Source organism: Schistocerca cancellata, chromosome 8, assembly GCF_023864275.1.
Source record: "Schistocerca cancellata isolate TAMUIC-IGC-003103 chromosome 8, iqSchCanc2.1, whole genome shotgun sequence".
Taxonomy (NCBI): Eukaryota; Metazoa; Arthropoda; class Insecta; order Orthoptera; family Acrididae; genus Schistocerca; species Schistocerca cancellata.
Window position 1 is genome coordinate 589,676,086 of NC_064633.1, and position 72,089 is coordinate 589,748,174.

Genomic DNA, 72,089 nt, shown 5'->3' on the forward strand with positions numbered 1-72,089 from the left:
CGCGGCATGCTACCAGTGTTAAAGACTGCGATGGAGCTCCGTATGCCACGACAAACTGGCTGACACTGACGGCGGCGGTGCACAAATGCTGCGCAGCTAGCGCCATTCGACGGCCAACACCGCGGTTCCTGGTGTGTCCGCTGTGCCGTGCGTGTGATCATTGCTTGTACAGCCCTCTCGCAGTGTCCGGAGCAAATATGGTGGGTCTGACACACCGGTGTCAATGTGTTCTTTTTTCCATTTCCAGGAGTGTACGTAAGAGAAGCAGAGTCGTTGCCAGGCAGTCAGTTTGAAAGCTACAATCGTCGCGACAGCTTGAAAGTGATAAAAAAAATGAACAACTGCGATTATTGGCAAATACCACGGACTTTAGTTATTTGTTGTACTTAGTATCAACGCGCAAGTAGCACTGTGTCGAAGTCATCAGCTCAGCCTCGTTGTCTCTCGCAGTAGCTAAATTATAAGTGTGAGAAACTCACTTGGTGCTACTGAAGAAGCAGTGTCGTTCTTTACAGCGTCTAGCAAGCGGTTCGCAATATTGATGAGTCACCTGAAACACTCGCTGCAGTCACCTTATCCAACGAGGTGGGTTGAATGATATGTTGCTTTTATTCAATTAGCAGCTGATCTCGGAACAGGATGCAAAGTCCTTAAAAAAATACAGTCTTGGAATAATAGAACAATAGCTGCCAAAGCCAATATTCTCCTTCGAGCTCCCTCTAACTGCGAGTTTATTATCACTCTGTTTAGAGTGAGTGACATTATGTGCATAATACAAAGTGCGTCAATAAATGTATACACACTTTGAACTGTCATAGACAATTTATTTCCCGTTCTACAAGGTTAAATATCTGTGAGAAAGTAATGTTATGTTTCTTCAACAGGTGGCAGCAGTGGCAAGGAAGTAACTGCAGCATGGTGGACGTGCGTTTGAGCTTTGAATCGAGGAAGCAGATAATGAAGTGGTACTGGAAGTTTGAGAATGTAGCTGCGTTTCGAAGACAGTGGAGAAGCGAGTATGGTACAGAACCACCTTCAAGGTTAACAGTTACACGTCTACGAGACAAATTCGAAATTCATGGAACGGTGTGTGATGCGCATTAAGGTCGGACAGGGCGACCTCGTACAGCTACAAGTGATGATTCCACAACTGCGGTCTTGGAACTGTTTCTGTGCTGTCACCGCCAGACACCACACTTGCTAGGTGGTAGCCTTTAAATCGGCCGCAGTCCGTTAGTATACGTCGGACCAGCGTGTCGCCACTATCAGTGATTGCAGACCGAGCGCCGCCACACGGTAGGTCTAGAGAGACTTCCTAGCACTCGCCCCAGTTGTACAGCCGACTTTGCTAGAGATGGTTCACTGACAAATTACGTTCTCATTTGCCGAGACGATAGTTAGCATAGCCTTCAGCTACGTCATTTGCTACGACCTAGCAAGGCGCCATTATCATTGGCTATTTATCTTGTGATGCATGTACCGTCAGACCGATGTTCACCAATTATGGATTAAAGTTAAGTGTTCCAAAATCTACGTACCTTTTTTATTAGACTCAACTCCTATTACTGTTGCAGACCTCACGCCAGCCTGCGTGAGCTTAACGCGTGCCTTTCGGCTCCCAGTTATAGTGGCTTGGCTGTTTTGCCAAGTCACAACAGTTTCAGCGTGAGAGTAACGTAAGTGCATAGTAGTGTGCTACGCATTCTGAAGAAAGGCAAGTTTCGTGTGTACATTCCAAGGCTGGTGCAACAGCTAAGTGACGACGATCCAAATCGAAGGTTAGAATTTTGTGAATGGGTTCAGGAGATGGTGAGACGTGAACCGCGATTTATGGATAGCATAATTTGGTCGGATGAAGCCCATTTCAAACTCAATGGAACTGTCAATAGGCACAATTGGGTGTACTGGGCTGAAGATAATCCTCACATTACAGTTGAAAATGCTGTGAATTTGCCTGGTGTAAATGTGTGGTGTAGTTTGTCTGCAAGGGGACTCATTGGGCCTTTCCGCTTGGAAGGTACTGTTACTGGAGAAACGTACCTAACAATGCTTGCTGACTCCATATTCCCTGCCATTCGTGCATTACACGGTAATGATGAGTTTTATTTCCAACAAGATGGCGCCCCGCCGCACTATCATAGGGACGTTACGAGCATACCTGGATCACAATGTGCCAGGCCAGTGGATAGGACGCAGGGGACCAATCGAGTTTCCTGCACGCCCTCCAGACCTCACGCCGCTGGATTTCTTCTTATGGGGCACAGTAAAAGATGGGGTGTACAAACGTAAACCACGTAACCTGAACACACTTTGGAATGAGATTCAGGCGGTGTGCGCAGAAATCTCATTGGACACAGTGGTACGATGTACGGAATCTGTGGTGACTCGTACTCAGAAATGTACTGATGCTGAAGGCCACCGGTTCAATCCCGTCTCCGGCCATCCTGATTTAGGTTTTCCGTGATTTCCCTAAATCGCTTCAGGCAAATGCCGGGATGTTTCCTTTGAAAGGGCACGGCCGATTTCCTTCCCCATCCTTCCCTCACCCGAGCTTGCGCTCCGTCTCTCATGACCTCGTTGTCGACGGGACGTTAAACACAAATCTCCTCCTCCTCCTCCTGAAGGCCACAAGTTTAAACATTAATCACATTTGCAAAATACATTTATTTTTCCAATTGGACTTTAAGCTTTCCATTTCGAGAAATTTAACGTTGTAGAACGGGAAATAAATTTTCTACGGCGCTTCAGAGTGTGTATACATTTTTTTGACGCACCCTGTATATCAATATATCCAGTCAGCAAAATCTTACGAGACCCTAGCTTGGACGTCGCCATGGCAAAAGTAAAGTTAGATACGACGCTCCATGTGTACGACGGCATGAGAGCTAATGCTGATAGCCACTTTGCTCGTATTGTTGAAGAGGCGAAGGCAGTTATGGAAGAGTTAGACGTGGAGATGAGTGTTCCTCGTCTTACAGGCAGACAAAGACACAGGAAAAACTGCGATCATAATGTTGATTCTATGACATATTGGAAAAGAATTGTTTTTATTCCAACACTGGACCATGTTACGACTGACATAAGACAACTTTTTACTAAAGAAAATATTTATCATGTAAAATTCAACTTGATTTTGTCCTCACAACTGCTGAAACATGACGGTAATAAAATGGAAATGCTGTGTGTCTGGATCGTCCCGTCGGGTAGACCATTCGCCTGGTGCAAATCTTTCGATTTGACGCCACTTCGCCGACTTGCGTGTAGGTAGGGATGAAATTATGATGATAAAGACTGTAAGTAGGCTGTTTAGGTTTTCTTATTGGTAACACCACATAGCGCTCTGTATGAAAAATCACTGGCTGTGCTGTGTGCAGTCTGTAGCTAGTTTGCATTGTTGTCTGCCATTGTAGTGTTGGGCAGTTGGCTGTTAACAGCGCGTAGCGTTGTGCAGTTGGAGGTGAGCCACCAGCAGTGGTTGATGTGGGGAGAGAGATGGCGGAGTTTTGAAATTTATAAGACTGGATGTCATGAACTGCTATATATATTATGACTATTAAGGTAAATACATTGTTTGTTCTCTATTAAAATCTTTCATTTGCTAACTATCCCTATCAGTAGTTAGTGCCTTCCGTAGTTTGAATCTTTTATTTAGCTGGCAGTAGTGGCGCTCACTGTATTGCAGTAGTGCGAATAACGAAGATTTTTAGTGAGGTAAGTGATTTGTGAAAGGTATAGGTTAATGTTAGTCAGGGCCATTCTTCTGTAGGGATTTTTGAAAATCAGATTGCGTTGCGGTAAAAATATTGTGTGTCAGTTTAAGCACAGTCGTGTATAATTTTCCTAAGGGGACGTTTCAAGACAACACAACACCCAGCCAGGAATCGAACCCGGGCCGTTAGGTATGACATTCCGTCGTGCTGACTACTCAGCTAGCAGCGGCGGACATGACGGTAATGATCCGGCACAAAAATTTAATCAGTGCTTAGCTGAACTAGCGTTCTTTGAAGAAAAATAACTCTTTGTGATTAAAAAGAGACAAATCGAAGAGATTCTTCAATAGAAGTAAACGAGCATAAACGCCCTTAACGATCGTGATTCCGTTTTGCAAGCGATGTCTGTCCTAGGTCTGACTATCCTATCTTGCACACGCTGTACAAAATATTTGCTTGTCTACCTTCGTCTGTTGTTACAGTAGGAAGAAGCTTCTCAACATTGCGGCGTACGAACACATGGCTGAGGTCGACAATGTAGGAGGATTGACTTAATGGCTTAGCTCTGTTGAAAACTCACTCTAAAAGCTGTAAAGACGGGGTGTGAGTCGTGCTTGGGTAGCTCAGTTGGTAGAGCACTTGCGCGGTCAATTTCGAAAATCTCAGGTTCGTTGGCCGATGTACTAGCACCCACTTCAATGCTGCCCCCAGTCAATGTGGGCCATATTTCACCGAAGATGTCACATTTTAAGTCTTTTTTTTTTTTTTTGAGTTCAGCTATGTCAGAGAATCCTTCCCAACATCACGACTACCGACGACGCGAGATGTATACCAACTCTCACTGCGCCGGTGCCCTAGGAATACCCTGGAAAAGAAGTACCCAGACAAGAACTGGCGACAGATGTGGCGCGCTATACGGAATGTTTACCTCCCAACGTCGGTACGCTCAACATGGTATGTGGTGGTAAATAGGAAGTTCGCAACGAATCAACGGTGGCACGCGATTCATTTGGCAGACACTCCACTATGTTTAGGCTGCGCAACAGTGGACACTGATGAACATCGTTTAGCATGTAGTGGGGCGGCTCCGGTGTGGCAATGGGCACAACAGATATTGGCGTTCCTGTTACGCTCCGCCCATCACACCATTTCATCAGACACACTTTTTTTCCCCCAAGAATCTTATTTTCCGGTCCAAATAACCAATACAGTGACATGGGTACGGCGAATGGTTGTCCGCTACGTATATAACGAACCCGAAAAGGACAAAATGGATTTTTGGCATTTTCTCCTGGACGGACACACGAAGCTGCAACAGCATAAGAAATATAGGCAAGACTTCGCTAATTACTTGCGACTTACATTTACCTACCCGCCGGCCACATGGGGTGTGACGGGTGAGAGATGAGATAGACGAAGAAGCCGAGATAGAAATCGATCACACATATGGACCCTTAGTTAATTTCGAAAAGACGACCCAGTCTTACACTAACGACTGGAGAACGAGTCGATAGATGGCTCTCTTGCTCTATCGAACGTCGGGTCGTGAACAGGTGTCGCCCCCGACATGAATTTCATTTCATTGCTACAGGAGCATGTTTCTTTTGTATTTGTACTATCCGCGATGTCTTCAGGTCTTTCATTTGGACATTTTCAGTTTTATTCATTTCCTTACTTCATTAATTTTATAATTAGCCACTATTTGTCAACATTTGGACATTGTAGACACTATTTATGCGATAGTACAACAAAATGTATGTCAGCAAAGGTTATAAGTCTGACATGAAAATAAATAAATTGTTGTGTACATAGTTCCGTGTAGTCAGCGCGTCCACAACTTCCCCACTAGAGCGCGCCCCACTAAGCACAACAGCTCAGGCGCAGCACCCGTCTGCCTCCGCACTAGGAGATGGCGCTGTCTTAGAGACGGACCAAATTTTGCTTCCGCCGATCCGCGTATTAATATGTAACGCAGCCAATGAGATTGCTGCTAACGTAGAACCTTTTCTCCTCATGGATCACACTCGCGCAGTGATACCAGAACGCACGAGGTATTATAACGAGTGTATAGACCTCCGATTAGTCAGTCTGCATTTGTCTGCACCAGTCTGTACAAGTCTGCATTAGTCTGCATCAGTCTGCATTTGTCTGTACCAGTCTATAGTCAATTTCAGTCTGCGCCTAATAAGATTACCATATTCCTGTACATAGCCATGAAGATAAATGAATAGACACTTTGTCAAGTATCAGAGATATGTGAGAATAAGATTAACGTACCAAGAGCAAAGGAACTTCAGATTGTCAATTGCAAATAGCCTCCAGAATCAAGTTAAGTAAGGTTTGTGATTTTTATTATTTTAATAAATGTGTGTGATAATTAATCAAGTTCTGTTTAAAGTTGGTCACTGTCAATCTGCTACTCTAAGCGTGCAAGTGGCATTTCTATCGTCTGACCTAACGGCAGAAGATAAACACGCCATGATAAGGCCACGAGACATATTGCTGACACTCGCCTACTTCGTTAGAGCGACAAGTCAAATAATCTGATAGTGTGTGTACCGAAGGTTTTACAGTAAGCACACCACATAAATAAATTTAAAAAAACTGGTTAGCGTTCAAAAAAAATATAGTATGTAGAGCACTTGCCCGCGAAAGGCAAAGGTCCCGAGTTCGAGTCTCGGTCTGGCACACAGTTTTAATAGCCAGCAAGTTTCATATCAGCGCACACTCCGCTGCAGAGTGAAAATCTCATTCTGGAAACTCACTCTAACATCGATTGTCCTATTGACGATGTAATTAAGCAATAGGAGCAAAGAATTCATCATTTAGGGAAGAGAACCACATTTGTAATTTTTTGATATCATAAGATGACATTGTCTTGTATATGTGTATAATCAGTTTAAGTAAAACTCTCTTAAACTTTGCATGTGACGTGATTATTTATTATTACGCTAAAAGTAAAGGTAGCTCGAGATATCTTTAGTGCCCCTCCTTGAGGTTTTTCTATATCCACCCTTGGATGGAACTGATTTATGATCAGAGTGTTTGTCTCCTGGTCAGTTATATGTTACCCTCTCACGAACTAGTAGTTCAGGAAACAAGTTCATACTTCTACCACACTGTATCAAAAGAACGAAAAATATTGAATGTAGAGGTGTGTTATCATTACATTGCGAATAAAAATATTTTAAAAAAAACTAAAAAACAGCAAAAAGGAAATATGAAAGCAGCGGAGTCTTTTTCATTCATAATCTATATGATATATTATAATCTCGAGTTTCACACCTTCAGACAGGGTGGCAACAAAGAGCCAAAATTAGCACCCTGACACAATGCCCAGATATACATTAGATAGGGACGTTAAACCAATTTCCAGACATGCGAAGCATTACCTTGTCCGCTAGAGCAATATATCTGAAACCCTCTGTTGTCTCCAAGTCTCTTCCAGGTATACATCGTCCTTTCAGGATTTTTAAACCAAGTGTTAGCTATGATGAAATCATACTCTGTGCAATTTCCTACCAGGCGGTTTACTTTTCATTCCTTTCCCCAGTCCATTTTGTTCTATTTTTTTTCCTTCTCGATCTCTTTCTTTTAGGGAGTCATAGTACCAAGCAACTGCTTTGCTCCCTCTTTACTGCTCGTACATCAACTATTTTATCTCATCATGCATTCTTTCAGTCTCTGCATCTCTAGTCCAGCAGGCGTATAGACTGGTACTTCTGTGGCAGGTGTTGACTTTTTGTGTATTTTCTTATTGGTTATTAGATCGGTGTTGATAAACCTGAAGCGATATGTGCAGTAGTCGTGTTCTTCCTGCCACCGTACTTGATAATTACCAACATATCAACTTTCCATTTTAAATTTTCCCAATTTCCTGGTTAACGGATCTGAAATTTCTAGCTCCTATTTTTAGAACGCCACTTCAATTTCTCCTGATGCCGACATCCTTCTGAGTAGTCACGCCTGGAGATCCGAATGATGGGCTATTTTATCTCCGGAATATTTTACCCAGGCGAATGCAATTATCATTAAGCCATACAGTAGATATTACATCTACATCTACATGTACATGGATACTCTGCAAATCTCATTTAAGTGCCTGGCAGAGGGTTCATCGAACCACCTTCACAATTCTCTATTATTCAAATCTCGTATAGCGGGCGGAAAGAATGAACACCTATATATTTCCGTACGAGCTCTGATTTCCCTTATTTTATTGTGGTGATCGTTCCGCCCTATGTTGGTCGCTGTCAACAAAATATTTTCGGATTCGGAGGAGAAAGTTGGTGATTGGAATTTCGTAAGAAGATTCCGTCGCAACGAAAAACGCCTTTCTTTTAATGATTTCCAGCCCAAATCCTGTATCATTTCTGTGATACACTCTCCCATATTTCGCGATAATACAAAACGTGCTGCCTTTCTTTGAACTATTTCGATGTACTCCGTCAGTCCTACCTGGTAAGGATCCCACACCGCACAGCAGTATTCTAAAAGAGGACGGACAAGCGTAGTGTAGGCAGTCTCCCTAGTAGGCCTGTTACATTTTCTAAGTGACCTGCCAATAAAACTCAGCCTTTGGTTAGCCTTCCCCACAACATTTTCCATGTGTACATTGCAGGCGGAGGGAGGAGCAGGGAAAGGAAAGGGAAGGACTTAATGATATCAGTTGCATCAGAGCTTAATGACGAATTGGTGGTGGCGAGTGAAAATGTATGTGGGACAGGGACTCTAACCCGCCTTCTCCTGGTTACCAGGCAGTTGCATTAACCATTGTACCACCCGGACACAGTGTTTATTCCAAATGCACGGATTATCTCGGCACGCTACCCGGCCGATTCACATTCCCACCTAGCGCCATCTATCCACAGTCTCCGTCCATGTCCTGGATGCTCGCTAATCTTAGGTTCCCATTGGAGGCCGAAGGTAAATGTGCATCCGCACCGAAGACTGGGATTCATTGCATTATATAATCCATGTAGTACAGCTGCGTGTCTGCCGTGTAGTTACACCTTCATTGCAGCTGTTCGCAGGCCCAGCACAATGAGGCGATATTCGATAACGTCACTTCGGCAGATCAATCAATGATTCAGACCAGAGTCTGCAGTTTAAACCGTCGATCGACGTGAAAGAGAGACACACTTAAATATCTTGGACTAACCCTCGACCGGCAACACGGAACCATCACCTACAAACTATCCAACAGAAGGCCCACATGAAACTAAATCTACTAAAACTGCTAAAAAATCGAAGTTGCGGATTACACCCCACCACTGTTCTCCACGCCTACAACATCCTGATCCATCCCTTCCTACACTACGCATATGTTGCACTGATTTATCTCCGCCCCCCACTCCGAAAATTCTCTAAGTTCCTTCAAATCCTTGAAGGCTTGCGGCATCCGTTTACCTTCCCCCACCTGGATCCTCTACTGTCTCATCAAATTCCCTCCCCTCCTCACCCACATAGAACACATTCTCATCTCCCATGCTGTCCGAAAACTAGATTCCAACCACCCCATTGTCTTCCCTCTGATAACCAACTTTAATATGCTGCTGGGCCTTCACAAACATATCTCTCCATCCCTACACCTACATACACTTCATATCCCATCCCAAAGTAACTTCAATACGCCCAGATATTTATCTCTCCTAACTATTTTAACCCTTTCCACCTACCGCACTCCACATCAGGGCTTCTCCATCCATCCCCATTCCTTTCTAACTGAAACCACTTCCTACCCACAGGACACGCTACTCCTCACCCTCTGTCTCTTACACCGACTGCAGATACCACAATCCACCTCAGGTCGTACCTCTCATCTCCCTACTTTTCTCAACCAACGGACCCCTGTCCTTCGACCCACTACTCGGAGCTGCAGGACCATCCGCTGCGGGTGACAACCTATTGGGGGCCCCATTAGAAAGCGAATCGAGCCCGCCTAGTATTACTTGTGGGCCGATTCCGCGTTTTCACGGTGACGTAATCGCTTCAAGGCCGCGCGCAGGCCAGGACGTGCCTGACCGGCTTGGACATGTTCCAGACGGTTCGTATTCAAAACCAGAAACCAGTGCAGATATTGGTAAAGTAAAGTCATGGACAGATTTAGAAAAAGAATGTAAAGTTAAAAATCGCCTTTTTCAAGGTACTAATCCTTTTTATATTGGTGTACAAATTGCTGGTGATGAACCTGCGAAGGATGATGATGTACAGAGTGAGGTGAAATATGTAACTTTTGTTGTAAGGAATAGAGTATACATGACATTTTGTAAAAGAAAGGGTACAGTTACATTCTAAATAAAGGTTATTGTTTACAGCTAATGTCTGCGTTGGAGTTTTTTTATGGCAACTGGGACCATATAAGAAACTATCCAGACGACCGGCGCCTCGCCTTCCTTGTTCCTACCGCCCAGCCATTATACTGTAAATGACACTCCGACAGAGACCTCATCTCGAGCTTCTGTGCCTGAAAGGATTCAAAATATTTTTCAATGAAACGAATACGCGACCAATTATTAACTAAAAAAGGATCTGTGTAATCAATAAAATTTGTACGTTCGGCCCACCTACGAGCACGAACGTTAAACGAAAGAGCGGAACCATTACAATTCGACATAGGGTCCGAATCATACTTTGTTATGTATATCAATGCTGTTTTCCTACTCCTACATTTTTGGACATCAAACACCCCGTTTATACTTCCAAACATGAACTCGAGCCCGCTTCTCACCTCGTTTAACAGTTTAGACTCTTTCAACTTTAAATATGCATGTATATGTGTTAAATTACCTTGTGCAAGAGGGTCTTCAGATATACAATACTCAACAAGATTCCAAATAGCCAATACAGTGTTGATAAAGTTACTTTTCCCGCCAACAGAAGTAGCATCTACTGCAATGAGAAAACAGTCGCTGCGCCTTTTATACCCTTGCCAACGAGGCGTTGCGCAACCGTCTGGAACATGTCCAAGCCGGTCTCAAACATGTCGAACTTACCCTCTCCCGCGGCAGTATTTCTAACGCAAGTGCAGGCCCTTCAGATTTTAAGTGAATGTGCTGTACTTCAGTGCTTTTATCACAAGAATTTACCATGCTGTTATGTGCTTTTCAAATATATATTTTTCATTGCAATAGAAAACAGCCCCAAATTTTGCTTGTATATTTTCATTACAAATTATTTTAATCCGATTGGTTAAAGAGTGGAGAACTGTGCTGCTGACAGTCCCTCCCTCCCTCCCTCCCTAGTGGGGATAGGGGGATGAAATAAAAATAAAAGAAAAAAACAAAGAAATGGAAGAGAGGCATCAGTTGAGAAAAAGGTGAAATAGGTTTCAGCTTTTCCTTAATGTTACTTAATTTGTACGTAAGGCAATGGGTAAACTAAACTAAGAAGAAATTTTGGAAGGAAATGGAAGTTCAGACTGAAGGATGAAATACTTTAACGTTTGTCGATAACATGAAACGCTCCTTGCCTCCATGCTTCGGAAGTAACTAAAATAAATGTCTCCGTCGTTAATGCAGTTAATGATTTACTCAACATCATTTTTGCTCCGAGCAGTTAATTCAAATATCAAGCATTTCTTAGCAGCCCGGAAACTATGTTCAGGTGAGTTTGCATCGAGAGTTTCTGGTCAGCAGCTGTTTTTGTCTTCTTGTTATTACGTTGCGTGCCAATTAGTAGTAGATCATTTCAGACGCCAAAAGAAATTACGTTGCGTTACGTACCTGTATCTGTGAAAAAATAGTTCCTGAGGGCAGTGAATTGCTGGCCGTTGTGGCCGAGCGGTTCTAGGCGCTTCAGTCTGGAACCGCGCGACCGCTACGGTCGCACGTTCGAATCCTCCCTCGGGCATGAATGTGTGTGAAGTCCTTAGGTTTCCAGCCCAAATCCAGCATTTCTGAGTTCTAGGGGACTCATGACCTCAGATGTTAAGTCCCATAGTGCGCAGAGCCATTTGAACTATTTTGACAGTGAATTCGTCTAATAATACTATTTTGCTCGGGTTTTACTGATTTTCATAGAGGCGCTGAACGAAATTGCTCCCGCAGTCGCGGACAATATTCACGCGCTGAGCTGTGTGCGATGCTTGAGACAAATTACGCGGCATATTGTTCAGCAAATTTAAACAGAAACCTTTATTCGCATAGCTGAATAAATTTTCTACATTGATACTCTTTTTCAAAAACAGTATAAGTAAGAATCACCTACCTCGCTTTGGCCGGTGAACAGGGGTAGATTTCTCATCATGTCAACGACAATAATTAAGGCCTTGCAGCAGTCCAATTACACACATCAAAAAAAAGTTTTGCATCACCCCGGTTCCCAGAACAGCTGAAAATCGACGTTGACTGTGGGTGTCGTATCACAGACACAGTTCCTATGACTGTTCAGAGATTTCACTAAACCCACCCAACCATTCATGAGCAGCGCGTATTAGATGGAGGGGGTCCGACAGCCGATCACTTCCAGTCATTTCACCAGGAAGGAGGTACGCGGCTCGCGTTATATGTAGTCCAACCGTGCATAGACGGTCAATCGCGTCCGCTTTGTTACTTGCCATGAACTGCTCCCAACAAGGGAAGTGTCCAGGCGTCTCAGAGTGAACCAAAGCGATTTTGTTCGGACATGGAGGAAATACAGAAAGACAGGAACTGTCGATGACATGTCTCGCTCAGGCTGCCCAAGGGCTACTACTGCAGTGGATGACCGCTACCTACGGAATATGGAAACGTGACAGCAACGCCATTGTATTGAATAATGCTTTTCGTGCAGCCACAGGACGTCGTGTTACGACTCAAACTGCGCACAATGGGCTGCATGATGCGCAACTTCTCTTCCGACGTCCACGGTTAGGTATATCTTTGCAACCACGACACCATGCAGCGCGGTACAGATGGGCCCAACAACATGCCAAATTGATTTCTCGGGTTTGGCATCACGTTCTATTCACCGATGAGTGCCGCATATGACTTCAACCAGACAATCGTCAGAGACTTGTTGGAGGCAATCTGGTCAGGCTGAACGCCTCAGACACACTGTCCAGCGAGTGCAGCATGGTGGGGGTTCCCTGCTGTTTTGGGGTGGCATTATGTGACGCCGACGCATGCCGCTGGTGGTCAAGGAAGGTCAAGGAAGGCGCCGCAACGGCTGTACGACACGTGAATTCCATACTTCCACCGATAGTGCAACCATATCGGGAGCATATTGGCGAGGAATTCGTCTTCATGGACGACTATTCGGACCCCCATCGTGCACTTATTGTGAATTACTTCCTTCAGGATACCATCACTCGACTAGAGTGGCCAACATGTTCTCCAGACATGAACCCAATCGAATATTCGTGGTACAGACTGAAAAAGGCTTTTTATGAACGACCCACCAACCAATCTGATGAATCTACGCCGAATCGCCATTGAAGACTGGGACAATGTGGACCAACAATGCCTTGATGAACTTGTGTATAGTATGTCACGATGAATACAGGCATGCATCAATGCAAGAGGTCGTACTACTGGGTATTAGTGGTACCAGTGTGTACAGCAATCTGGACCACCACCTCTGAAGGTCCCACTGTATGGTGGTAGAACATGCAATGTTTGGTTCTCATGAGCAACAAAGAAAGGCGGAAATAATGTTTATGTTGATCTCTATTCCAATTGTCTGTAGAGGTTCCGGAACTCTCGGAACCGAGGTGGTGCAAAACTTTTTTTTTTTAATTTTGTATTTTCAGGAAGATTCCGTGGTTCGAACATAAGAGTGGAAAATGCCTTACAAAAGCATCATGCTCAAATTGCACCTAAACAACTTTCGTATCCTTCACGAAATAATCACCGCCCATTTAAGTACTTGGCTGCACACTGTGATGAGAGATGCTATTCGTATCGAGCACTCGCAGGCCAAGTGAAAGGCAACAGTTGCACAGAAAAGTCGGACTAGAACGAGGGCGTGCTGAAAAGTAACGCTTGAAAACTTTTTATTCTGTCTTCAATGTAGGTCTAGGTATTAAGTGACGTTCATATTACTCGATCGACTTTCCTGCTTCGCTGATGCAAGTTGCAACCCTTTTGCCTCTAGGCGACTCCGAATTGTAGCGTCTAACATGGCGGTGTCTAACGTAACTATGTTGTGAGTGAGAAATACCATCTCGTAAGCGAATTTCTGACGCCAGAAAACTGAAAACGCGAATTCGAAGAGTTCGTCCATAAACGATGGATCCTCTGCTTCACCATGACAATGCCAGACCACGCATAAGCAGCGCAACATCTGCAAGAATCCGATGCCTTTGACTGACTGTAGTCGGCCATCCTCTAAACAGTTTCGATTGGGCCACATCCGATTTTTGTATATTTCAAAAAAAAAAAAAAAAAAAGAGAGAGAGAGAACCCATCGAGCACCTCAGTTTGATAGTGATGAAGGGGGGCAAGCAGAGGTTATGGCTTTCTCAACAAACTCAAACATTCTACAGAGACGGTAAAAACACATTGGTCTCTCAGTGGGAGAAATGTGTTCGTCGCCACGATAGGTACATGGAGAAATGAATATGTATACATTAAAAATAAAGATGCAGAAAGCTAATAATTTTTCTTTTGTATAAATCCTTAAAAATTTCACACAAAAAGTCGGAGGCATTCATTTTCAGCAGAGCATGGTACTAAGTAATTTTGTACTTAACAATCCTTGCAGCCTAGCCGTATTTGAAAAGCATCTTTGATGATAACGAAGGATTACTAACTTTCGACTTCAGTCAAACACTTGAGTACGTAGCTCTGCCAACAGGGTCGTCGCCCCAAACTCACGAGGGCTACTGCTGGCTCCTCAAATTCTTCACGAGCTTCAAACCGCTTTACAAAGTTGTTTAACAGTCAGGGTTTTCGGTCTGTCAGGCTCAAAAGCCGCACACAGCTGATTCCATCAGCCACGACATGCTCGTGCTAACCTCCCAGTTACAGAACACCGCCGCGTGTCAGGGCTATTAGAATGTTCACTCCCCTCACAGGTGCTTCGAAACTCCTGGCACCTCGCAAACATCACTCGCCCCTAAGCCAGCCTCATTGGCTTCCAATTTATCCCGTTTAGGAGGATTAGGGAAAGACCCCCGCATGATCTCCTTCCCCTGGACACCTGTTGTAGCAGATAAAATAGCCACAGCGATAGTTATGCTCGATCAGGAAGCGATAAGAGGACATAATATTTTTTTTAAAAAAAAGCTCTTACCGCTTTTATAATAAAACCAAATTTATTAGCATTCTACATCTTTATTCTTCACGTCTATATTCTTTTACAACATAGTCATCCTGATGACGAACACATTGCTCTCAACATGACACCAGTTGATTGATACTGTCACTGGAGAATGTTTGACTATGTTGACGAAGCCACAACTTCACTATAAAACTGAAGTCCCCGTATGTGTTCTTTGAGTCATGGAAACAGATGAAAATGGGATAGGGTTATATCGCGGCTGTATGATGATAAATAACAGTGAACTCAATGCGTCGGATTGTTGCAGATGTCGAAAAACTCGTACGTGGTATGGCATTGTCTTGCTGAATTAGTGGGTGGTCGAACTCTTCGAATTCGTGGTTCCAGTTTTCTGTGGTCAGAAATTCGATTAGAGAGCACGCTGTTTCTCAGCCACCGACATAGTTACGTTTCACACCGCCATAACTACGCTATAATTCTGACCCGTGTACTGGCAGAGGGTTTCAACTTGCGTCAGAGAAGTGGGAAAGTCACCCAAGTAAAATACATGATATTTCGTGCCTCAAACGATATTAGCAACACCAGAAAAAGGTTCGGAGGCATTTCAACACGTATGTTACAAACATTATAATATAAAGATGACAAAGCTTTTAGAAGATACGCTGAAAAGAGTGATTAGTTCCTAACAAGAGAGATTGCACATTAAGAAAAAATAAAATAATTCCACAGATAAGGGGATGATTTGACGGAATTGGACAACGAAATGACATGCTTGCTGCAGACCCAGGCGTGGCGGGGTGACTACAGTGTCAGGATGGCAGACAGTCGATAGCTGTGGCAGGGCAGCCAGACAGTGAGGGCCGAAAGAGAAACGGCTGTCAAAATTTGTTTCCTTTTTGCGCTGTTACATTGGCATTGCGCCGAAACGGGGAGAAGACCATGCTCCGAATCGGGGGGAAGAGGATAGGTGGTCGGGAGGATGATAGCAAGTGGCTGCCTATGTTGCAGCAACATACGCGCGCCTAGATTTGCTGACGCCTGCGCTCGGTTAATGGCACGCGACTCTCTCGCATGAGCCACCAACACAACGCGTCATCAGCGCATGAAAGCAGATAGAAATCTTGAACTGGGAGCCAAACATGAGATGAGTGACCGCACCTTGGGAACAACTGCACGTAGCTCGAAGGCGCGCCCACATTGTTGATAGAAGACGACTGGGAAGTACAGGCTGTATGACCTGCTGCCCCCAGGGCTGGAGTCTGACAGCTAATGGAGTGAGCCAGGAAGTCAAAGACTGCCGACAGTTCAGGAAGCTTGTACTACACTACTTGCCATTAAAATTGCTACACCGAGAAGAAATGATAAACGGGTATTCATTGGACAAATATATCATACTAGAACTGAGATGTGAACACATTTTCCCACAGTTTGGGTGCATAGATCCTGAGAAATCAGTACCCAGAACAACCACCTCCGGCCGTAATAACGGCCTTGATACGCCTTGGCATTGAGTCAAACAGAGCTTGGATGGCATGTACAGATACAGCTGTCCATGCAGCTTCAACACGATACCACAGTTCATCAAGAGTAGTGACTGCCGTATTGTGACGAACCAGTTGCTCGGCCGCCATTGACTAGTCGTTTCCAATTGGTGAGAGATCTGGAGAATGTGCTGGCCAGGGCAGCAGTCGAATACGTTCTGTATCCAGAAAGGCCCGTACGGGACCTGCAACATGCGGCCGTGCGTTATCCTGCTGAAATGTAGGGTTTTGCAGGGATCGAATGAAGGGTAGAGCCACGGGTCGTAACACATCTGAAATGTAACGTCCACTGTTCAAAGTGCCGTCAATGCGAACAAGAGGTGACCGAGACGTGTAACCAATGGTACCCCATACCACTACGCCGGGTGATACGCCACTATAGCGATGACGAATACACGCATCCAATGTGCGTTCACAGCGGTGTCGCCAAACACGGATGCGACCATCATGATGCTGTAAACAGAACCTAGATTCGTCGAAAAAAAATGACGTTTTGCCATTCGTGCACCAAGGTTGGTCGTTGAGTACACCATCGCAGGTGCTCCTGTCTGTGTTGCAGAGTCAAGGGTAACCGCAACCATGGTCACCGAGCTGATAGTCCATGCTGCTGCAAACGTCGAACTGTTCGTGCTGATGGTTGTTGTCTTGCAAACGTCCCCATCTGTTGACTCAGGAATATAGACGTGGCTGCACGATCCGTTACAGCCATGAGGATAAGATGCCTGCCATCTCGACTGCTAGTGATACGAGGCCGTTGGGATCCAGCACGGCGTTCTGTATTACCCTGCTGAACCCACCGATTCCATATTCTGCTAACACTCATTGGATCTCGAGCAAAGCGAGCAGCAATGTCACGATACGATAACCGCAATCGCGACAGGTTACAATCCGACCTTTATCAAAGTCGAAAAGGTGATGGTACGCTGTTCTCCTCCTTACACGAGGCATCACAACAACGTTTCACCAGGCAACGCCCGTCAACTGCTGTTTGTGTATGAGAAATCGGTTGGAAACTTTCATGTCAGAACGTTGTAGGTGTCGCCACCGGCTCCAACCTTGTGTGAATGCTCTGGAATGCTAATCATTTGCATATCACAGCATCTTCTTCCTGTTGGTTAAATTTCGCGTCTGTAGCACGTCATCTTCGTGGCGTAGCAATTTTAATGGTCAGTAGTGTATGATGTACACGCAAACTAATGACTGCTGATGCTGGCAGCTCCATATAGTTTCCGTGTGTGACGTAGCCCCTGTGTCCAAGTAGAACTGCTGTGCTGCGAAGCAAACTGCTACAAAATTTACAGCTAATTTTACGAGGTAGCAGATCATCTGTTATGCCAAAATACCGCTTCAAGTCATGTCCTGTGTTACGCCACATAAACCAGATGGTGGAGAATCGCCCTTACCTGCACTGCAAAATCCGTGGTTTAGCGCTACACAGGCAGGTTTCAGCGAGTGGGCATGGTCCGTCTCGCAGTAACGCAACAACTGAGTTGCTTTAACCGACATGACCACGCCCTGTGCTTGACAGCTACCAGTGGCTATTTCAGTACTCCACCACATACTCATACAGATGTACCCTTAATAAGGCAGCGGCGCTACGCTGAGAATAATGTAGCTTTGCTATTCTAATAGCAACATTATCGACAAGACGATAAATAGCACAACAAGAAAATAGAAGGTTATGAAATACAGTTTCAGAAGAATGCCAAAGACTAGGTGTCTAATGATAGATGAAGTAATTAGAGGACATATCGAATCGAACAGGGGAGAATAGAGCCTAACTTGTCAGAAGGAGAAATATGTCGATACGACATACTACGACGTAGGAGGATAGAATTAATTTAATAATACAGGTATGTTTGGGAATGGGGGAGGGATTAGTAATTATGAAGGGAGACAAGAATCGACAGTAGTTACCAAGTTTAGATGAATGCTGGGTACTGTGGTTACGCAGAAAAGAATAGAGGCACTAGCATGGAGAGCTGCAATAACCCACTCTTCAGAATAGTGACTGCAACGGTATCCGTCCACCTCTAACAGCGGCCGTACACCCTGTTGTGGTACGCCTTGTGCAAAGAGCGCGGAAACTTCGGGAAACGGGTCCTGAGAAGCGTGGACACTTCTGTACTTCAAGGTGATGCAGGGGCTGCTCTTAGGATGAAGGAGCAGCCGACACACCTCCCGTGTTTCGCACCTGCGCACAGGCACTCACCGCTGAGATGGCTATCTGAAATCCATAACACTGCTGTGTCCGACGTGGCACCGCAGAAATACGATGCCAGCGTTCGCCACACAGGCAATGTGTGCTCTACATTCCCGCAGGCGGACAGACGTCGCAGAAGTACAGCTCCCAACGTAGAGCGAAGCACCAGAGTTGCCAGAGGACAAAAATCCGACTGCCCTTGTCGGGGTACCGATACCGACAGCACCATAGAGTCTCTGTTGATCCATTACGAACGTGGGGCAACGGCTGGTCGAATACTGATCACAGAAATTCGCCAAACAGTCGTACAAATTGAGAAGTTATTTCATTTTATTTTCGCTACCAGTTTCGACAATTCAATATGCCATCTTCAGATAGCATATGCACCTCTCAAAAATATCGACATATGGTACACTGGGGCCATCTGTTTCTGGATATCGTGAGTTCTCAAATGCCTCCTTTGATGACTTGACTTGTTAATATAAGTAGCATACAGCGGTCGATCCGTACTTTATTCGTAAAGAATGCTGGAAAAGGTCACAATGTGCCTGCATCCTGATGACCACATAATTAAACTTTATCAACTTTTAAGCAACAAATAACCACTTTACTATAGAACAGTTTTCTTCATAATGCCACAGTGAGATGACCATATCTGCTATGAAGGATTACATTATTTTAAGAAATAGGCAACTCCATGACAACTGCTTACACTGTTTATTGACTTTTCGCTACGAGTCGCTATACAGGTTGTTACAAAAAGGTACGGCCACACTTTCAGGAAAAATTCCTCACACCCAAAGAAAGAAAATATGTTATGTGGACATGTGTCCGGAAACGCTTACTTTCCATGTTAGAGCTCATTTTATTACTTCTCTTCAAATCACATTAATCATGCAATGGAACCACACAGCAACAGAACGTACCAGCGTGACTTCAAACACTTTGTTACAGGAAATGTTCAAAATGCCCTCCGTTAGCGAGAATACATACATGCACCCTCCGTCGCACGGAATCCCTGATGCGCTGATCCAACCCTGGAAAATGGCGTATTGTATCACAGCCGTCCACAATACGAGCACGAAGAGTCTCTACATTTGGTACCGGGGTTGCGTAGACAAGAGCTTTCAAATGCCCCCATAAATGAAAGTCAAGAGGGTTGAGGTCAGGAGAGCTTGGAGGCCATGGAATTGGTCCACCTCTACCAATCCACCGGTCACCGAATCTGTAGTTGAGAAGCGTACGAACACTTCGACTGAAACGTGCAGGAGCTCCATCGTGCATGAACCACATGTTGTGTCGTACTTTTAAAGGCACATGTTCTAGCAGCACAGGTAGAGTATCCGGTATGAAATCATGATAACGTGCTCCATTGAGCGTAGGTGTACATACTGACGAAACTAAAATGAGCTCTAACATGGAAATTAAGCGTTTCCGGACACGTGTCCACATAACATCTTTTCTTTATTTGTGTGTGAGGAATGTTTCCTGAAAGTTTGGCCGTATCTTATTGTAACACCCTGTATACCTATTCGTACACTAGACTCTCACCAATGACAACCTCTCTTCTGACATAGAACAATGACTATAAACTACCGCTATCTACCCATTATTTTTTCTTTTTGCGTTCACATTTTAAGTAATCCTTTAATGTACAATTAATGTTGGGTCAGACTGGACCTTTCTTCTGTCTGAAAAGTTGAGTCATCAACACTCTGTAAAGACGAAAATGTTGAGTTCATGAAGAGAGAGATAAGAGAAGATAAGCGTTTCTCATAAAAGGTATTGGGCATACAATTTTCCAATAGCAATGCATTATACTCTGAGAGTATACTTGTAATGTAGAATTAAAGAAGTACATCATTCTATAATTTTACCGCCCCTAATTATTTTGAACATTCCCTACTTTTAGGTACTTAAGTAATCCTTTAATGTACAATTAATGTTGGGTCTGACTGGACCCTATCGGATCACCCTAAGCTATTATGCTCCAATCGTCGGATTTCCAATCAGCTGCTATTTTTGTATCCGTGGATTCTCTCTCTTTCCTCACTCCACTTTGTTCCTGCTCTGCTGATGACTTCATTCTCCGGCGGTACTTCCCATTTGCTAATTTTTTTTGTCTGTACAGGTTCCGTAGAAAATCGCTGATGGACTTTTCTAAATTCTTTTTGAGCTGGTGGATAGACGATATCGTTTCGAGTTGTCCAATGTACGTCATAATTTTGTTAGTGAGTCTCGTTTTTCGGAGTCTGTGGATATGCTCACAAAATTCCATGCCTGTTTTTCTGATGCTCGCGGTGAAATTCCATAGTTTCTCGGTACTGTTTGTCTTTATTCACCTTCTGTCCTTTTGGGGCCGAGTACGTTTCTCAGAATTTTGTGTTCTTCTTTTGGGATATATTCCAGATCACCTATTCTGTGAAGTGAAAGTGTTTCCCTAGTGTGCAAGACTTCATGCTTGATAACTGTGTTATAGTGCCTGATATTTCCGTGTCTTTGTTGTATAATAATAACTACATAATATACATATATTGTATAATACATGTTACATTTATAGAGCTGTTAAAAATGAAACTAATTAATTTTTATTTCATGAAATACGAATTGTATACTAATAATCAATGTACAGATGTAGGCAGGAAGTTCTGTAGTTTACAAAAAGAGGTTGTGAATGTCCATAGTGTCCCCCTTCCAGCTGTACGGCAAACATGTAATCGGTGGCCAAACACATGCAGTTGACCCGTGTTTTGTACTGTACTGAGACTGCCAGTTAGTAGGAACTGCTCAAACAAACCAAGTTTGTGACTCAGTGCCGAATCGATACAAAATACCCGTTACACTGAAACTGCAGGCTAATTTCTTTCCAAACGGAGAGCGCAGAAAACTTTAGGCTCCGCAGCAGCCGCCTCAGTCACAGCTAACGCAGACACAGAGATAACAGACCACGGAATAGAAAAGCAACTTAAACTGCTCAACAGAGGTTCAAAATGGTTTAAATGGCTCTGAGCACTATGGGACTTAACTGCAGTGGTCATCAGTCCCCTAGAACTTACAACTTCTTAAACCTAACTAACCTAAGGAAATCACACACATCTATACCCGAGCAGGATTCGAACCTGCGACGGTAGCGGTCGCGCGGTTCCAGACTGTAGCGCCTAGAACCGCTCGGCCACCCGGGCCGGCACTCAAAAGAGGAAAGGCCACTGGAACAGACGGGATGCCAGTACGAGGTGCATTCAAGTTCTAAGGTCTCCGATTTTTTTTGTCCGGACTGGAAAGAGATAGAAACATGCGCATTGTTTTAAAATGAGGCCTCTTTCATTGTCAATACGTCCCAGAGATGGCAGCACCGTACGGCAGATGGAATTTTACCGCCAGTGGCGAGAATGAGAACTGTTTTAAATACTTAAAATGGTGACGTTTTTCTTACTTGAACAGCCTGCAATCATTCGTTTTCTGAATTTGCGTGGTGTGAAACCAATTGAAATTTATCGACAGTTGAAGGAGACATGAGGTGATGGAGTTATGGATGTGTCGAAAGTGCGTTCGTGGGTGCGACAGTTTAATGAAAGCAGAACATCGTGTGACAACAAACCGAAACAACCTCGGACTCGGTCTGACGACATGATCGAGAAAGTGGAGAGAATTGTTTTGGGGGATTGCCGAATGACTGTTGAACAGATCGCCTCCAGAGTTGGCATTTCTGTGGGTTCTGTGCACACAATCTTGCATGACGACCTGAAAATGCGAAAAGTGTCATCCAGGTGGGTGCCACGAATGCTGACGGACGACCACATGGCTGCCCGTGTGGCATGTTGCCAAGCAATGTTGACGCGCAACGACAGCATGAATGGGACTTTCTTTTCGTCGGTTGTGACAATGGATGAGACGTGGATGCCATTTTTCAATCCAGAAACAAAGCGCCAGTCAGCTCAATGGAAGCACACAGATTCACTGCCACCAACAAAATTTCGGGTAACAGCCAGTGCTGAAAAAATGATGGTGTCCATGTTCTTGGACAGCGAGGGCGTAATCCTTACCCATTGCGTTCCAAAGGGCACTACGGTAACAGGTGCATCCTACGAAAATGTTTTGAAGAACAAATTCCTTCCTGCACGGCAACAAAAACGTGCGGGAAGGGCTGCGCGTGTGCTGTTTCACCAAGACAACGCACCCGCACATCGAGCTAACGTTACGAAACAGTTTCTTCGTGATAACAACTTTGAAGTGATTCCTCATGCTCCGTACTCACCTGACCTGGCTCCTAGTGACTTTTGGCTTTTTCCAACAATGAAAGACACTCTCTGCGGCCGCACATTCACCAGCCGTGCTGCTATTGCCTCAGCGATTTTCCAGTGGTCAAAACAGACTCCTAAAGAAGCCTTCGCCGCTGCCATGGAATCATGGCGTCAGCGTTGTGAAAAATGTGTACGTTTGCAGGGCGATTACGTCGAGAAGTAACGCCAGTTTCATCGATTTCGGGTGAGTAGTTAATTAGAAAAAAAATCGGAGGCCTTAGAACTTGAATGCACCTCGTATAATTCTACGAAGTGGATGCGAAAGATATTCCCTCTGTCCTAGCTCCAGTGTAAACCGTAGGTCACAGGAGAAGCGTAGCGTTCCTATTTGTTGGAAAAAAGGGGCAGGTCGATCCAATTCCGAGAAGGGTCTTTAGAAATAAGCTCAAATATGTAACACTTGTGACGTTGACCTGTTTTATAATTCTGCACATGGTATCCGCTCGCGTACTATGGCACTTCTGGAGACGGAGCCTGCACCTAGTGGTCCAGTGGCAATACGAGATTGTGACGAAGCCACGTTCCCTCGGCGGGTTGGGCATCCGTCTTATATATTTCGCCAACGATTTTGTCGATTACTAAGGAGTTCACACATCGGCTGTTCACCTTGGTGGGTCCAGCGGGTCTCGACCCCCCTGATGATGTTAGTCGTCTGCATTTTAAGCTGAGACACACTCGCGAGTTCCACCTAGCCGTGAGCTATTTGGGGGCTGACGCGTCGCAGCGGCCGGTACTGATGACTAAGTTTTCGTTGACGGGTTGGACAAGGAGTCCATCATGCTCCACTCCTGTTGAATGGTTATCACAGCGGATTTCCTGGAAAATTGTGTGGGCATCTACTTGACATCTTGTGCGATAGGTTCAACGAAAAATGTACATGTTTTACAACAAAAAAAGTTTTAAGACCTGAAGATGACAGCAAAGCCTGTTGGAACTAGTTGTTTTAAGTAAAGAAATATTTTATGCGAGCTTGGCTGTTGACAGTTTTTAACAATTTTTACATTTTGTCGTTGCTGGTGTGAATGTGATGATGACCATTTGGCTTTTCGCCAGTTTATGTCCACGGCTTACTGGTCCTGCTTGCAACTGCCCCGATTTCGAGAACTCGTTGCCAACATGCTAAATTGTACCTTTCAAAGACAGGGCTTTGGATAGTTGCAGCAGAAGCTGCTGCTCTCATTGTCCTTTTATTTTCTCATCTCTCTTTTCCCTCTGTATCCCTTACTCTCGCGCCATTGCTATTATTTTTGGAATCTTACATAGTACGAAATAAATAAGAAAGAAGATATGAAAGTATGTGAGGGAGCAGATCAGTGACAGTGGAGGGGGAGGCATTCTGGCGAGGCCTTGGGTTCCGACCCCTGCCCACCTTGTCTCCACCAGCCTGAAGCTTACTGTGACATTTATTAACTTCTTTTTGTGAAATGTACTTCCTGTCTGCACGAATATCCAAGTACTTCTTTTGAGCATATTATAATTAATTCTAATCTCCTCCATTTGAACTGTTTCATACTCATGTTTATGATCTTGTTGGAATGTAAGTTAACTGTACGTGGTATCTACTCAATATATTCATGTTATTAAAAAAAAGCGGTAAAGTGTCTACTCTTCAAGTGAAGGAGAGCGTCATTTTTCGGGTCAGACCTCGCGGTCGCAAGATTTTTACCTCCTCTGTGAAAGAACCACCAGCAGACAAAAAGAGTTTGATAGCATGCTGTCTCTAGATCATGGGGACCCGGTTACGATTCCCTTCCGAATAGGATATTTTTTTCGCCTAGGGACCGAGTGCTTGTGTTATCCTAGTCATTTCATCTCATCTTTATCGATTAGACGTGCAAGTAACCGGAGTAGCTCCAAATAGAAAGACTAACTTGCAATAGGCGCCGAACAATACCATACCGGGACTCCCGGCCAGTAATGTCAGACGATTATTTCATTTCTGGAGAGAAGAAAGTTCCTGTGTACTAATCAACATGTGTGCCATTAGTGAAATCTAGCTCACTTTCTTCGTACACGAACCCACAAAACATAAGGTACCGACATCCATATTGGTGCCGAGTTTCCTGACTTCGGCACAGTTCCACACTGTCAGCTAATGATGAAAATACACTGTCCAGTCACACTAATGTGATCACCTGACAGTTTTACAGTGCTGCTCGCTGGTAGACGTGCAGGAAGAGAGTCCATAGGGTTCAGGAAGATACGGACAGGGATGTGGAGTAGTATCGAATGCACTGCTATGTCGGCTGCGCTACGGTACGAGCAGCCCGATCGAAGTAGTCCGACAGATTCCCCCCTGGGCTTAAATCAGGGGAGCTTTGTGGCCATGGGAGTACGGTGAACGCATCTTGATGCTCTTCGAAGCGCACAAGTACACTGCCAGATGTGCGCCATGTTGCACTGTCCTGCTGGCAGGTGCCATCATGCACAGGGAAAAATAAACTGTATGCACGACAGGGCATGATCCTCCAGGATAGATGCAAAATTGAATTTGTCCATTGTTCCTTCAAGAATGACAAGATCACCCAGGGAATGCCACAAAAAATACCGCAGACCGCAACTGTCCCTCCTTCGACCTGGGCGCCTCCGACGATGGACTGAGGGTGTTTGCTTCCACAGATTTCGCGCCGATGGAGCATAAAACGTGATTCATCTGAAAAGACTACCTGTGGCCACTCAGTGGACGTTCAGTTACGGTTGTGCCGTTCTAATTCCAGCCTTCGCCGCGGATGAAAGGCAGTCAGCATGGCTACATGAACCAGGTGGTCACTGAGATGTCCCATATGCAGGAAAGCTCTCTGAACGGTCGTTGATGAGACCCTGTTGGTAGCCCCTTGGCACATCTGGCCAGTCAGTTGGTCAACAGTTCGCCCTTACATATCTCCATGGCCGTCGTTCATACTCATCTACGGCCCGTTCTACATCACCTTTGCCTCAGCGCCATTTTGAGTAGCCCCGTTTTGTCACGCACAGCATACTTTAACCACGGTTGCAAACGAACAGCTTACAAAACTACCCGTTTTGGAAACGCTTCCGCCGTTGGACCGAAATCCAATGATCAAGCCCTTTCGGACGTCAGATAAATCTCTCCGCCGGCCGGGGTGGCCGAGCGGTTCTAGGCGCTGCAGTCTGGAACCGCGCGACCGCTACGGTCGCAGGTTCGAATCCTGCCTCAGGCATGGATGTGTGTGATGTCCTTAGGTTAGTTAGCTTTAAGTAGTTCTAAGTTCTAGGGGACTGATGACCTCAGAAGTTAAGTCCCATAGTGCTCAGAGCCATTTGCGCCATTTAAATCTCTCCGTTTCCGCACTACGCCAACAACGGACCTGTTTTTCGCGACTCCCGGAAACGTTTGATATACGCTTCACTGCTAGGGGATCCATCTGCCGTCTGAGTGGTTATTGCAGGTAGACGCTGAACGTAGGCGGTTGTGACATTAATGTGACAGATTCGTGTATGGGCCTACGGAATATGAGACCAGCAATATGACTGGTGAGGAGTTTCCATCGAATATAAATGTCCTTCCCAAAGGAGAGAACTCGTCAGGCATTGAAGTGACTTAGGTGGTACGCCAAGGAAGTCTTCTGGTATCATTACTATTTACGATGTATGTTTACTAAGCTATTAACACGGAACCTGGAAACCAGTTCTAGTTTCATGTTGCCTACCTAACGATTCCCAGGGGCAAAACATTTGATTTTCAGTATTCCTCGTAGTTATTGACCGAATTTAAAAATTTTAATTGAGATCGTAATCTGCTCGTTAAGGGATCTAATCTCATGCTGAAATCGTAACACAATAAAACAATTATTACAGTCAGATATTGGGTGTTTGTCTTGAGGCAGCATAAATAATGGAGCGCCAATACACGGGCTCTAATCGTCCAGTATTTGAGGACGAGAGCACTTAGCAGCTTTCAACGAATTTTACACTTAATTTAAAACCTTTACAAAATTTTTATAGCTGATGTCCCCTAAAAAACGACGAAGCGAAAATATTTCTAATTTATTACATTTTCGCTGTCATGCAGTAAAAGTTCAGCATCGTAGATGAAGTTTTAATTTTTCATTTTCGTATTATCAGTCTGTTCGCAACACAATTTCCAAATAGTATCTGTTTCATGAGATGTGACGCCATAAACATGCCTTTGCTTGGAGGAGAGCGCAAATGATCAAGAAGATATTCAGCCAGCATTTCATAACGAAGGCACTTACCGGTGTCCAATAAATGTGAAGCATTATTTATTATCTTTTCTAAACTTTTTCTCTTTTAAGTGCTTAAAGTGAAATATATAACATATTAACATATTTTTAATCAGAAGTTTGAAACTCTTTTATACATGGGAGTTCCATTCCTTAAGGAGTCGGCGTTTCTTTGGTATATAAATGCCACGATGTATGATGTTGTCCGCAGCTCGTGGTCGTGCGGTAGCGTTCTCGCTTCCCACGCCCGGGATCCCGGGTTCGATTCCCGGCGGGGTCAGGGATTTTCTCTGCCTCGTGATGACTGGGTGTTGTGTGCTGTCCTTAGGTTAGTTAGGTTTAAGTAGTTCTAAGTTCTAGGGGACTGATGACCATAGATGTTAAGTCACATAGTGCTCAGAGCCATTTGAACCATTTGTATGATGTTGTGATGTTGGATATTCCTTGAGGCTTTCCGTGGATTATGCTACTGTATACAGAGAAGTCGAAGTGCTACAAAACTGTAGCGAAATACAGGAAGACCTGCTGAAAGTCGCCGCATTGGGCGGGGATTGTCAGTTGATCGTCAACATGAACAACTGTAACATATTGAAAATAAATAGCCAGAAAGGCCCGTTATTATAAAACAATCACTGGAAGGAGGCACTTCTACTATATAAGATCTAGGATCATGCGTACGGAATGATTTAAAGTGGGGCTAATACATAAAACTAATCGCAGGTAAGGCAGATGGCAGACGTAGATTCATTGGAAGAATTCTCAACAAGTGTAGTTTAGCCACGGAGGAGATAACTTACAAAACGCTAAATCGATCAGTATTTGAATATCGCTCGTCAGTCATGCATCCTTACCAAACAGGACTGACGAAGGGAGTAGAGAGGATCAAAAGGCGAACGCTGCCTTTCGATTATTGATTGGTTGGCTGGTTGGTTGGTGTGTTGTTTAAAGGGACCCAACTACTAAGGTCGTTTTGTTATATTTCATTCAGCAACAGTTAAAACGTCACTTACAAGATAAACCAACTCGAATATCAGATGCTGCAAGAGAGGTATTCTGTATCACTGTATAGTGTAACATAAAAAATCCCTTGAGGGTCCACCAGTGTATTGCTTCCTCTTAGGTATATCTCGCAAAAAGACCACGAAGGTAAAATTAGAGAGATTCGAGGCCAGACGAAGGCTTAGCAGCAATTCATCTTCATGGGAACTGTTCCCGACGGGAACGGCGAAGGAGAAGTGACAGTAGTGCAGGAAGTGATCCCCGCCAGTCACCGTGAAGGGGCTTGCGTTAGGTAAACGAAGGACAACCTATATATCACTGGTTGGAAAAGGAAAAAAAAATATTTAATGACGAGCAGAGTCAGGGGATGCGTCACCAGAAGACCCTCACAGTGGCATCTACGAATATCGATCTGATTAGCAAACTGCAAAGGTAAATATTTAAATGTCCTTTAAACAGTTCTGATGTCATCTCGTATGATGACGGTATTACAGGCCCTTCAAAACTTAAATGATGGTCGAAGTGTTCACATATGACTACGAAGGGCTGGAAACTGAATACGTCAGCGAAACCGATCTACACTCAATCCGGTGAATTATAGGTTTACATTACTCCAAGTGTGCCTAAATTAAACCAGCAGTTTTACACGTAAACTGTAAAATACTCATTAATCAAGATGCTGGTATGCGAATACGTCGATATGATCAATATTTTGATTAAAAATGCCAGCCCACAAAATCGTACTTTGCCTTACAGCATGTTGTATGTTTCATTAAAATGGAAGACATGAAGATAAGCACAGTGAGACAAAGCAATTTATATAATAGATAGCATTTTGTGGCCGTGTATGCGGAACTACTAAGTGTTCGTGAACACAACAGAAGAATCGAGGAGGCTAATCCTTACTAAACTGGTGGTTAGCGTTTTCTTCATCCGACTCATTCAATTGTAACTAGAGTTGTAGTCTACGGTTCGGTAGCTTTGATATAGTATATGAATGACGTAGTAGAAGGTGAGATTACCTGTAATACTGATAGCGCTGGAAGTAAAAGAGACGTAAATTAAGGCGTAAGAGAGAAACTGGGAGCCGACAATTTTTTTTTTGTTCTGCTCATTATTAAAACTGTACATCGTTCATTAGTCCATTGTCTACTTTATATCCTAGCAGGAAATAACAAAAATAAAAGTCTGCGCTTTTGTGCAAGCAAAGCATTTACTTCTGAAGCAAGAAAGGTTTACATACACGAAAATAAAAAATCTATATCATTATTGTTACAGTTCTGTGTTCAATAGAACGTTCTTCAACATCATCAAAGACAAGGGTTTCCTGGTATTCGTTATAAATGCTCAAGTTGTTTCTCAATAACAGAAACATGTTTTATGTGAGCGTCACGATGTACTGAAGCGATGTTGATGTATTTTTGTTTCGCAGTTAATTTTTAATTTTAATTTTTTATACGAAACTGCATTTTTTAGCGGCATGTGATACATATCTGTTGTCTTTCTGTTTTTTCCCGGAACATTTATTTACCGTTACGCGTCAACAGTTTTCGACTAAAAACCTGAATTAAACATTGCCAGTTTCAGTTTTGCTATATTTAAGTAACAGACAGGATGATTACTAGATGGAACAAAAATGTTACAACTATTCATATGCTGCAGGTCGGTGGTACTGAAAAGATAACTAATATGGATATACATTTCATGAAATGAAGTGAAAGCAACCTGACGAAAATTTGCGCAAAACCACTTATCAATGTACTTTATTCATCTGTAAACGTGACGTAGTAAACATCACTTCCTCTCAGTCATGTGACAGTAGTTTTTTCGAAACTTTAGAAAACTTAATTGGAATTTATAAAACATTTTCCAACAAAAAACACAATGAATTGTGAAAATTAATGAGAAATTCAAAAACGCCACGGCGATCGAAATTATATGACATCCAATAGGTAATGTATAGGTAATGCAAGTGTAATTTTAACTGCCCAAGTCTACTAGAAAAACTGCAGTAGTATACGCATGTTTCCTATAGTCTAGCTAGTATACAGTAGTTTTACAACTCTAATTATAACAATGTCCCTTCTACGTTTTGTTACTCCATGTCTTCTAGAGTCTTGAGGCCACAATGGTAACGCAAATCGTAGTAAATAACGTTAAAACATTTGATTGTGACGCTAATATCTGTATGGTCCTACTGCATAATTTTGATGGCTGCCCATTCATTCTTCAGGCCACGTACCAAGTGTGATACATCAGATCGTTAAATGGCACAAAACGAGATATAGGTATAAGTTAATTGTTATCGTTTTCTTTAATTTCCTTATGTAAACTAATATCTCTTAGTGTCCTTAATTAACAATATTTTTGAGCTTGATTTTAGAAGTCTACATTTTGGCTATTCAGGGAACGTTTCACCTCCAAGTTCACATCGTCGTTATGCTAGTAGTGCCTGCCTCGGAGTGTTTTCTTCGTGCGAGGGAAGATGAGGAACGCAATGGGTGTCATTCAGATGAATAGGACGGGGGGAGAGGGAGGGGAAGTTACTTAACAGCTCAAAGAAGCAGCATGTGTGAATGTGTCGTATGCCACAATGAGCTGGAGCGTTGTTGTGAAGCAACTTCCCTTCCACTTTTTGGGCGCTTCGTCTTGCTCATGACCCGCAACAATAACTTCATCAGAAGATTTCGACGGTATGCTCTTCTGAGGGTTTCGCCCTTAGGATAATAGTCTGTTGTTACTACATCACGCCAGGCGCAGCACCTCTTAATTCTACGATGTTTGGACCTCCCTTTTTCTCGGCGATAGTGAATCGACACGGCCCCTCTGCTTGCTTTCCACTTTTATGTAGCCTTGAAAGTGACTCCCTAAGCCCTGGTGGCTGTGATACAGCTGCTGACTGACAGAACGAGCAACAACAAACACTTTCCAAAGGCATTAGTATTGCACTGTTTAGACGATAATGTCTCTGTTGCCATATGCCGTGACTTAAGGTATGCGTCTGCGTGCAGTGACCAAGAATTGTCGTCATGTGCCCTACACGGTAGCTTCTCTCTGCCGTCGCCGGACGTCTGTTCTATTGCAGAATGGTACCATACCTAGTCTGGCATTGCTTTTACGACGTGATGTAGCAATGAAATACAATGCTTCATTTGCTTTAAAAGGTTAAAGATTTATCTGTCATTGCTGTGAAATAAAAAAAGAGGAAATAAATTATGGTAACAGTAATAAATTAAAAATTTAAGAACAACTCATTCATAGTACACAATAAAAATAGAAAGTAGCTGATTTACTGTGTGTGTCTAAATAACATACATTTATCTGCTTGTAGCCCTCGAAAACGGACAAACTAACACCAGAAACAGAGTTCTTCAGTTTCAGTTTTCAGCCGTTACCAATGACTATTCGTAATGCCCATACAGCGGTATGATCCCCGATTACAATATGATTTTTAAACGAGTTTCGGAAAAAATAGAATCAATAGCAGCATATTGACGATATTTTGTGGTATTCAACCACTTATCACTCTTCGAGAAATGCATCGTGTAGTCGATGGACGAAGTTTTCTTGTATTTGCCTGTTTAATTTAATATATTGATTCTATGTATCTTGAAACTGAGCCAAAATTCCTCCATCTTCGTTCGATTTATACGTTTGTTACAGGAAGTAACAGGAGTAAGAAACCAAAAATCGTTACACAAGTTGCAACATTGTCGCGAAAAAACAGTGACCCGTAAATGTAATAGTTTCCTTTAATTTACGTCTATGGTCACAAACTTTTTGTTAACAGATTACCCGTTTCGGTCTTTGATGACCATCATCAGATCTGCAGCAAAAATGGGAAAAAACATAAATACACTCGCAAACTGTTTACAGCTTAAGAAGAATACATAGACAATAATGAAAAGTGTCACTGACAAAATTTAACTTTGTGTGCTTTAAATATGAAGAAGCATACCTGTTTCATAAAAACAAAGTCCTAATGTACTGCAGCCATAGTGGCATCGTCAAATGTTAAATGCGGAATCAGCACCAGCATCGTCAAATACATATAAATAACATCATGTTGTAAGAGGTCCGAGCAGATGTAATTTCGATGTATTGCTCACGCGATACCTGCGATATGTAAGGTATAAGAGAATCTCAGACCAGAGAGCAGTGTTGACTGCGGTAGGAACTGTGTAGCTGTAGGAGTAAGTTGTTGCTAGCGAGCAGTCTGGTCTGGTGTATCGTGTTGGCTGGGCCAGTCGTGGTGCAGCGATGCCGGAACTGAGCATTATTGTATAAGGTAAAAGCAGCCTCGCGCATATGTAGTATTGTTATCTCAAGTCCCATGTAAATGTTTTAAAAATGTCCTAATAATAATCTTTCTCATAAAAAGTAACTTTTAACAACCATTCATTTCAGTTTAAAGAATTTACTAATTTCTCCAATGCATGATCATCCCGATTACTGCAAAAGAAAAATCAGTTGTTTCTTTTCATAAATGACAAATCTATCGGCCAGCATTGCACAGGGCTGTGCCACAAAAATTTATTGTAAGAGCAGATATATATGCGTTATCCGGCGACTTCATTTAGGTAAAAATTTTTCTTTTTTATTCAGAATGATCTTTCAGGGCCATGACGCAGCACTGCTGACGTCCAAAATTTACCAGGTTAAATTCACAGTCAATTATTGAAAGGTTATAAGTGAGCGACAATTTAATTCAGAGGTTAGTTACATTGTATTATTACCAGGTTACTGAATTTATTATTTGTTGGGACGTTACACTGAATGTGAACGACATAATTATAATTTTTACCGTTGAGAAGTTTAGGAATTTTTCTGTTTTGAGGTTACACTAAATGTGAATATTATTCTTATATATTCTATTATTTTTATTTTTGTGGTGGGTTACACTTGGCGACAACCGGCCAGGGTCGTATTTTTGTGTATTTCTGAGAAGTAGTCAGTTATATATCTGCTCTTATTTACTTGAATGTAGTTTGCATCTGGCGCAACGCGTTTACTAATTTGTCACTCTTTCTTTCACAGATGATCGGCAATTTATTGCTCTTTGTTGTAATTGTGTTTGTTCCATTTTTGCTTCGTCTTTGTTTCATTTTGTGCTTAATTTTGATTTGTGAAAAATGCCGCGAAAAAGTGTTAACAGTACATCGCGATGTGCAATGGGTGAAATAGCCGACTCTAATAATTTGACCGGTAATAGTTGCGACACTCAGTGTAATAGTGATAATCGTCTAATTACAGATAATCAGTGCCTGCCGATCACTAGTATTGAGTTAAATCCTAATGATAGGCAAACTAATTCAATTATGTCCACAGTAAATTTAACAATTGATGACGCTACGTTCCGATACAATGAACGCTGCCCAGTTTGACACACCTGATATGCAAAATCCACACAGTGAACAGATAAATGTTTCTAACGAAAATGAACGAAATACTCCAAATATGTCAGATTAATTTGATTCCAATGTAGTGACCCACAGTGCACATGCAATTGGCAAACCTTTTTGTGAATCAGACAATGACCAAATGGTTGCACAAAACGTGACACATGCAGATACACCGTCACACAGCACAGAAGAAAGAGTCGGTAATTTTGGCTTGGATCAAGTTATGACAGTATTGCGACAACAGAATGAAAGACAAGACAACAACTTCAAACAACTTAGTGAACAGATTGCAGCCGTTGCCGTGCAATGCCATGATACTAAAGAACAATTACGTGAGGAAATTAAGGCTTGTGCTAGGAATAGTAGTGAAGAAATTAGATCTGTTGCACAAGAATTAAGTAATACACATACAGCCACAACTAAATTACTTAGAGTTGAAATTAGTGCAGTCGCTAAACAATGTTCTGGAAACGCAACACAGTTACGCGACGAGTTTAAATTAATGTCAGCAGAACTTTCACGCACACTGGATGCGAAAGTAGACACGAAATTAGACCAACAGAACAGCCAAATTGACGAACGTTTTAATCACCACCTACAAAACAGTGAAACGCGTTACCGTAAATTTATACAGGAACAGAATAAAGTAAAGCAACAAGTCATGGAAACAATTACTGCACAGAGACAGGAAGATAAGCGTAAATTGTTTACGAAAGCAAAAACATACGTAGACAACAATATTGCTACAGTATCAGACGAAATCAAACAGTTGAACACCGAATTGCATGATGAAATCTCCGGTCTTAAAACAAAAACAGACACACACATTAGACTTTCACACAATGACCAACAGACTTGAAAATTTGGAACTAATACAGGATCCCGATGCCATCAAAGCAGACGTTAAGAAATTGAACAAAACCACACGTAAAATACAAAAACAAATTAATGCTTGCGATACTAAAAACGATGATCAGGTGAAAGCACTGACTGAAAAATATAATGAATTGGCCAGTCGTATTGATGTTATCGAAAATAATAATGACACCAAATCAGACGATACGTCACCAGTTTCACTTAATCAAACACCCGAATTCCAATATTTACAGCAGACGATCAGTGAGATAGGTTCGTCCAATAATACATTACGTAGAAAATTCTCATCTTTGCAGCGCGAATTGACGGAGATAAAAAATATTTCAGCCTTTAACACATCACAGCATACGCCACTCTCCGAACATTTGTCAGACTCACACAGCCAGTGTAATTTAGGTAATTTACTTAGAGTACGTGAGTTAGATTCAGAACAGTCACAGACAAATAGATTATCATACAATCCTCAACCTGTTCAGTCATACAGATACGATAATTTTGATTACAAGCACTTTCTATCCGTGAGAAAATTTAAGGTATTTAAAAATGACAGAACACAGATTCACCCCTTGGATTGGATACAACAATTTAGCTTTGCTTTTCCACCAACTTGGCCTGTAACACACAAACTTGAATTTATTTGCAGTTTTTTGGAAGGCGAACTGGCAACTCGTATGAAACCGATCGCGAGACAATGCTACTCCGTAGAAGAATTTCAGAATGCTTTTCTGTCAGCGTATTGGTCGAAGACGACACAGCGCGGAATCAAGGATCAATTAATTAGTTTACCGAATTATGACAACTCAAATTTTTCCACTGTCACGCAATTTTTTGAACACATGGTCCAAGAAAACCAGTACTTAAGTGAGCCATACAGTGAATCTGCACTTATCCAATTATGTATTTCTAAATTACCACGATCATTAAGCGTATCACTTTTAACAGGTCAGCAGAAAGAAAATATTTCGGCATTCAGAGATCTGTTAGAGCTTCTGGAAGTTCAGCAATCAGATTATTCCTTTATAAACAAAAATTTTTCACATCATAACCAAGGCCGTATAGTATAGTGTCGGCTCCGCCAAATAGTAACGCACCGCAACATGGAAATCAGTACGTACAGAAAAGACCTCATTTCAACTCCTATCGCAACGCGCCGTATAGAAATGACTATCATGACAGACGTAAAAGTAATGAGCACAATTTTCAGCGTACGTTTAATAACAGTCGGTCTTACCAGCAGCAGTATCAACCACAACAACAGATTATCGTGAATGAACCATACAGTCGGTATCATCCCGAACGTAATACGTCAGGAAGAAACAATAGAACAGTTCAAATAGATGAAATGCCACAGAATCCTTCCGCAAATAACAGCACGTCAGAAAGAATTTCACTAGATACAGTACAGGTGGCATCTTCCAGCAACGTAAGCACTACTTTTGACACGCAGAATGTTGATCACGAAAATGTTATTACTTTTGACGACATCCGAGACACTCTTTTGCAGGAAAAACCAGTTATTCAAAAAACCATTTCCCACCGTGTCATTGAAGTAAAGATTGGATCATCCAAATTTTCAGCAGTAATCGATTCTGGATCACCTATGTCAGTTATAAATGAGCAAACTTTCAACGAATGTAACAAAGAGAATATCTATCCTACGTTACCATTAGGCAAAACTGAAGTAAAAGGAGCAGTATCTGGTAAAGGAGTAGACGTAAAATTACACACACTTATCGTTTTGTATTGCAGGTAATACGTTGCACTCAAATTTTAGGATTGTTCCCTTATTGACAACAGACGTTATTTTAGGTACGAGTTTTTTGGTACAACATGACGCAATTATTGACTTTCAAAATTGTAAGTTATGCTTGACCAAGGAATTATTGAACCGGCAGTTAGTCCGTACATAAACCCGCTTCATATTGTTAAGAAAAAGGACGGTTCACTTCGGCTCGCACTTGATTCGCGTCACATCAATGACATTATTATTTATGAAACAGATCGCCCTCAAATACTAGAAGAACTTCTGCAGAAATTTCATGGTACCGCTATTTATTCCACATCACATTTGAAATCGGGATTTTGGCAAATTCAGCTTCATACGAACTGCAGAAAATACACAGATTTTCTCTGTTTTGGTGGCTGTTATCAATTTTGTAAATTACCGTTCGGTTTAACAATTTCTTCAGCAGCGTTTATTCGCGGTTTGAATACTATACATCCGACAGAACTTAAAGACATAATCACAACATATGTAGACGATATCCTTATTGCAAAAGCTAAGTGGTCTGAACACAATCTGATTCTTGAACAACTGTTGCAAACTTTTCGTGCACAAGGACTCACAGTTAATCTTAGCAAATCGCACTTTGGCAAAACTTCTATAAAATTTCTTGGACATGTAATTTCAGCAGGAGGCATTGCGCCTGACCCGGAAGAACTTCAAGCTTTACGTGACATAACTGTTCCTACGACGAAGAAACAACTGCGCAGCTTTTTGGGATTAATTAACTTTTTCCGTAAATTTATTCACTACTCTGCTTTAGACACCCCTAGATTATGCCAATTGACGGGTAAAAACGCTATTTGGTCCTGGTATAGCCAAGCACAGTCTGAATTTGCTAATCTGAAACAAGCTTTGTTGAATGCACCTCTTTTATCACACCCACATCTTACTAGAAATTTTTCATTGCCACCGACAGTTCCAACACCGCTTTAGGCGTACACATTTTTCAGGAAATTGTGGAAGACGGTAATACAGTAATTCAAAGCATTGCCTTTGCGAGTCGCATTCTGTCATCTGCTGAACGCAATTCTTCTGTTACAGAACTTGAAACATTATGTGTTGTATGGGCTTTCACGAGATTTAGGCATTTTCTTTATGGAAGACATACGACCGCTTACACAGATCATAGAGCTATCCAGTTTTTACTTTCAGAAAAATTTACACCTGACAGATTAAGCAGATGGAAACTTTAATTACATGAATTTAATTTTACAATTGTTCACATTCCCGGTACATAAAATGTTGTAGCAGACGCACTATGCCGCTCTCTCAGCAACAATCAGCAAAACATCGCAACCAACTTCTGCCAAGCAAATTCTAGCGTCGTGTATATTCAACAAGTCGCATTTGAAAACTTCATTTCATCGTCATTGCGAGACATAGCACAAGAGCAGAGTAAAGACAACGTATGGAAAGAAATAAAACACCTTTGGCAAGATAGGAATAATGTTACCATCGGAAAACCTTTACACTGTACGCAATAACATTCTGTTTCACCGCTCTCACCCTGACAGCAACAATTGGTTACTATGCATTCCTGACGAGCTTGTTAACAAATTAATTTGGTATACTCATTTAAGTTACGCACATTGTGGAGACAGAAAATGTTTTCTTATACTGAGACAGAACTGTTATTTTGCGAACATGGAGAAACGTATTCGACGAATTTTAGCGTCATGTAAAATCTGCCAGAAAGCTAAATCAGACACGACTTCACATATTCCTCCGTTACATCCCATTGTACCCGTTAAATTAAGACACATGGGCGCTGTAGTCATTTTTGGACCTATTCCCAGAAGTAATAGAGGTTTTTGCTACATCTTTGTCGCTGCTGAACTCATTTCGTAATTTGTTACCTTCACTCCGTTGCGCAAAGCTACTGCTAAATCTATTTCGAATGCATTTTTAAATCATTTTTTATTCCATGTGGGGCATGTATTGAAAGTAATTTCCGACAATGGATCACAATTTCGATCTGCTATATGGACACGTTCGTTACGAACAAGAAACATTTCTGCAATCTATATATCCAAGTATCACGGTTCTTCGAACCCTTGTGAACGTCTAATGAAAGAAATTGGTAAATTTTGTAGAATATACAGCCATAAAAAACATATTGATTGGGACACACACATACTCTCATGCCAGGATGTAATTAACTCCATACCAAATGAATCTACTATGCTATCTCCGACTGTTATATTGAAAAATGTTGAACCACCCAACAAAATTAAAGAATTAGTATCCTTTTCTACATCTCGTCCACTGCGCCACCATGAAATAATTGACATTGCACTCTACAACATCAAACGTGCCGCAGAGCGCCGGAGAAGACAGCAAAAACAGGTTTGTACACGCCGTGACCTTCACGTTGGACAGAAGATATTAGTACATACACACTATTTATCCAAGAGAGGAAAGAGTAGATGCAGTAAATTTGAGCTTCTATACGCAGGTCCATATCGAATTCGCAGCATTCCTCACCCCAGTGTAGTACACGTCGAAACTTTGAGAACCAGAAAAACCAAAGGCAATCACCCTGTCTCGAATACTAAATCCTTTATTGAATGAACATACTTTATGATTTATCACACTGTAATGCCATTTCCTGAATTTTATATGACCACTTATGCAATTATATTTATATGAACACTTACCGATGATTATCATGTTTTTTTCTGGCAAGTGCCGGGCAAGGTAAAGTTAGCAGGTCGCTTTTCTTGTCGTTACACATCAGACCGTGCACATTTTGCCAGATAAACTTACATATTTTATGACCACTTCTGCAATCCTATCTATGTGACTACTTACTGATGATTATCATATTTTTTCTTGGCAAGTGCCCGCCAAGGTAAGGTTAGCAGGTCGCTTTTCTTGTCGTTATATATCAGACCGTGCACATTTTTCATTTTTTGTGTATGTATGATTGTTTTCCTATCGAAGGTAGAATTTTTCTGTGTATGCATTATGAAATCTTTAAGATATAACAAACACCAGTTGACTTTGACATTTTGCATTATGATATCTTAGCATCGTGACTATTTTACATTTTTTTTGCTACTATATTGTGATACTCTGTGTACATTTTTTGCGCTTGAAAACTGTCTATGTTTCTGACCTAATACGTTCTCTGTCATGCTATGCTGTATGCTTAGTTGTACCACTAGAAACAAGTTTTTATCTAATGGGTATATGATTTAAATGCAAGATATTAATCCTTATTCATCATTTTCAGAAAGCAATAACGGGTACAAGAAATAAATTAAACAAACCACAGTGGTTTACACTGAAATGGAAATTTTACCATCGGAATGAACGAAAGAAAATGCAATATCTTGTCATGAAGAGTAAATGGATCAGAATTAACAAGCATTAACCAGAATATAATATACACATCATATGATAGCAGTCTTGACTAATTAATTATTATTCTTTCAGAATACGAGGCGATTGAGCAAGCTGTCAGACAGAACTACAGATGTTACTTTTAGTGATGAAATATGCTAGAAGTAAGAAACTCTATACTATGGATAGTTGTATGAAGTAAATGGTAATATGAATATGGATAATGAAGTGTCTATTTTTTTTGCAGATGATAATAAATGATGATGATAATGATGAAGTTATGGTAATATGAATAATGACATTTTTCTTTGCAGATGATAATAAATGATGATGAATAGTTATATGAAGAATATGGTAATATGAATAACGAAGTTATGAGAATAATGATGAAGTTTATATATTTACTGTTAGTTAAGAGATTCTATGTAGTTATTTAAGTATTTGTTGCAGTTCCTTCTGACAGTATGTCTTATTTCGCATGGTATAATGACTGAATGTTTTGGAAAAGACAGCTAGAGTACATACATATTGAGTAAACGTTTCATTACCTGTTAATTCGAAGTTCACTAATTTTCAGCATAATATGCGTTTTTTCTTTCAGTTCAATAATCCATTTTGTATTTTTTACAGGGGAAGCTATTCATGAAATTAATGTGCTATAAGCAGTTAGTCATTAAACCTGTTCTAGTACTTGCATTTTTTTATCCATTTGTGTGTATCATTCATGAATGTGATCACATATACTCTACTTGTTTCATAACCTTGCTACAGTTGACTCATGACGAAAGTTGTTATTAATCCTTATTTCCAGCTATAAGTCAAAAGCGTATATTTTCATGCCCCAACAATTATCGACCCCAATGCGATGCATTGCTGAGACAAAAAAATTATTATCAGTCCCAACTATTACCAGTATACAACCAAATAATGCTACCAGTTTAGGATATATTTCTAGTCCTAAATATAATGCAAATTTCTCAGATGTATTGAATCCATTATATCTATGCATTATTGGACCACAGACCTTGAGTAATAGTTACAGTGTGTTACATTTTAAATATGTCCTATGTCTCTTGAATGATGAGTTCTGAGTAATACTGAATGATGTTTTGTAATAATGCATAAATGCTACGCTAATAATTTCTGTAAATAATATTTTTGTTATACTCTATAAATGGTACGCCAATAAATAACTCTTGTTTTAAATGATGACTTCTGAATAATACTGAATAATGTATTGTAAAACTATATGAATAGTTTGTAACTGGCCAATGAGTGCCAATAATTACCGCAATCAGATGAGTTATGAATAGTGTTTTGTAATATTCAGTACTTGCTACATGTTAAGTAACTGGCCAATGAATGCGAATGATTACTATAATTAGATGAATTATGTATAAATGCTATGCCAATAATTAACTCATTTTGAATGATGACTTCTGAATAATGCATAAAACAATGCTTTGTAACTGGGCAATGAGTCCCAATAATTACTATATTCAGATGACTTATGAATAATGTTCTGTAATACTCCATACATACTACTTAAATGCTGTGTAAATAGCCAATGAATGCCAATAATTACTCAAATCGGTTGATAGACTAGTGTAATTCTCAATGATGACTAGCATAAGACTTAATGTCCTTCACCTTTTGACCTAATTACCAGAAATTACTGCAACATCCGTTTGTCCCGTCCATCATCATGATCATGGAGCACTATATTTGGATTTTGCACTAATTCTACGTTGATGTAAGAGTATGGATTCTACAAGAATGTGGTGTTGACATATCAAGCAGTCCACCACCTTGAACGATGGAGATGTCATTATGGCCCTACTGTTTGGTGTACCTAATGTACTACCAAAATGATAACATACAATATTAATACAACATTTCAGTGTCCTGGCTACACTGATAAATACTTCAGGGAAGAGAACTTCAGATTGTCTCACTTGGTGTTGTGCTTCTGTAGAAAGGTATGGACTTTCGGTGCAACTACGTGCAACCTACTGTGCTACAACCATGATGCAATCCTTCCCATTCCTTTCCTAGTTCTTGTACAATGGTAAAGACTTATACAGTGCGTTTAAATTCTTGTAAAATGATAAAGACATATACAGTGCATGTGCACTTCATTTCATTTGTTAATATGATCAGTTGTCCTAAATATGTTAAAGACTTCTACAGTGCGTGTGCACTTCATTTCAACTGTTAATATGATAAGTCGTTCTAAAGATGCTAAAGAATTCTATCGTGCGTGTGCACTTTATGTCATTGGTTAATATATTTTGTAATCAGTGTGTGTGCACTTTATTTTACTTCATGATATGTTATGTAAAAATGCTAAAGACTTATACAGTGCGTGTGCACTTTGTCATTTGCTAATATCTGTTGTACTCATTGCATATACATTTTGTCATTTCTTGATATATTCTGTACTCAGTGCGTGTGCACTCTACTTCATTACTTAATACGTCTGCACTTATCAATTATGTATATACTCTGTGACTGTAGACTTAGTAACGAAATAGATTTTAGAAAAATTTGTTGCTCATGGCAAGTCCAATTGACTCACCATCGCTGCCAAATTTTTGCCCCCCCCCCCCCCCCCCCCCCCGCCGGGCCACCAGTGAAGGATTATGTAAGGGGTCCGAGCAGATGTAATTTCACGCACTGCCTGCGAATGTAAGGTATATGAGAATCTCAGACCAGAGAGCAGTGTTGACTGCAGTAGGAACTGTGTAGCGGTAGGAGTAAGTTGTTGCTAGTCTGCAGTCTGCTCTGGTCTGGTCTGGTGTATCGTGTAGGCTGGGCCGGTCGTGTGCAGCGATGCCGGAGCCTGAGCATTGTAGTATGAGGTAAAAGCAGCCTCGCGCATATGTAGTATTGTTATCTCAAGTCCCATGTAAATGTTTTAAAAATGTCCTAATGATAATCTTCCTCATAAAAAGTAACATTTAACAACCATTCATTTCAATTTAAAGAATTTACTAATTTCTCCAATTCATGATCATCCCGATTATTGCAAAAGAAAAATCAGTTGTTTCTATTCATAAATGACAAATCTATGGGCCAGCATTGCACAGGGCTGTGCCAGAAAAATTTATTGTAAGAGCAGATATATATGCGTTATCCGGCGACTTCATTGAGGTAAGAATTTTTCTTTTTTATTCAGAATGATCTTTCAGGGCCATGACGCAGCACTGCTGACGTCCAAAATTTGCCAGGTTAAATTCACAGTCAATTATTGAAAGGTTGTAAGTGAGTACAATTTAATTGAGAGGTTAGTTACATTGTATTATTACCAGGTTACTGAATTTATTATTTGTTAAGACGTTACACTGAATGTGAACGACATAATTATAATTTTTACTGTTGAGAAGTTTAGGAATTTTTCTGTTTTGAGGTTACACTAAATGTGAATATTATTCTTATATATTATATTATTTATGTTTTTGTTGGGAGGTTACAATGCGCACGAGTCATGTTGTCAGTAGGACTACTGTTTAAAACAAGCTGACGTACAGTAGCCACAGTTTGTGTTGTAGGTTCGCCAGATGTCGCTAATTTCGGCATGCACTAGTTTTCAGGTCGCTGGCCTGATCGCAGACGCTTCAGTCTGGAACCGCGCGACCGCTACGGTCGCAGATTCGAATCCTGCCTGGGGCATGAATGTGTGTGGTGTCCTTAGGTTAGTTAGGTTTAAGGGGCTCCGGAACGCCCTATACTTGCAATGTTAAAATAACCCTTATAAATTACATCTTTCCTCCCAAAGTAATTGAGATAGGAAGTTGAACTTTTTACAGATTATTTATTGGAATATGTGCTATTACATAACACAGGGATTTTACAAAATTTTAGTTCAGTTATTAAAGATGATTTTATTTCAATTGTAATAAAAATTCACAACATTTTTTTGCAATTTTTGATTTATATATTCAAAAATATACAGTTTTTTGGAAAGAGGCTGTGTTAAATTATGCAGAAGGTACTGTGTAACATTTACTGAAAGTTTGAAACAAATATGTTTGGAAGATCCTTAGAAAACATGTAATTAGTATGAGAAAATAAAAGTTTTGGGAATCGAGCGACAAAGATTGAGTGCATTCCAGGTCCATAGGATGGATTATCTTCATCCTCTGCAAGCTCCTCCTCCAGCTTCCTCTTGTTCCTCCTCCTGTTTACTCTTGCTTGTATTTCTAGACTCTTTACAGCCCTGACTGCAGCCCGAAGGCGTTCCTTGTCTAAAGCAAGCATCGCTCGTACCATGTTAGAACCTATCTTCATTCCCGTATTTCTAAATACCTTGCACCTTACAATGTTGCCATCATTGAAAGTCGCAACAGCATCATACACACCAAAGTGAAGTGTTTCTATTCCAACAAATACAGTCTTGGAGATTCTCGACCATATAACACTATATACACTTTCATTGGGGTTTAGAGTTTTTCCGTGGATACACTTTTTCTACAGTTCAGGTGCTGCTAAGTCTCTGAAAATAGGTTAGCTACAACACATACTTTATCTCACATCACTAAAATGTACCTGTGAACACGGACGTTAATAATAACACCATTTGACAGCAGTTTAACAGCGCCACAGTGGGTCACGCCCATGTAGAACACATTTCTAAAAAAAATTTAAAAATAGTTGTAGTCTTCGGAATTGAATAAATTATATATCTATTAAAAGGTAATAGTCTGCAGATTCAGAAAACGCAAAAAAGTAAAAATTGAACTTTTCGTGATTTTGAGCCTTTCCGGAGCCCCTTAAGTATTTCTACGTTTAGGGGACTGATGACCTCAGATGTTAAGTCCCATAGTGCTCACAGCCATTTGAACCTGATCACAGGACCACGCCTACATCGGGTCACGAGTTACTAGGGGGCAGCACGTCTCTTCCTGGAGAACAGCTATTTAAGGAAAGCCCGGGATCGCTGCTTCATCGCACCACCTCCCCTGTACCCCTTGCTCTGCCCTCTTTTTCCATCCTCTCCGACCTCTCCCTCGGCAGGTCCCACCTGGCAGTTTTATACTTCCCAGTGTGTGCTCCAAGTGGGTTTTATGTGTGTTGTTCTGGAGCGTCTTTAATACTGTAGCACTCCGTCGTCAGGCCACAAGTGGCCCATCGGGACCATCCGACCGCGGTGTCACCTTCAGTTGACGATGCGTATAGGAGGGGCGTGTGGTCAGCACATTGCTCTCCAAGTCGTTATGATGGAGCCGCTAATATTTGGTCGAGTAGCTCCTCAATTGGCATCACGAGGCTGAGTGCACCCCGAAAAATGGCAACAGCACATGATGGCTGGATGGTCACCCATCCAAGTGCCAGGCACGTCCGACAGCGCCTAACTTCGGTGATCTCACGGGAACCGGTGTATCCACTGCGGCTAGGCCGTTGCCTTTTTAATACTGTGGCCGACTTTTAACCTGTTCATGTGCCTCCATCATCTCCCCTTACTCTATTTTATGTTCCCCTTTTTCCTCGCCTTATACAGGGTGAGTCACCTAACATTACCGCTGGATATATTTCGTAAACCACATCAAATACTGACGAATCGAATCAACAGACCGAACGTGAGGAGAGGGGCTAGTGTAATTGGTTAATACAAACCATAAAAAATGCACGGAAGTATGTTTTTTAACACAAACCTACGTTTTTTTTAAATGGAACCATGTTAGTTTTGTTAGCACATCTGAACATATAAACAAACACGTAATCAGTGCCGTTTGTTGCATTGTAAAATGTTAATTACATCCGGAGATATTGTAACCTAAAGTTGACGCTTGAGTACCACTCCTCCGCTGTTCGATCGTGTGTATCGGAGAGCACCGAATTACAGAGGCATCCAAAGGGAACGGTGATGGACCTTAGGTACAGAAGAGACTGGAACAGCACATTACGTCCACATGCTAACACCTGTTTATTGGTCTTTTTCACTGACGCACATGTACATTACCAAGAGGGGTGAGGTAAAGGTACACACGTGGTTTCCGTTTTCAATTACGGAGTGGAATAGAGTGTGTCCCGACATGTCAGGCCAATAGATGTTCAATGTGGTGGCCATCATTTGCTGCACACAATTGCAATCTCTGGCGTAATGAATGTCGTACAAGCTGCAGTACATCTGATGTAATGTCGCCGCAGGCTGCCACAATACGATGTTTGATATCCTCTGGGGTTGTAGGCACATCTCACGGTACACATTCTCCTTTAACGTACCCCACAGAAAGAAGTCCAGAGGTGTAAGATCAGGAGAACGGGTAGGCCAATTTATGCATCCTCCACGTCCTATGAAACGCCCATCGAACATCCTGTCAAGGGTCAGCCTAGTGTTAATTGCGGAATGTGCAGGTGCACCATCATGCTGATACCACATACGTCGACGCGTTTCCAGTGGGAGACACTCTATTGCACTTCGTAATTGAAAACGGAAACCACGTATGTACGTGTACCTCACCCCTCATGGTAATGTACATGTGCGTCAGTGAAAAAGACCAATAAGAAGGTGTTAGCATGTGGACGTAATGTGCTGTTCCAGTCTCTTCTGTACCTAAGGTCCATCACCGTTCCCTTTGGATGCCTCTGTAATTCTGTGCTCTCCGATACACATGATCGAACAGCGAAGGAGTGGTACTCAAGCGTCAAATTTAGGTTACAATATCTCTGGATGTAATTAACATTTTACAATGCAACAAACGGCACTGATTACGTATTTGTTTATATGTTCAGATGTGCTAACAAAACTAACGGGATCCCATTTAAAAAAATGTAGGTTTGTGTTAAAAAAACAGCCTTCCGTGCATTTTTTATGGTTTGTATTAACCAATTACACTAGCCCCTCTCCTCAAATTCGGTCTGTGGAATCGATTCGTCAGTATTTGATGTGGTTTACGAAATATATCCAGCAGTAACGTTAGATGACTCACCCTGTACATGTAGCATTTTATTCTTGTTTTAGTTGTCATGTCACTCGGCTGAAGAGCGGCGGATTGTGCCGCTGACAGCCCTCCCCTGCCCATATGGGGCATGGTAATGAAATCACAATAAAGAAAAAAAATCGCTGCTAACTGTTCCTGTCGACAAGAGCTGTCCGACTCAGGTGCGGACTGCTTGCAGTCCCTCGGTTAAGAGTTCGTCAACGCGCCACCTGTGTTGGTTATTTCACTGGTTACAATGAACCATCCTCAATGCACCCACCTCAGATTTAGTAGTAAGGGGGCACGATGGACAGCACGTCGAAAACTGAACTCGGATCAAGAGTGAAAACAGGAAGGTGGTGTACTGAGTTATGAAAAAAAAGCAAAGTAAAAAGAGAGAACGCTCCAAGGACAAGAAATGGCGTCGTGGTTATGTGGTTATGGCGTTGGACTGCCATCTGGCCAGCCGTATTCAAATCCTCCCTGATGCCAATTATTTTTTCTTTTCTTTTCGCTTTTTTGCCTCCGTCGTGGTGTAACGTCTGTTCGACACAGCGAGGTGATCTAGCAATACATCTGTACGTTAGTATGCACCTCAAGCTTTCGCGACGATGCCCGACCAGTCTCACGGGCCTACTGATGGATGCCCTGGCACCATCTTCCCTTCATCCTCCCGCGGCACTTAATGAGGTACTGGTGCCCTTTCCCTACTTTGGGAAGTTTTATCTAAAGTATAGCTACCTACGGAGCGTTCTCCCCGACTCTCGCATACCAACGACCAGTGTCACCTACTGAACACTAATTCGCCGCCGGTCGCCTAATGTCGTAGAACTGGCATGTCCTACCCTGCGCTGGAACGTAGTAAGGAGCACTGTCAACGCGGCAACGCTCGATTCAGGTGCACGTTCGACGTGGTACTTGACGGTGAACAGAAAGCAAATTGCTCGAGAGTGGCTCCCTAGGATCCATCGTACAGATTCGTCTTTATGCGTGAACTGCAAAGTCCGGGATACACACGGAAACCGGCGGCAGAGGTCTGGTATTTTGTGCGTCAAATTTTGGCTCTCTTTTTACGAATGTCTCTCTCTTATGTGGATTCCCGCTACTGTGTCCATACTAAGCGCCTGCAACTCTCGGTTCCCGCGAAGCAGACCGGTACAGCGGGCCCCGGACCGAGTAGGGGTCAGCCTGGCCGGTCCTCCCGGAACATAGACGCTTCCTAGAGACCACCTGGAGGCGTCCGCGGCGCCGCAAGAGGTCGCTACAGCCGCGGACCTCTTTCCTTCCGCTCGACATGTGACTGCAAATAGAGCCAGCCATATCCATGTGCCAAGCAGTATGTAGGCTGGTGCAGGAGCCTGGAGAGGTTGTTCACGCCGAGCTAGCCCACTGCTGACTGAAATCCACGTCGCTTTGATTTGATTGCAGGCCGCAGATGATTTTTTTAGGAGATCTGTGTATGATGCACTGGAAACAGTGATCCCTCTAGGCATGTAATGCTGCAAATTGACGCCTTTTTCGTCCCAAAAGAGAGTCAGCATAACCTTCCCTGCTGATGGTTCTTTAGTTTTGGTGATGAGGAATGGCGCCGTTCCTTGCACGCTCTCTTCGTTTCCGTTTTGTGGAAGTGAAGCCAGGTTTCGTCCCCAGTAACGATTCTTGGAAGGATGCCATCACCTTCTCGTTCAAAGCGTCGAAGAAGCTCTTGACAAGCATCAACACGTTGTTCTTTCATTTCAAGAGTCAGCTGCCGGGGACCCATCTTGCAGACACTTTGTGAAACTAGAGCACATCATGCACACTGTGGTGTGCTGACGCATGACTAATCTGTAAACATGGTGAAATGTCATTCAGTATGACTCGGCGGCTTTCCTTCACTATGGCTTCAACTGCTGCAATGTTCTGTGGAATCCCAACTCGTTGTTCCTGACCTGGACGAGGACCGTCTTCCACTGAAGTAATACCATTTGCGACCTTCCTACTAAATTCGTAGACTTGCTGCTGTGACAAACATGCATCACTGTACTGAATCTTCATTCGTCAATGAATTTCAATAGGTTTCACACTTTCACTACGTTAAAACCTAATAACAGAACGCTGTTCTTCCCTGGTGCAAGTTGCAAGTGGGGCGGCCAGCTTTATACTGAAACTGCGACGGTATGTGTGCATCTGAACTATGCTGCCACCTACAGGCCATTCTGCACGCTGTTTGTAGCACGCTCACCAACGTACAGGATAACGGCCCGAAATTTCGATTTGTTATTACAAATTCAAGGTTTTCATTTGACTCACCCCCTTACTTGCGGCGGTAGAGTATTCTGTAGAAAGGGAACAAACATTTGAAAGACCGGATGGACAGTTCATATAATGTTGTGAAAAAAATAAAATAAAAGCAAATGCCGCAAAAGAATTTTGAACACGGTTCGTCTGGATTACAGTCCAACTCTGTGCCCACTTAACCATGACACCGCAGCTGTTCAAATTCTCTCGACATTGCACTTGTTAAGCCCGGACCGTTCACTGTTTCTGTTCTTAGTTTCCCGCAGAGTTCGATTCTTGAGGGGCTATCGACTGGGTCACTTTACCACTAATTCTGAGAGGGGTGCGATGGAGAGTTAGTTCTGGTTTCGGGGAGTTAGGTGGAGCCAAATCCACACATCTGTATTTTGGTTGGAAGTACAGAAGAGGAGGAGCTAATTAGTAATTATAAAATGCGACGAACACAGTTTTGATTTATGGAAGGACCGTAGCTATTGCAAATCCTAAGGACGTAGAGGTTTATCTCACTAGGGGTAAGATAGATACTGCCTACAGGAATATTAAAGAGAACTTTGGAGAAAGGAGAACCACTTGCATGAATATCAAGAGCTTTGATGGAAACCCAGTTCTAAGCAAAGAAGGGAAAGCCGAAAGGTGGAAGGAGTATATAGAGGGTCTCTACAAGTGCGATGTACTTGAGGACAATATTATGGAAATGGAATAGGATGTAGATGAAGATGAAATGGGAGATACGATACTGCGTGAAGAGTTTGACAGAGCACTGAAAGACCTGAGTCGAAACAAGGCCCCGGGAGTAGACAACATCCCATTAGAACTACTGACAGCCTTGGGAGAGCCAGTCCTGACAAAACTCTACCATCTGGTGAGCAAGATGTATGAGACAGGCGAAATACCCTCAGAAATGCCATCAGACTATAATAATTCCAATCCCAACGAAAGCAGGTGTTGACAGACGTGAAAATTACCGAACTATCAGTTTAATAAGTCACATCTGCAAAATAGTAACGCGAATTTTTTACAGACGAATGGAAAATCTGGTAGAAGCCGAACTCGGGGAAGATCAGTTTGGATTCCGTAGAAATGTTGAAACACGTGAGGCAATACTGACACTATGACTTATCTTAAAAAATAGATTAAGGAATGTAAAACCTACGTTTCTAGCATTTGTAGACTTGGAGAAAGCTTTTGACAATATTGACTGGAAAACTCTCTTTCAAATTCTAAAGGTGGCAGGGGTAAAATACAGAGAGCGAAAGGCTATTTACGTTTTGTACAGAAAGCAGATGGCAGTTATAAGAGTCGAGTGGCATGGATGGGAAGCAGTGGTTGAGAAGGAAGTGAGACAGAGTTGTAGCCTATCCCCGATGTTACTCAATCTGTATAATGAGCAAGTAGAAAAGGAAACAAAAGAAAAATTCGGAGTAGGTATTAAAATCCATGGAGAAGAAATAAAAATTTTGAGGTTCGCCGATAACATCGTAATTCTGTCAGAGACAGCAAAGGACTTAGAAAAGCAGTTGAACGGAATTGACAGTGTCTTGAAAGGAGGGTATAGGATGAACATCAACAAAAGCAAAACGAGGATAATGGAATGTAGTCGAATAAAGTCGGGTGATGCTGAGGGAATTAGATTAGGAAATGAGACACTTAAAGTAGTAAAGGAGTTTTGCTATATGGGGAAGCAAAATAACTGATGATGGTCGAAGTAGAGAGGATAACAAATGTAGACTGGCAATGGCATGGAAAGCGTTTCTGAAGAAGAGAAATTTGTTAACATCGAGTATAGATTTAAGTGTCAGGAAGTCGTTTCTGAAAGTATTTGTATGGAGTATAGCCATGTATGGAAGTGAAACGTGGACGATAAATAGTTTAGACAGGAAGAGAATTGAAGCTTTCGAAATGTTGTGCTACAGGAGAATGCTGAAGATTAGATGGGTAGATCACATAACTTATGAGAAGGTATTGAACAGGTTTGGGGAGAAGAGCAGTTTGTGGCACAACTTGACTAGAAGAAGGGATCGGTTGGTAGGACATGTTCTGAGAAATGGTGGGGTCACCAATTTAGTACTGGAGGGCAGCGTGGAGGGTAAAAATCGTAGAGGTAGATGGTTCAAATGGCTCTGAGCACTATGGTACTTAACTGCTGTGGTCATCAGTCCCCTAGAACTTAGAACTACTTAAACCTAACTAACCTAAGGACATCACACAAACCCAGTCATCACGAGTCAGAGAAAATCACTGACCCCGCCGGGAATCAACCCGGGAACCTGGGCGTGGGAAGCAAGAAAGCTACCGCACGACCACGACCTGCGGACTCGTAGAGGGAGACCAAGAGATGAATACACTAAGCATATTCAGGAGGATGTAGGCTACAGTAGGAACTGGATAATGAAGAGGGTTGCACAGGAAAGAGTAGCGTGGAGAGCTGCATCAAACCAGTCTCAGGACTGAAGACCACAACAACAATAAGTGGGACCGTCTTTCAATTAGGAAAAATACAGGGTGTTTCAAAAATGACCGGTATATTTGAAACGGCAATAAAAACTAAACGATCAGCGATAGAAATACACCGTTTGTTGCAATATGCTTGGAACTACAGTACATTTTCAGGCAGACAAACTTTCGAAATTACAGTAGTTACAATTTTAGACAACAGATGGCGCTGCAAGTGATGTGAAAGATATAGAAGACAACGCAGTCTGTTGGTGCGCCATTCTGTACGTCGTCTTTCTGCTGTAAGCGTGTGCTGTTCACAACGTGCAAGTGTGCTGCGGACAACATGGTTTATTCCTTAGAACAGAGGATTTTTCTGGTGTTGGAATTCCACCGTCTAGAACACAGTGTTGTTGCAAGAAGACGAAGTTTTCAACGGAGGTTTAATGTAACCAAAGGACCGAAAAGCGATACAATAAAGGATCTGTTTGAAAAATTTCAACGGTCTGGGAACGTGACAGATGAACGTGCTGGAATGGTAGGGAGACCGCGTACGGCAACCACAGAGGGCAACGCGCAGCTAGTGCAGCAGGTGATCCGACAGCGGCCTCGGGTTTCCGTTCGCCGTGTTGCAGCTGCGGTCCAAATGACGCCAACGTCCACGTATCGTCTCATGCACCAGAGTTTACACCTCTATCCATACAAAATTCAAACGCAGCAACCCCTCAGCGCCGCTACCATTGCTGCACGAGAGACATTCGCTAACGATAAAGTGCAGAGGATTGATGACGGCGATATGCATGTGGGCAGCATTTGGTTTATTGACGAAGCTTATTTTTACCTGGACGCCTTCGTCAATAAACAGAACTGGCGCATATGGGGAACCGAAAAGCCCCATGTTGCAGTCCCATCGTCCCTGCATCCTCAAAAAGTACTGGTCTGGGCCGCCATTTCTTCCAAAGGAATCATTGGCCCATTTTTCAGATCCGAAACGATTACTGCATCACGCTATCTGGACATTCTTCGTGAATTTGTGGCGGTACAAACTGCCTTAGACGACACTGCGAACACCTCGTGGTTTATGCAAGATGGTGCCCGGCCACATCGCACGGCCGACGTCTTTAATTTCCTGAATGAATATTTCGATGATTGTGTGATTGCTTTGGGCTATCCGAAACATACAGGAGGCGGCGTGGATTGTCCTCTCTATTCGCCAGACATGAACCCCTGTGACTTCTTTCTGTGGGGACACTTGAAAGACCAGGTGTACCGCCAGAATCCAGAAACAATTGAACAGCTGAAGCAGTACATCTCATCTGCATGTGAAGCCATTCCGCCAGACACGTTGTCAAAGGTTTCGGGTAATTTCATTGAGAGACTACGCCATATTATTGCTACGCATGGTGGATATGTGGAAAATATCGTACTATAGAGTTTCCCAGACCGCAGCGCCATCTGTTGTTGAAAATTGTAACTACTGTAATTTCGAAAGCTTGTCCGCCTGAAAATGTACTGTTGTCCCAAGCATATTGCAACAAACGGTGTATTTCTATCGCTGCTTGTTTAGTTTTTATTGCCGTTTCAAATATACCGGTCATTTTTGAAACACCCTGTAGATTTCGCAAGTACGACACAAGGCGTCTCTGGAGGATACTATAACGGCGCAGAGCGTCGTCACTGTGCTGCGTGTGGAAAGAGGTGAGCCGGGGTGTGCGGGACGCCAGCTGTAGCCGCGGCAGCAGCGGCAGGGTGCAGCAAGCAGGCCGCTGTTGTGCTGGAGCGGTCGCGGCACCAGTGGAGAGGCGCGGCGCGGCGACCGCAGACACGGCAGGTGGCGCTGCGGTGGGCGCTCTGTAAATCGCTTTATGATGGCCGCCCACGCGGGCAGGCAGGCAGGCAGGTAGCCGGGGCTGCAGCACTGTGCGCCGCCAGCGCTGTTTTAGGCGCGGACCGCAGGCCGCTCGCGCGGCGCCAAATTCACTGCCGCAGTCGTAAACCGCGCCCGCACTCGCCCTCGCACGCACGCACACAAACACAAACAGCCGCGCACAGTGCTCCCAGCATGCGAACGGCGCGACTCGCTCTCGAAATGCAGAGCGTATACGTGCGCTCGAGGGAAAATTCGACGCGTGCTTTTCCACAGGAACGAATCCCTTCCCCGAGAGGTTTCGATGGAGACATTTCTACGAGGGCAGTTCAATAAGTAATGCAACACATTTTTTTTCTCGGCCAATTTTGGTTGAAAAAACCGGAAATTTCTTGTGGAATATTTTCAAACATTCCCGCTTCGTCTCGTATAGTTTCATTGACTTCCGACAGGTGGCAGCGCTGTATGGAGCTCTTAAAATGGCGTCTGTAACGGATGTGCGTTGCAAACAACGGGCAGTGATCGAGTTTCTTTTGGCGGAAAACCAGGGCATCTCAGATATTCATAGGCGCTTGCAGAATGTCTATGGTGATCTGGCAGTGGACAAAAGCCCGGTGAGTCGTTGGGCAAAGCGTGTGTCATCATCGCCGCAAGGTCAAGCACAGTTGTGACTCCTGCAATGGCGGAGCGTGCGAACACACTCGTTCGAGATGATCGACGGATCACCATCAAACAACTCAGTGCTCAACTTGACATCTCTGTTGGTAGTGCTGTCACAATTGTTCACCAGTTGGATATTCAAAGGTTTGTTCCCGCTGGGTCCCTCGTTGTCTAACCGAACACCATAAAGAGCAAAGGAGAACCATCTGTGCGGAATTGCTTGCTCGTCATGTGGCTGAGGGTGACAATTTCTTGTCAAAGATTGTTACAGGCGATGAAACATGGGTTCATCACTTCGAACCTGAAGCAAAACGGCAATCAATGGAGTGGCGCCACACCCACTCCCCTACCAAGAAAAAGTTTAAAGCCATACCCTCAGCCGGTAAAGTCATGGTTACAGTCTTCTGGGACGCTGAAGGGGTTATTCCGTTCGACGTCCTTCCCCATGGTCAAACGATCAACTCTGAAGTGTATTGTGCTACTCTTCAGAAATTGAAGAAACGACTTCAGCGTGTTCGTAGGCACAAAAATCTGAACGAACTTCTCCTTCTTCATGACAACGCAAGACTTCACACAAGTCTTCGCACCCGACAGGAGCTCACAAAACTTCAGTGGACTGTTCTTCCTCATGCACCCTACAGCCCCGACCTCGCACCGTCGGATTTCCGTATGTTTGGCCCAATGAAGGACGCAATCCGTGGGAGGCACTACGCGGATGATGAAGAAGTTATTGATGCAGTACGACGTTGGCTCCGACATCGACCAGTGGAATGGTACCGTGCAGGCATACAGGCCCTCATTTCGAGGTGGCGTAAGGCCGTAGCATTGAATGGAGATTACGTTGAAAAATAGTGTTGTGCAGCTAAAAGATTGGGGAATAACCTGGTGTATTTCAATGCTGAATAAAACAACCCCTGTTTCAGAAAAAAAATGTGTTGCATTACTTATTGAAATGCCCTCGTACTAGTATTTGTCCTGTTCTCAACGAAAGAGATGACACCTGGTCTCACGGTCCAATGAGGTTAGCTCTAATGATTCCGTTTCAAGTGCCGATGAAGATTCGGCTCCAAACGGACAGGGTAACACAGCTGTTTAATGTTTGGTACCGCCCCCCCCACCGTAATAAACGGGTTATCTCTCCCCCCTCACCCTACTTTTCCCCAGCTCGGATTTATAATGAACCACAGACGACTCAGATTTTAATAATCATACTACACTACTGGCCATAAAAATTGCCACCCCAAGAAGAAATGCAGATGATAAACGGGTATTCATTGGACAAATATATTATACTAGAACTTTTAATATTTTTTGTGGGATCTAAAATTTAAAAAACCTCTTTCACACCGGCCTGATTTAGCTTCACTGACCTGGATAGTAAAAACATGCGTATATTAAGGGAGTTTTCATTCACAAAGCAGGCTTATCACATTCGCACAGTTCAATACTGTTCTATCCTGATTAAACTGAGCTTAACTAAAATTCCATAAGGCAGTGAAGCAATTTCGAAGTCTCGGTTTGACGAAAATTGTCAGTCGATCTCCTGAAAACATTTGCAATAATTATTAACTTTCGGTGATCACATGGCGAAGACCGGAGATCTGCTGGTAAGACCGTGCTAGCCTATTTATTTGAAGTAATACACTGGATATCTTGAGCATACAAAACGGCAGGCTCGTCCAGTGTAAATCAGATGTTCCCCACTGATCCCGTGCAACACAGCGTAGTAAGCAACACTGTCAATAATAATCAGTTAAATACCACGCGAGCACACTTTCTTCAGTTTAGTTCATGTATTAAATTCCTTCTCATGCAGAATCTCATCAAGATAGCGACTAGCTCAACAATACGTACATACACATCCTGCTTCTTTCACGGCTAATCGGCAAGATCTCCTTCATTCGTTTCATATGAGATAACATAGATAGCAGAGAAGCTATTCCATGGAGTAAATGGACGCTCCAAGGAATAATAGGGCTTTAAACTACTTTGCATTGATAATCATCGTATATTAAAGTTTAGGAATCGGTAAGATAAGAAGAGATATTTCGAGATATGTACTGAGTTATACAATTTATAAAATTTCTGAAAATATCGCGGAGAGACCGCTGCAATAGACATTACAAACTGACACGTGATAACATTTTCACGAAATCTGGGTGCATAGATCCTGAGAAATCAGTACCCAGAACAACCGCCTCTGGCCGTAATAACGGCCTTCATACGCCTGGGCATTGAGTCACAAGTTGGATGGCGTGTACAGGTACAGCTGCCCATGCAGCTTCAACACGATACCACAGGTCATTAAGAGTACTGACTGGCGTATTGTGGCGAGCCAGTTGCTCGGCCACCATCGACCAGACGTTTTCAGTTGGTGAGAGAACTGGAGAATGTGCTGGCCAGGGCAGAAGTCGAACATTTTCTGTATCCAGAAAGGGCCGTACAGAAGCTACAACATGCGGTCGTGCATTATCCTGCTGAAATGTAGGGTTTTGAAGGGATCGAATGAAGGGTAGAGCCACGGGTCCCAACACATCTGAAATGTAACGTCCACTGTTCAAAGTGCCGTCAATGTGAACAAGAGGTGACCTAGTCGTGTACCCAATGGCACCCCATACCATCACGCCGGATTATACGCCAGTATGGCGATGACGAATACACGCTTCCAATGTGCGTTGACCGCGATGTCGCCATACACAGATGCGACCATCATGATTCTGTAAACAGAGCCTGGATTCATCCGAAAAAAATGACGTTTTACCATTCGTGCACCCAGGTTCGTCGTTGAATACACCATTGTAGGGGCTCTTGTCTATGATGCAGCGTCAAGGGTAAACGTAGCCATGGTCTCCGAGCTGACGTCATCGAACTGTTGGTGCAGACGGTTGTTGTCTTGCAAACGTCCCCATCTGATGACTCAGGGATCGAGACGTGGCTGCACGATCCGTTACAATCATGCGGGTGTGATGCCTGTCATCTCGACTGCTAGTGATACGAGGCCGTTGGGATCCAGCACGGTGTTCCGTATTACCCTCCTGAACCCACCGATTCCATGTTGCCGACCTCTGGTGGCCACGCGGTTCTAGGCGCTCCAGTCCGGAACCGCACGTCTGCTACGGTCGCAGGTTCTAATCCTGCCTCGGGCATGGATGTGTGTGATGTCCTTAGGTTAGTTAGGTTTAAGTAGTTCTATGTTTTAGGGGACTGATGACCTCAGATGTTAAGTCCCATAGTGCTCAGAGCCATTTGTTCCATATTCAGCTAACAGTAATTGGATCTCAACCAACGCGAGCAGCAATGTCGCGATACGATAATCCGCAATCACGATAGACTACAATCCGACCTTTATCAAAGTCGGAAACCTGATGGTACGTATTTCTCCTCCTTACACGAGGCATCACAACAATGTTTCACCAGGTAACGCCGGTCAACTGCTATTAGTGTATGAGAAATCGGTTGGAAACTTTCCTCATGTCAGCACGTTGTAGGTGTCGCCACCGGCGCCAAACTTGTGTGAATGCTCTGAAAAGCTAATCATTTGCATATCACAGCATCTTCTTCCTGTCGGTAAAATTTCGTGTCTGTAGCGCGTCATCTTTGTGGTGTAGGAGAATGGTCAGTAGTGTAGTAATGACAATCAAACATATTCGTGTACAAAGCCCAAGGACGAACGTAGCTTTCGCAAGATGTGCGACTGTTAAGTGACATACCTCTATGCAAGTTGGAGTATAATACAGTACAGAAGTTAACTGAAATAAACTCGCAATGAAAAAGAAATGACACTTTTACCCGGAGACAATAAAATAACCTGACTGGATGCCAGTACATGCTCTGCTCAGTGCTCCTATGGTGGTCACAAAATTGGTACTTACTTGATGCAGCAACGCACTCTGTTCCTCCAGTAGCGCAGTTCACAAATGCTGGATGGTCGTTAGAGCATGTTGTGATTTTTCCAGCTTCACAGCCATCATACGAGAAGCTCTTCTTAGAACGGTTGAGAAGGCAGCAGTGGCAAGATTACGTGATGTGGTGTGAAGCAGCGATGACAGATGGTTTGGTCGGTCCGGGCATCGTGAGAACGAATACCTAAATTGTGGTCCTTCTCCGCGATTGGCTGCTGCTTTCGGAATTTCCGCGCCAAAATGATTATCATCTGTTATTAACATTAGAAAAACGAAACAAAGCATTTAATTGCATTACATGTAAAAGCATCTCTCAATAGCAGGCTATCATTCCATTATTTCGAAAGTGTTAATTACCAGCAGAACACTAAACAGTTGCTAAATGAAAAGGCAGACGTAGGACTTCGGAGATCTTCGGATCGCGCCTAACTTGGAAGGCGGGCGAAGTGGTTCGACTGTAACATCAGAGCTAGTTCGACAGTCTCGGAAGACAGATATGTTATCTTGCTTGGTCGGTATCCGTTGACAACTTAATTAGCAGTGTCTGGTTGTTTTGACATGCAACCGAAAACAATTTGTATAAATAATTCAAAAGCCAAGATCGTTTAAACACTATTTACTAGATGACCGGTTTCAACACACGAAAGGTGCCATCATCGGATCTGAGTGTAACTTAACATGCATTTGAATATAACGACACATGACAGGGCCAGCTGATATAAAATCACTGTCACAGAAACAAAAATTAGAAAACTACTGCTCTCATGCTCATACTATTCCATCAGATATACAAAACCGAAGTCAGAAGAAAAAACTACACTCCTGGAAATGGAAAAAAGAACACATTGACACCGGTGTGTCAGACCCACCATACTTGCTCCGGTCACTGCGAGAGGGCTGTACAAGCAATGATCACACGCACGGCACAGCGGACACACCAGGAACCGCGGTGTTGGCCGTCGAATGGCGCTAGCTGCGCAGCATTTGTGCACCGCCGCCGTCACTGTCAGCCAGTTTGCCGTGGCATACGGAGCTCCATCGCAGTCTTTAACACTGGTAGCATGCCGCGACAGCGTGCACGTGAACCGTATGTGCAGTTGACGGACTTTGAGCGAGGGCGTATAGTGGGCATGCGGGAGGCCGGGTGGACGTACCGCCGAATTGCTCAACACGTGGGGCGTGAGGTCTCCACAGTACATCGATGTTGTCGCCAGTGGTCGGCGGAAGGTGCACGTGCCCGTCGACCTGGGACCGGACCGCAGCGACGCACGGATGCACCTCAAGACCGTAGGATCCTACGCAGTGCCGTAGGGGACCGCACCGCCGCTTCCCAGAAAATTAGGGACACTGTTGCTCCTGGGGTATCGGCGAGGACCATTCGCAACCGTCTCCATGAAGCTGGGCTACGGTCCCGCACACCGTTAGGCCGTCTTCCGCTCACGCCCCAACATCGTGCAGCCCGCCTCCAGTGGTGTCGCGACAGGCGTGAATGGAGGGACGAATGGAGACGTGTCGTCTTCAGCGATGAGAGTCGCTTCTGCCTTGGTGCCAATGATGGTCGTATGCGTGTTTGGCGCCGTGCAGGTGAGCGCCACAATCAGGACTGCATACGACCGAGGCACACAGGGCCAACACAAGGCATCATGGTGTGGGGAGCGATCACCTACACTGGCCATACACCACTGGTGATCGTCGAGGGGACACTGAATAGTGCACGGTACATCCAAATCGTCATCGAACCCATCGTTCTACCATTCCTAGACCGGCAAGGGAGCTTGCTGTTCCAACAGGACAATGCACGTCCGCATGTATCCCGTGCCACCCAACGTGCTCTAGAAGGTGTAAGTCAACTACCCTGGCCAGCAAGATCTCCGTATCTGTCCCCCATTGAGCATGTTTGGGACTGGATGAAGCGTCGTCTCACGCGGTCTGCACGTCCAGCACGAACGCTGGTCCAACTGAGGCGCCAGGTGGAAATGGCATGGCAAGCCGTTCCACAGGACTGCATCCAGCATCTCTACGATCGTCTCCATGGGAGAATAGCAGCCTGCATTGCTGCGAATGGTGGATATACACTGTACTAGTGCCGACATTGTGCATGCCCTGTTGCCTGTGCCTATGTGCCTGTGGTTCTGTCAGTGTGATCATGTGATGTATCTGACCCCAGGAATGTGTCAATAAAGTTTCCCCTTCCTGGGACAATGAATTCACTGTGTTCTTATTTCAATTTCCAGGAGTGTATCTGACACATGACCGCAGCTCGACCAGCAACAGTCGGCATCACACTATTTCTGCGACAATGATTTTAGATCAGCTTGCCTGCCTCATGTATCGTTATATCCAAATGATTTATACATGTTAAGCTACACTCACATGCGAGGATGGCACCTTTGGTGTGTTGAAACCGGTCATCCAGTAAACAGTGTTTATGCGATCTTGGCTTTTGAATTATTTCTACGACAGAGTGATCGCCCCACAACACACTATGTGTTCACCGAAAACAATTTGATGGTAGCTCTGCAAATCATCAAATAGAATGAGTACACAGTATGGTTTGAGAGTAAATTGGAGAAAGACGAAGGTAATGAGAAGTAGTAGAAATGAGAACAGCGAGAAACTTAACATCATGATTGATGGTCACGAAGTCAATGAAGTTAAGGAATTCTGCTACCTAGGCAGTAAAATAACCAATGACGGACGGAGCAAGGAGGACTTCAAAAGCAGACTCGCTATGGCAAAAAAGGCATTTCTGGCCAAGAGAAGTCTACTAATATCAAATACCGGCCTTAATTTGAGGAAGAAATTTCTGAGGATGTACGTGTGGAGTACAGCATTGTATGGTAGTGAAACATGGACTGTGGGAAAACCGGAACAGAAGAGAATCGAAGCATTTGAGATGTGGTGCTATAGACGAATGTTGAAAATTAGGTGGACTGATAAGGTAAGGAATGAGGAGGTTCTACGCAGAATCGGAGAGGAAAGGAATATGTGGAAAACACTGATAAGGAGAAGGGACAGAATGATAGGACATCTGCTAAGACATGAGGGAATGACTTCCATGGCACTAGATGGAGCTGTAGAGGGCAAAAACTGTAGAGGAAGACAGAGATTGGAATACGTCAAGCAAATAATTGAGGACGTAGGTTGCAAGTGCTACTCTGAGATGAAGAGGTTAGCACAGGAAAGGAATTCGTGGCGGACCGCATCAAACCAGTCAGCTGACTGATGATGACAAAAAAAAAAAATAAAAAAATAAATGCATATAGGCAGCTCATTATTATTTACGAACGTGCGAAGAACTGAAATGATTTGTGATTCATAAAGTGAAATATAATAGTGCAGTTTCTCGTACTCTGCTAATAAAAAACGAGTGGTATCCTGTATAAAAGAAATAACAGAAAATTTTATTATTCATACAATATCAGTTCCTCGTTAAGAGCTTATTACAGCCTCAAGATAACGGATTCATGGCTTAAGTGATGTTTTCTGCGCAGGCTCCTCCTGTCTTCTGCAATCTTAGTAGAAATGAGATCAGTGACACGCCAACTGTGGTAACACGGAGGAGGTAAGAAGGAGAGAAATTTTCGAGGGAAGGGGTTTATCGCACGCACCTATGTGTCACCTTCCTTCTCTCTTGTGGAATGTAAGACAAGCATACCACTGGAGAATAACTTGGTCATCCCAGCCTCTGTCGTCTCATTTAAGCACGGATTCGGTGAGTTGTGGATAGTTAACTGTCGCCGATAAACGCAGATCCTTCCAAGATGCATGTACGTAGCAAACGCTGAGCCGTTAGTTGCAGAATAGCTGAGCGTCATGGTAACCTCCCATGCCGAGTCTGTGAGCGAAATTAGCGCTACCGTTAAGAGAAGAGATCTTCTAGCCCACCTATCACCAACTCTCACTAAGGAACAACAGAGGAAGCTACTTGCCATTCTTCAAGAGTTCTCTGAATGCTTCAATCCATAGGTGAAGAGCAGATTAGACAAATCGATGGTGAAGCACCGGAATAGCACTGAAGACCGTCAACCAATAAGCCAGAGAGCATACCGTGTGTCAGCAATGGAACATCGAATAATTCGCGACGAGGTAGAGAAAATGATGAAGAATGACAACATTCAGCCTACTCAGAGACCATGGTCGTCACCAGTGGGTCTCTTCAGGAAGAAGGAAGGCAGTTGGCGCTTTTGTATTGATTAGAGGAAGCTTAATAAGACAGCTAAAAAGGATGTTTACCCTCTTCCACTGATTGACAATACACTAGATTGTCTGAAGGGGGCTATGTTTTGCTCAACCATGGTCATGTACTCAAGATACTGGCAGATCGAAGTAAATGAGGCTGATTGTGAGAAAACTGCATTGATCACCCCTGAGGGCTTGTATGAGTTTAAGATAATGCCGTCTGGTTTGTGCAATGAACCAGCAACTTTTGAACTAATGGTGGATAATCTTCTTAGGCACCTGAAGTGGACGATGTGTCTTTGTTGTTTAGATGACATTATAGTGTTCTCAGAGACATTTGATGAACACATAAGAAGACTGAGGGCCATTCTTAAGTGTCTGCCACAAGCCGGACTGAAACTTAATCTAAGGAAGTGTCTCTATGGAGCAAAAGAAATCAAAATACTTGGGCTCCTTGTGTCAAACGTAGGTGTGCGGCCAGACCCAGAAAATGTGAGAGCTATAACGGAATTTTGTAGTGGGACGCGAAATTGGAGCGTCACCCATCCACCAGTGTCAGCCCAGTTTGCAGGTGAATATAAGTTAATTTACTGTTTTTTATGTATTTTTGTAATATTTGTAATAGTTGTGAACTGTCTAAAGTTTTGCATTTAATTTTTTATGTTTCATGTACGGAGAGGGCGGCGCAACGAACGGAGACAGCATCTTCACTGCCGGGACCAGAGATAAAATTGCTGGCCACTACACGTCGCGGGTCGACAGCCAAACAGCAACAGAAGATCCTGAAACCGAGTTGTTGCGTCGTGCTTCTAAAAACTGGAAAAATAAGAATTTGTAATGTTTCTACAACAATGATGTCATAGAAAGTTTAATCATGTTGTAAATGGTCAGTCCTATCTTGTCAAGGCTCAGGTTCACGTCTATAAGTAGGAAGATAATAAACTAGTGGATGCTACCAAAGTTTAAATGCGTGTTCCGAGAATTTATTTATAAAGAGTTATGTTAATGAATTACTAATTTATTTGACGAGATTATTAATTGTGACAACGTTCATCGCGAGTTTGAATCTGGAAAGTTTACTCAATGTGGTTCTAATATTTGTTAAATCAGATAACTTGCATTAATATAATTTCTGAGAAGAAACAAAACGACATCTAAATTGGATAAAGTTTGCACAAACAAACTGGACTGAGTGACGTAATTCAGCGCATACGACTCAAATGATGATGTTTTACAGTTTCGTTCAAGAACCGTTCAAAGACAATTTAAAAAGAATTTAAATAATTTTGAAGTGTGTTGTAACTGACGTAGGTGACGAAGTCTGCACATGGTCGTATGCCAAAAGAAAATCATTTATACAAAACTTGCGTCATTACACTACACCATGGCGACCTTATAAACAGGACTTGTGTGCAACTAAGACACACAGGTACGAAACAAAACATCAAGAGTCCTTCGGAAGTCAACGCGAGTTTTCGTGGAGCCTTCACCAGCCAGCGGCGACTCCGCGGGTGTGGGCATCTGACGGAGCGCAGCCAAGCAGTACGGTCACGCAGTTATTCCACGAGAAGGCGCATCTGTTATGCAGCAGCTGAATTCTGCAAACCCTGACAACTTTTTTCTCCCTAAACTAACAGGCCCAGTACGTCAGCTGAGGGGCGTTCCTCCGGCTGGTATTAGAGGTGTTGCTGAGGGCTTCGCCTCTCTACGGTGGTGCCGGGCGTGGTTGCAGCCAGTGGCGTCTCCGGTGTTCGACTCAGCGTCCTGCCGGTTGCGGAAGCGGGGTCGCAGCATCTCAGCAGTTGCATCGACGGCTGTTAATTCTGCAGCCCATAGCAGCACACTGATCACCAAGAACTACAAACTACAATATTAGTGTCCGGTGAGTCTCTTTTAAGTTGGAAGTGGAGTGTTGTACATAGGGAGTGTGTTTTATAGGACTGTTGATTATAAGTCTGCGTGTGTAACTAGTTAATATCTTACAATAATGTCGGGAAATGAAATGTCAGACGAAGAGCAATCCGTGTCCGATAGGAGCATGAGATCCCTTTTTAGGGCGATCGCTAAATTGAAACAATCTAACAAAGAATCTACTGCTAGATTAAAAGGGGAACTAAAACAGAAATTAAAACAATCTAACGAAGAATCTGCTGCTAAATTAAAACAGGAATTAAAACAGTCTAACGAGGAAGCTACTGCTAGATTAAAAGAGGAGCTAACAAAATCTACAGACAGGTTACAGGAACATCTTAATGAAACCAGTCGAGAATTAAGTGATAAGATAGAGGCTTCTAAAGTTGAAATGCAGGGAAAACTAGTAGGACTTAGTAATAAGATTGCTGATAATTGTAAAAGGTTAGAAGAACATATCCAGGAATCGCACGAGGAGAAAGCTCGCATGCGAAATGATATTACTGACTTAACCAAGAGACTAGATAATGTCAATGTCTTAGTTGTAAATGAAATAGAGAAAAATAACGATAAGTTACGAGATGAATTCTCTATGCAAACAGAAACAGTTCGTAGAGAATTATTAGAATCTATTAAAGAGGTTTGTACAAAACCTGTAGGGATTTCTTCAATAGATAATGTAGAGTTAGAGACATTAACTCATCGAGTAGAAAAAGATCATACTGAAATAGAAAACATGAGAATTTTAATTACCGAAATATGCAGTAACCTTGAGACTTCCAAAGATAACAACATTGACGAAGGTACAGAGCGTTCACATCGTGAACACAGTGAAGAATCGATATTAGCTAACCGCGTATCCAATACAGAAATGCGAATACAGGAAATTACTAAACGGTTATCGGAATTAGATGATAATGAAAACATTTCAAATAGTAGATGTAATAACGTAATCAGAGACAACAGTCGCATCCTGTTTGCTAGCACGGACGACAACAACACAAATAAAGAAATCACGGCAAGCAAATCCGACGCAACTCCGTCTCTGCAATCTAAACAAAATCCAACTATGTCTCTCGCAGAATGTTGGGATGATATAACGACAAATTCAAATGTAGCAAGTCGATTTCCTGTATTCAAACCAGGAGGCAAACTTCACCCTATAATCTTTATAAAAGCTTTTGAAACTTCATTATCTCCTAAATGGAGTAATGAAAAACGGATTCGATTTGTATTAGGACATTTAGAAGCAGAAGTTGCGGAATGAGCAATGCTGCATAGAACCGAATTTAGGGACTGGGATGATTTTGTTAAGCAGTTTAAACAAAATTATTGGTCAAGAGGAAAACAAAAACACTTAACTTTAGAGTTGTTAGACCCTCCTCCTTATTCTAAACGGTGGGGAGGATATAGGAATTTTTTAGAAAGGCATTTAAACCGTGCTAAATTAATTGAAGAACCAATTATTGAAAGTCATCTAATACGAGTCCTAATTAGTAGGTTGCCTTATTATGTGAAGGAAAGAAGAATGCTATTCTACGAACTGTCAATCCGAACAAGAAAAGGAAGAGTGGGAATCTTTATTGTTAGGTTAGGTTAGGTTAGGTTAGGTTAGGGAGCCGTCTTCTCAGATGAACCGGGGAGAATCAAATAAAGATAAAAAACCATCCTTTAAGAAACCTTATCCTATTCCAGTACAATTCAAAGAACTTATTGTGCATATAAACATACACGGTGGGCGAACTAACGCCTGAATTCGAAAAGATATTTAATGAATTGCCTCATCTAACGACGGAATTATCACCTATAGAAATTTTTAGGCAAACGAATTATAGGTGAGCCTTTACTAGCTGCTCTACCTTGGCCACCAGTAAATGAGATCCAACAATGCATTCCAAACGAAAAAATTCGCGAACAGATTGTTAAAAATGCTGAACGGAGAATTAAAAGTTATAATCAACATGCTATAGAACCCTCATTTCAGGTAGGAGACCTTGTATTACTACGATCTCATCCTAAAAGTTCGAATATCAATAAGGAATGTAGAAAATTCTTCTTTATCTTTGAAGGTCCATATGTTGTACATAAGATTGTACATCCCAAAGCGTTACTTCTTATGGAACCTTCATCAGGTGTAATTAAAGGATTATATAGTGTCGATCAAATTAAACCCTTCATTCCTAAATAAGTTAATATTTAGTATATGTTACATATGGACGAGCGTTCATAGTTTATTCATGTGAGGTTTTTCGTGATAGTTACGTGTTACTTTAAAGAAATGACAGGAAGTTTAAGCAAGTGTTCTACAATAATCTACCGGTACTTTAAAAAGGGAAAGATAACTAAAAGGGGATTTATATGGAAGAAAGTTTTGTTATTAAGTTTGAAGGAATTTTGTATATATTATATTTACTTGGATAGTAGGAACCAAAGGGGATGGTTAATAATTTTAGGGACCATGGGCGTCCAGAGCTATATGGCTCACGAGAACATAGCAGAGTGCGTTTAATAGAGATTTGTAATAATGTTAATGTAGAACACACCAAACGGGGCTCTCTCGCTTGTTTCTCCTAAATAAATTGCCATTACCCAACAAAGTGTCCGAAGGTAAAGAAAGCCGTGCCGAGATTCTAAAGAAAGTTTTGCTTGATTTCTTCTTGACCTCAGGCATAAATAAAGCATTAAGGAAAAGAACGACGTAAAGTAAATAGTACTATTAGTTATTGTGAGAAACGTATTAGTAATATACATTTTAGAAAGAATAACTCTAGTAAATGAATAAAACTGAAACCCGTGCGGTTAAAGGCGCTTCAGTCTGGAACCGCGTGACCGTTACGGTCGCAGGTTCGAATCCTGCCTCGGGCGTGGATGTGTGTGATGTCCTTAGGTTAGTTAGGTTTAAGTAGTTCTAAGTTCTAGGGGACTTATGACCACAGATGTTGAGTCCCATAGTGCTCAGAGCCATTTTTGAAACTAACCTATCACAATTTGAACGCTCTGTCCTAATGTAACAGCGTTAAAGAACCTACTAAATTATTATATACTAGCAACTATTAAATGAGAAGGAGTAATCTCCACATATTCAGTTGTAAATAACCATAATAGCACATTTAAAAGTAAATGATAAATAGTCACAACAATATTGTCATAAAAGGATTGAATCTATCTAAGAGCAAGGACTTTAGATTATGGAAAATGTGAGAAAAATGTATAATATTAATAGTTAAATATTGTATGTAGAAGAAACCTGACAAACTGAGCTTGTGGGTGGGGTAGGTAGTGGGACGCGAAATTGAAGGGTCACCCATCCACCAGTGTCAGCCCAGTTTGCAGGTGAATATAAGTTAATTTAGTGTTTTTTTGTGTATTTTTGTAATATTTGTAATAGTTGTGAACTGTCTAAAGTTTTGCATTTAATTTTTTATGTTTCATGTACGGAGAGGGCGGCGCAACGAACGGAGACAGCATCTTCACTGCCGGGACCAGAGATAAAATTGCTGGCCACTACACGTCGTGGGTCGACAGCCAAACAGCAACAGAAGATCCTGAAACCGAGTTGTTGCGTCGTGCTTCTAAAAACTGGAAAAATAAGAATTTGTAATGTTTCTACAACAATGATGTCATAGAAAGTTTAATCATGTTGTAAATGGTCAGTCCTATCTTGTCAAGGCTCAGGTTCACGTCTATAAGTAGGAAGATAATAAACTAGTGGATGCTACCAAAGTTTAAATGCGTGTTCCGAGAATTTATTTATAAAGAGTTATGTTAATGAATTACTAATTTATTTGACAAGATTATTAATTGTGACAACGTTCATCGCGAGTTTGAATTTGGAAAGTTTACTCAATGTGGTTCTAATATTTGTTAAATCAGATAACTTGCATTAATATAATTTCTGAGAAGAAACAAAACGACATCTAAACTGGAAAAAGTTTGCACAAACAAATTGGACTGAGTGACCTAATTCAGCGCATACGACTCAAATGATGATGTTTTACAGTTTCGTTCAAGAACCATTCAAAGACAATTTAAAAAGAATTTAAATAATTTTGAAGTGTGTTGTAACTGACGTAGGTGACGAAGTCTGCACATGGTCATATGTCAAAAGAAAATCGTTTATACAAAACTTGCGTCGTTGACTACAATTTCCTATTCCTAAAAGTATTAGAGATGTGAGAATTTTCCTCAGATTGTGTTATTATTACCGTCGTTTTATCAAAGACTTTTGTATCAAAGCTAGACCACTCTAATAGTTGTTAAAAGCCGATGCTAAAATTTATCTGGGGAAATGCCTAACAATATTATTTCGATGTGCTGCGAAAAACACTGACGACTGACCCTGTACTCGGTCTGTATGATGAGAGTGGGTATGGGATCGGCGCTGTTCTGATGCAGATTTAGGATGGAAAAGGGAAGGTTACAGCCTATGCTTCTAGGACACTTACAAAAGACGAGATTAACTACTCAACTACAGAAAGAGAATGCCTTGCTGTGATCTGGGCATGTGCAAATTTCGACAGTATATCTATGGAAGGCCATTCACAGTTGTTACATACCATCATTCACTTTGTTGGTTGACAGGTCTTAGGGATCCAGCAGGCCGACTCGCCAGGTGAGCACTACGTTTTCAAGAGTATGACATTACCATAGCGTACAAAAGTGGAAGGAAACACCAAGATGCTGACTGTCCCTCGAGAAATCCTGTGCAAGGCCATCACAACTTTGATGAAAATAGTGATTGTCTCGCTGCACTCCAGGATCTCTCTGCTGAGCACAAGAAGGACGCTAAGATATCTGAAATTATGCTTGTCCTAAATCGGTCAGAGGAAGTGAAAGGACCATTTAAGGTAGTTAATGCATTACTTTGCAAGAAAAACTTTGATCTGTTTAGAAAGAGGTGGTTACCACTGATTCCTAAACACTTAAGCTCAGATGTTCTACAAAAATTCCATGACACGCCTCAGGTCGGACTATAACACTCCTAACTGCTACTGCTATACCATAACCTCGAAACTGTAGGCAATTTGTAAAACAGAATTATTTTGTTGGATTAATAATGGTATAAAGCAACAGAACAGTGTTACCCTCTGAGAGGAATTTTGCTATGTTGACCGCGTTGTACCTAACGGAGGTGGCTTATCGGAAGTGGAAGTCAGAATTACGTAAATATTTGAACAGTGACAAACAAAATTTTGCCTATCTACACTATTTAACTGATAAAGAAAACGGTCGCCAGCCTAACTAGGCAAGAGAATGATCGACATTCTCGTTCAAGAAAATAGTTATTAGTAACTTCAATGGATAAACACTAGCTATACTTTCCTGACACATACATACGTTTACAGTAAGATTGAAACTAAGAGTTAGAGCAGCAGCAACTATTTGCAAAATTATAAGAGACACCGAAACACACTATTACTTTCAATCTAAGATACTGACACCTTCTGCGATTTACAACAAGCCGTAATGTGATCATTTACTAAGCAAAACTTTTAAATTGAAGTTGGCAACAACACATTAGTAAGCAGTTTTACTAGGAAAATTATTTTCAGCAAGTATCATTAACTTTAACTCACTCTCTTGCCACATTAACTTTAACTTTCTTTTTACCATGTTGAAGAGGCATTAATTAACAAAATACTGGGCTTTAATGTTCTTTTAGTGAGGACACTTGGATATCACTTTAGCTCAAAAGGAGAGGAACCTGAGAGGTGTTATGATGAGGAGAAAAATCAAGGTAGGCACATAAATTCAGATACATATTACCTTATATTTGAGCACACTAACACATCCATTAAGCTGTTCCTTCACTGTACATCATTGTAGTATTTCGATGTAATGATTGCGCAATGTGGTGGCAACTGCATGATGTTAGGTGGAATTGCAGGAAGAATTGCTGGACTCTGTCATTTCTTGGTGGCGATGATTGATACCAATCCCAGAATATTTCCAGCTATTTATCCATTATTCCGAGGCATTGGAAAGCGGCAGGAAAAGCCTCTCTCGGAACCAGCACAATATGCATCTGTTACATGGCAGTGCACGGACTCGTAGCTCGTTCCCGACTGCTGGCTCGTCCCCGACTGACTATCAGTTCCACCGTTTCTACATAGGCCAACCACAATTTGCGCGCGCTACACAGTTCCGTTCCTGAGGGGAACCACTACACCTTTTACATACAAACTAACTAAGAACCCTAAGTGAGGATCAGCAGTTTACATAACAGCAAACAAATACATTAAATAAAACAGAACATTTGCACATATTGACATCTCTACAAAAAATTATTCACACAAAATTACAATCATATACAGTAAGTTTTGTTCCCTCCAAATGGGACAAAGCATTTAAAGTATAGTTATTCTACATTACATAGAATCAGACCATGACTCGAAGTTTGTACAAAGAAAGTAGTATACAATTCTGTGTTATCGATTCAATCAAACAATATTTACAGAAGCTTAATGATGTAACATTAAATAAAACAAAAGCAAAATAAATCCATACAGCAGAAGAGCTATGGTGTTACAGGACATTTAGAATTTATTAAGACCTACGACAGAATCTGCAAGAGATTTTTCTGCCCAGGTTTATTTAAGAGTGTCCGTCACTATGTGTCGCACCGTCGAGGGTGCCAGAGGAGAAAGGCAATTCCTTAGAAACCACCTGGCCGACTCATACCAATTCAACCAGCCGAAACGCCTTTCCAGCGTGTTGAGATTGACCCCTTCGGACGATTTACAACATCTGGTAGTGGCAATACAGGGATTATTGTTTGCACTGATTATCTGACGCGCTATGCCATTACAAAAGCTGTGAAAACAGCCGAAGCATTCGAGGTAGCCAAATTCATCGTAGAAGACATTGTATTAAAACACGGTGCCCCAAGGTCGTTAATTACGGATCGAGGGAAAGTTTTTCAATCGAATCTTGTGACAGAGGTATACCGTCGGTGCAACATTACTCATCGCATGACGACTGCCTACCATCCGCAAACAAACGGGCTTACTGAACGCCATAATAAGACCTTGGCCGACATGCTATCAGTGTTCGTCAATGTTGAGCAGAGCAATTGGGATGAGGTGCTACATTTCGTGATGTTTGCCTACAACACCGCCAAACAAGACACCACAGGACTTCGCCATTTCTCCTGGTGCATAAGCATGAGGCGACTCAACTATGGACACAGTGTTTCTGTTACATCCTGATGACGTGGACAACGATTACATCGGCCAGGTGTTAACCAGAGTTGAGGAATCTCGGCAGTTAGCTCGACTCCGCATGCTGCAGGCTCAAGAAAACGATCGCCGAAGGTATGACACGAGCCACCGCCCTGTTGTCTACCAGACTGGTGACCTCGTCTGGATCTTCACTCCTGTTCAGAAGGTTGGTCTCTCTGAGAAGCTCCTCAGGCGCTACTTTGGACCTTATAAGGTTGTAAAACAGTTGTCTGATGTAATGTATAAAGTTGAAGATTTCGACCCCGACACAAGACGACGAAAGATCAATGGTACGGTCCAAATTCTTCGAATGAAGCCCTATAGTGATCCTACAACCTAGGGTACATTGGACACTCCAGCGACAGGCAACAAGTGGAAGCATACCGAAGAACGTAGCGGCCAGCGTGAACATCAGTCATTGGGAGTCGGAGTATGCACGACCTATGACTCGTTCCCGGACTGGGAGGACGTAACACCGAGAAGCAGTTCTCTTAAGGAGGGAGCAATGTCGCAGAAAGAGCCTAGTAGCGCAGTCGCCGTAGTTGCCGACACGGTAGCTCAGCGTGTTCGGTCACAGGCTTTGGCTACCCTCAGTAATAAAAAACTGGGTGAACTGATCAACGAACAACCTGAACGAGATTGCTACGAACAAATTCAACGAACAATATAGAACGAAAACGAGATCAACAAAAAAATTGTGTAGTGGTTATGATACTAGATTGTTGCATGGAGGGTCGTGAGTTCAAAACTCACCTGAACTGAAATATTTTAATTTCTATATTCGGTTCGAGTACATTCTAGAAGTATCCACAAATGGCAAGAATCATTTTACTGGAATGTTCTGCACCTGTATATATACCGTATGTGTCCTGGCCAGAGGCAGTTCTCTCCGCGCTCTTGTATGTGAAAGTGCTGAACAAAGCTTCGTTAGGTGAAGTTAGTGTTCGTCATTCATCTACTTACACCTTCCTCTACGTGACAATAATGATCACCTGAACTCAACTGCAAACCCCCCCCCCATCCCTCCCCATTGCAAGGCCTCCCATTTTCTCAAAAACTGCCTCAACCTCAATCACCCCTCCTTTCTGTAGCACCTACTATGGCCTTCATTCCACCTACTCCCACAAGTGTATAGGTAAACCCC